Below are 66969 nucleotides of genomic sequence, written 5' to 3'. Positions count from 1 at the left end.
TTCCTGTATGAGTTCATTTGAAAACATAGTGATTGTCTCATTTCAACCCCATAGTAGTTGTTGGGGCATTTAGTGCACTGAATGAGGTACACCTCTTATTGTGATAGGCATGTGTAGGACCCATGGATCTTGACAGGTGTGTTGTGGGAAGTATCAATCATCATAGCAATGGAGACATGTCCACAGGTTTTGCATCAGTTGTTCTGGCAGGGACTGGTGCTGCTTTGGGTTTGTGTGTCCTGGTCTGTAGGGAGCCTGCTTCTAATGGTGAGCTTGGACAGGCTGAAGGGTTGTTTGAATTCCAAAAGAGGGGATTCAGGAAATATTTATTTCAGGGTGTGGTCCCCGTTGAGTATTGGTTGTAATTGTTTGATGATATCCCATGTGGGGTCCAGTGTGACAACCAGAGATGCATGATCAGAGAGGGTTTAATTTCCATACTGAAGCAGGTTCTCTTGGGGTATTTGGGTGAACCCAGGCAGACCCATCGTATCTGGACATAGAACTCTTAGTGAAGGAATATTGGGACTCATAGAAACCATCCTTAAACCACTCACCACACAAACGGCCAACTTACTCCAGAACACTACCAGCTTCCTCCAGAAAGTGCGCAACATTAACTATCTGCCTCGGAACACCATCCTTGTCATGGCTACCACACTGCATACAAATGTCTGGAATGGAATTTTAAAATCTGTTTCAGTTTATCAATACCTAGCATAATTCAGTATTGATTTATTACCGGAAGCTAACTTCAGCATCCTTTTGACAAGCATGCAGCACTGACTATTTTTAGCTCTTCATACGAAGTATTGTCTATCAATTTTATCCCTCTTTTGGCGGGGGAGGGAAGATGGGGGTGGAGACAGTTTGGAATTAGGTGAGGGAGCACCTCCCTTGGTGTCACACACATATTTGAGAATATTTATCCTTCAAGGTACAAAACATGTACTGGGATTCCTCTGCAGCAACAGTTTTCAAGGAAGGTATAAAGAGGAATTCTTCCTCTCAGAGTATTTTAATTTGTTCTTTCTTTTTCTTTTTCTTTCCTCACACCACTTTTATTTCCTTCCTGGGGTTGGTCTCTTTCTGAATCTGTTTTCTCTTAGACTGACTCCATGTATTATAACAGATAAACATAAACACCACAAAACCCAGCAAAGTTCATCCTCCCAGGACTATTCCTCTCCCCCCTCCCGTTTTACACATGCTTTTCTCTTCTGCTGCTCATGCACTCTTTATTATTAATTATTATTATTATTATTATTTTTCCCATATACCTCTGCCTCATTCAGTACACAGGCTGGATGCAGAAAAGGACAGAAGTAAAATGGCACAGGCGCTCCTGGCTGTTCCTAACTTGTGAGTGCTTAGCTTGCAATCTAAATAATCTTCTTTTAACACAGATGTAATTCCCTAGACTCCCTAAAAAGCTAAATGTGCAAATGTTATGCCACCCCCATCATTCAGCAGCAGCAGAAACCTGAACATTCACTATTGTAACACAGTCATCTACCCCTTGATTTACACAACTAACTACATCAGCTGTCACCAGGGCCGTCCCTAGGAGGTGTAGGGCCCAGGATGGAAGTGATGAATCCTTCATTTCCAGGACTAATCTGTCACTTCCAGGACTGACAACGCCCGGCTCTGGCCAATCACACCGGTGACCTGCAGGACCCTACTAAACTGCGGGGCCTGGAGCGGTGGCCTCAATTTCTCATACTCAAGGGACGGCTCTGGTTGTCACCAGTAGAAGGTTATTGGGCCCAGGTGCTGAGGGGAGCCCAGGCTGATTCTCTCCTACCTCCCTAGCCAGCTCCCGGATAATTTAGGAGCACTTCTGCCCAGTGTGGTAGCTCCCAGCACTGGGAATAGCCATATTTTGTACCACAGGTGCCAACTCCGTGGGTGCTCTGGGGCTCAAGCCACTGTGTGGCGGCTGGGGAAGAGTGGAGAGCAGTGGGTGGGTGAGACCTCGGGGGAGGGGTTGGAGCAGGGGGCTTTCTCCATGTTTAATTTTCAAAGGCCTGTTGCAAAAAGTGGAGGTTAGCACTTTTGAAAAAAGGTCACATCTTTTATAATGGAAGGTGGGAGACAGCCTAAGTAGGGCTGCATAGGCGCTGACTTCTACGGGCATCGGTGGGAGCTTGACCCCTGTCTGCCCTGGCCCCGCCCTGACTCACCCCTGCCCTGACCTCATTCCAACCCCTTCCCCAAAGTCCCTGCCCCAACTCCACCCCTTCCCTGTCCCTATTCTGACTCCTTCTCCCAATTCCCAGCCCAGGCCTGCCTCTTCCCCACCCTCCCCCTCCCTCCCTGAGTGTACTACAGCTGTTGGCGGCAGCAAGCGCTGGGAGGTAGGTGGAGTAGGCGGAGGGGAGGTGGGGTGGGGAGCTTAGCTGCTGTTGGGTGCAGAGGTGCTCCACCCCTGGAGCACCACAGAGTCAGCGCCTACGAGTATGGAGGAAACTGGTAGGAACCCCTCAAAATGTATACAAAAGCATGGGGCCCCCTCCTCCACAAAGGGAGTTAGGTGCCTAAAGCTGGGTTTCAGGTGCCCAAGCCCCAGGTTTTTGGTACCACAACCCCCGTGTGACTGTTGCTTAACCCTGTGGGTGCCTAAATTCACTTGGCACCTAAAATTTTGCTGTAAAAGGCTCCTAGGTGCTTGTGTCTGTCTCTGAGCATGTGCACTGCTGCCTCACTTCAGGCATCTGTAGGAGTAGCTCATGTCTAAAATGCAGGACAATCCACAAATGGGGAAGCTAGGAGTTCCTCTGCCTAGCTTGCCTGCAGCACTAGATCTGGTAGGTGGGGTCAGAGCCCTCCTCCTGCCTCAGGCCCCATTAAAAAAACCAGGCTCAGGAGGTGATGCCACCACTTTTATAACTTTTAGCCCAGAAACATAGGAGAATCCTCTTCAATTCCCACCTAGGTCTGAGGGGGGGCAAAAGGAGTTGAACAGGGGGCAGGTGTTAAACTTGCCTGCTTAACCACAGGACTCTCCTGTTTCACTTTGGATAAATACTTGAATAGTCATTTAAAAATGAGCATGAGAAAGACTCTACACCCTGGGAAGTAGGGCCTAGTTCCCTTGCAGATGGGGGACTTGAACCTGGGTCTCCCACATCCTGAGTGAGTGTTCTAACCCATGGATTAAAAGCTATGAGGGCAGTAGTACCACCTCTTCTGGCATTTCTCAAAGGAATGGCTTAGATGCCTAAACCACCCGACTCCAGGAGACCGTTCCTCGCTGTGGTTCACAAGCACAGACAGATGCCGTCCCTGCAGCTCAGATTAAGGTGTCTAACTCCATGAGAGGGGTGGGGCTTAGGATGTACTTCTCTTGTCAGCATCTTTTATTGGCTAGTTTAGGTGGCTCCTCACCAAGCAAGCTGTTTTTTTTTTTTTTTTGCAGGGATCCTATTCCTAGGCCTCCTATCTCTCCCCATGCATTGTACAGGGAGCCTAGGCACCTTTATGGAGCCCACTGTTGTTCCACTGATTTTCTTGGTGTCTAATAGTTAGGCATTGCACTGCCTATGTCTCTTTGTGCTTCCAGGCCATAAATTAACATGGTGCTTTACAAACCTAGGGCTAGTCTCCACTAGAAGAGCAACATAAGTGCACTGATGCAGCTATGTTGCATAATCTAAATCTAATGCAAGATGATGTAGGAATTAAGAGTGGAAAGAAGGGAGCAGGGGTGGATACAGTAGCTTGATTTGGAGGGATGGGTATTTGTTTCAAGGGCAGCATGATAGGTGACATTAGACAAACCTAATTGTAAAGTGCTGCAATACTTAGGTTTAATCCTATGTTGCAATTTATGCCTATTTTCTGTCTTACTTCTTCCCTCCATCTCTCACTTCCCATACAACCAACATTACTGTCTCATCTCACTTATTTTTCACCCCTTCCTCCCCCCATCTAGCTCACATTGCTCCCACAGGCCTAGGCTTCAGCCAAGGACTTTCTGTTCTATGTACATGGAGGCATACAGTATCCTCCCATTTTTTTGGTTTCTTCAACGATATCTGGGACAAGGAGGCCCTAATGCACTGTGTGCACATATTCCCAAGCCACTGCCTTTTCTCCTCTATTGAGAAACCTCCAGGATACATCTGAGCATTACCTAGATTAGTTGCAGTATTGTTGTAGCAATCAGTTCCAAGATAGTAGAGAAACAAGGTCAGTGAGGTAATATCTTCAACTTTCATTGGTGAAAGAAGATTTCAGGCTACACAGCACTCTTCAAGAGCTTGTGTCTCTCACCCACAGAAGTTAGTCCAATAAAACAGTGGTTCCCAACCTTTCCAGACGATTGTACCCCGTTCAGGAGTCAGATTTGTCTTGCATACTCAAGTTTCACCTCACTTAAACGACATGCTTACAAAATCAGACATAATATATGTGTCTAGTACACTTACTGAAAAATTGCTTACTGTGTTATTTTGTCTGTATGAAATTTTAATTTGTACTGACTCCACTAGTGCTTTTTATGTAGTCCGTTATAAAACTAGGCAAATGAGTTGATGTAGGCCCTGGAAGACTTATGTACGCCCCGGAGTACACATACCCCTGGTTGAGAACTGCTGCAATAGAAGATATTGCCACCTTGTCTCATTACATAGATGAGATTTTTTAATAGCCAGAGGTCTGGTGAGAGGGAAGGAAGTGCTATTTCTGAGTTGAAACATGAATACCTACCAAAAACATCCCAACGCACGAAAACAAAGAATTACAAAATGCATGTATGAAGACAGATGAGTAGCAGGCTGGATCACAAGATTGGAAACTGGTGAGAAAGGAGAGTATCAAAGAGTTGTGGCAAAATATTTCTGTAAGCCTGGCTGCTGATGGAACACCCACTGTTGCAAATGTCAATGATTAGTCTGGTGCAAGTCTCACTGATTAGTCTAGTAGTTTTTTTTTTTTTTAAAAAAAGCCACTTTCACTTCTCAGAAAGGTTACAATTCTTTCAGGCCTCAGAAGCTATGAAAAAATAAGCAATATACATCAACAACCTACACTGATTTAAATAACTTGGGCTCTATTAACTAACAAGATCATTGCACTCTTGTACAATGAGATGAACTAAGGTGCTCAAGCTAAAAAGTTTAACCACAAAGGGGCCACAGACAGTGTTTTCAGGGAAGTTACTTTCTCTCTTGCTCCACAAGAACCACAATCTGTTGAGAGTCTACACAGTGCAAGGCTTATTTATCTTACCAGGCTTTTTGGGAAGGGGAGATGGAAGATTCTTATTGCAGAAGCACCCAAAGGCCTCCACTCAAACTATTGCACCAGGTGCTGAATGTACAATTAAGGCACTGGAATAGGACTAAATCTTGGGTTCTCTGCCTGTGTGGCCTATGGCAAGTCACTCTGTGCCTCAGTTTCTCCATTTGTAAAATGGAGATATGCTTCTCTCACAAGGTTATGAGGATAAATCAGGATAGGTTTGGGAGATCTTATGGTGACAAGTATTACAGAAAACCCTATGCTTAACATTTAATTCTATGAATAAATAGCCTCCAAGACACCAAACATTTTGAAAAATCCAAGTAAGTGCAAAGGAAACACACTGCCTATCTTCAGTTTAATTAAGCTTTGTACAAAGTTAAACTGCTGATGTCTTATGTATGACCTTCTACAAATCTAGCAGTGCTGAATCATGCACATTTGCACTTATACTCTAGTGAAACCCCTGTCATCCTGCTGTACGCATTAGTGGCACTGTACATCTAAAGTCTCCTCCATCTACAGCTCTTCTAAATGGGACACCTGCCACTTATTAGACATTACCTTTCAGCCCTAGTGAGTAGTACCAGAAGGAGGCTATCCAAACTTGCATTTATCAGGCCTTCACTTTTTTTTAAAATGCATCAAATACAACCAAGCTTGGTGGGGGTGGGGACTTCATACAAGGCTAACAATATGTTGTATCTAAAATATGTTTCCATGAATGTTTAGTAAATCATATTTTCACAGAATACCATGAACTTTTGTAAAATCCAGAGTTGTACATTTTGTAAATGTCAACATCCACCTGCAGTTTGTGGTGGATTTTCTACATCTTTCAAAGGTTCTTCTGATTTGGGAGACATTGCATAGCTGCAGGATAGGAAACACTTATGGAATTGATAAATCTTTCTCACAACAGAAGCAACAAAAGGAGACCACTGGATTTACAATTAGCCAAATGTTCCCTGCACTGTGTGTGGAGAAGAGTATGTAAGCGAGATGTTAAGTGGATGTTTCCAGATATCAGCTGCCACACACTATCCACTCATTTAAATTGGCCCGTTTTGCCATTACTAATTATAAATTTCACTACACTTGCTAATTTATAACAGGCAAAGACATTTATTTGCCTCTTATAAATTAATTGGGTAAGTGAGCATGGAGGTTGTGTACAGCACAGTCTTGTACAGCAAATGACTAGCAGAAAATACATACAGGGCTCTGGTTTAAGGGTTACCAGATACTATAACTACATGTGCATAAGTTTCTCTGTCAAGCCACCAGGGGTCACTAATACCACATTACAAACATTCCACAGCATGGTATGTAACTTTATTCTTCTATCATAATAATTTAAAGTATTTACACACTGCACAGTCACTCTTTTACACAAACATATACTTACTGGTATATCCATGAACCACATCTAGGAAGTTTTGCAAAGACTGACACATTGTGGGGTTTCCAAGCATAAAAATAAAATCTGAAGCCTTCTAAAAAAGAGCCATTTGGAGTGTCTGTGAAAACCAGTGTTCCCTCTAAGCGTAAGCTCTCCCCAGAGACCATTCACTAAGCTTCAAAATATCCAGATGTTTGGCATTAAATAAAGCTCTTTTGGCTAGTGTGGACTTCAAGAACCAACATGTGCAAATAACATTTTCTCAAGAAATCCCACAGCAGGAACAAGAAAACGCTTTCAAGGAAGCACTACGTTTCTGAAATTTTACTTGTCTATGGGGCTCACAATTCACTACTAGTGTATATACACAAGTATTTGTGGGACTGGGGGTATGGGAAACTAGCTAGTAGACCTGCATCATTTACCATGTACTTGTACTGGGGTATCAACTCTAGGCTCAGCCACCACAATTTTCACAATACTTTTAAACTCAGTGTACCAAAGGGTCTCCCCCTCCCACACACACACACTATGTTAGAGCAGCAAAACAGGAAAGCTCCCCTCCTCTACCCAATTCTACAGTAGGCCAGAAACCACATTACCTAGAGCAGTTGGAAAACCATTTCCAGCTAACTCAGTCTAAACTGTGTGGGCAGGCAGAAAGGATGGGGCAAACTGTCTGAACAGATTAGACAGGGTTCTTGTCAAGTACACAGTTCTGTCTTCCACACTGGCCAGCCAAACCCAGCTAGCTTAACTGGTTTCAAAATAGCATTCCCAGCTCAATGTAAGCGGCATGTAAATCTTTCACCCATTCCAGTGTCAAGTTAAGTCTCTCTGCCAACAGAGAGTCCCAGCATATGCTAAAAGGAGACCATCCCTAATCTGTCTAGCCCTTCATCATTCCATGCAAAGAGAGGAGCGATTTAACTTCCAATTACCACCTCTCACACTACCCAACGAACAAGCACTTAGTTAAGTTTACTTGCTGAACTCAGAGTAATGAAAGCAAGACTATTCCAGTCTGTTATTCATGTATACACAGCACCCCTCCTCCCCCCCAAAAAAACAACCCACAACTACCCCCCACCAACCTGCAACAGCAAATTTCAGTGCCTGGGTCTACAGACTGGGGCTCACATTACAGAACTAAAAATAGCCACAAACATTCAGGCTTGGGTCTGGAGCTCAGGCTATGAAGCCTGGAGGTGAGTGGGTTTCAGAGCACTATGGTTTTTAGTGCCACGGAGTGAGCCCCCAAGCCCGAGTCTGTAGACCTGGGCTCTGAGACTCACGGCTGTAGGTTTTAAAATGCAGTGTAGACATACCCCTTGGAATGCTAGTGACTCACTAATCTACACTAAACTGTTTCCAAGGGAAAAACAGAATACAACACTTAGACCGATTAGCAATCATGACCGGGGGGGGGGGGGGGGGGGAGAGAAGAGAGGGAGTGGCACATGTGTGTATTTTTACTCTTGAAAAATCTTTACTAAGTGAGATGTTACCTCTTTCTTGAAATAATTTAAGGCACTAGATTGATTCAGTGACCCAATGGTTGAACTTTATCCCTACCATGCATGAGGACTCTGCTAAAATCCCCCTCTCCCTATATTCTAACACATTTGGTCAAAGCACTGCTTATGGAAGGGAATTTCTTAGGTCACTTAGCACCCCTCCAGCTGATTAGATTCAAACTGCAAGCCCCCATTCAGCCCCAGAGAAGGTGGACAGCTGTGACAGGGACTGTTAAGGAAAAGTGTGCTTGTGTGGAGTGCGCGCATAGGCAAAATTTCCCAGCACGCTCCTTGACATCCTACAGTGACACAACCAATTTCACTTAACCTAGGCAAATTTAAAAGAATGTCAGGTGCTCTCCTTAAGCCTAGGCAACCAATTGATCCCTCAATTTCAACCCATTCACAGAACAAAACTAACAGTCTTGAGGGAAGGGCAATATTCAAATGCCATGCTATGCAATTAAAACATGTCAAATGAGCTAGAGAACACTTCAAACACCCAAGACTGTTCTACCTATGGCACATTGCTGTATAAATCATAAGCAGACTCTGTTCTGAACGATCCACTTAGAGAGAACAGCAAGTTAGTGTGTTGTATTCACAGTAGAATGACTGGTGGTCTTGGGAGGAAATTAAGGATCGAAAGAAGAGGAACACAGAAAAAGTACTTACATATAAAGTTTGTAAAACTATGTAATACTTAGAGGGAGCACTGGGTGGGGTGTATGTACATGTGTATTATACATATTACCCAGATACACACATAAATATTTGATATATAAAAAATAAAGTGCTTTCTATGAGGTCCCAATGCAGGGACATTATAAAACATTTCACCAACTGCAAAACAAATTGATACAATCAAAGAATATTACATCCAACATACATGTAAAACAGAAACATGATATGTACAATCTGGCGGGTGTCCCAAGACAAACATCCCTTCATATACATGGTATATACAGATATACTCTTAGCTTTACTCAATATATTATGACAATATATATTTTAAAACTTTGTTAGAGACAAAAAACCCTACAAAAACGCAACAAGGATTAAGCACACAAGTCCAAGACTAACGGACAATTTGCTATTCTTGCCCACGTCACCATTTCCACTGTGGGGGAAGATGTGCCAGCGCTCTTTCCTGGGGTGCAGTGCCTCTACGTCCTGCAAAGCACGGTGAGCTGCTGCGGTGAAGTTAGCATCACCAGTGGTGAGCAGATCAAACACACAAGAGTAAAAATAGATGTCCTTCACCAGCATCTTCTCATGGCATTTGGTAGTGGCACTCTCCAGTGTGTACACAGACTGGGGCTGAGCAGAGGCAGCATGTGGAAGAAGCTGCCCCATAACAGGCAAAGGTAAGTGACCACTATCATCAATGCGTTCACTCGAGGGGCAGCCGTTCACACACAGCTGCAGGTCCTGACTTTCTTCATAAGCCATGGCCAGCTCTTCTGGCATGCGAATGGCCAGCGTTAGGTAACGTCCAACTTGGCGCACAAACACAGTGGTCCCGATGTACCTGGCGTGCATCTCCATGTATCTGCCACTGACTCTCTCCACTATGCGCAAACTCTTGGTGTCACTGTCTCCTCCACTTGTTGTGCCATCTACAAAAGCCGCCGGTAGGTCATCAGTGACTGCCTGGTAAACCTTCTGCTCTGTGCAGTCCTGGTATGATTTAAAGATAATAGTTATCTGGAAGAAAACAAGGGAAATTAGAGGGGAAATTCATCTCAAAACCATTATCACCACTGTAGAATGACCAAGGGTTGAATAGCTGCCCATCAAGCCCATGCTGACCATCATTCGTTCCTACAGCAGAGTATATCTAACTGTGCACCCATTCCCAAAACCCTAATACATAGTCTAGCAGGGGGCAACTTAAAATGGAATTCTTAAATTAGCAGGAAATCCACAATAGAGGAGGACAGCAACCAGAAAGAGGCCAAAAAGGGAACAGGCTATATACATCACTGAGAGCCACAGCTCCCTCTCCTAATGCTCCCTTAACACTTTGGAACTCAGTCTCATGGAGCTGTATGTGCCAAATAATTCCCATGCCACTATCTTCTGTGGTACAACCAGTTTCTCTCCATTGAAAGAGGAGTGTACTCTAATGCAATTAGCAACCAGAGGGTAAGGGGTGCCACTGATTACGTGAACATGGACAGAATATTCACTGTACCCTCTCTAATATATAGCTAACCCTTGCAACAACCTGAAAATGCTGTAGAAAGAGCACAGTATTATTTCAGCCATCAATTCAGTAGGCATGCAGTGACTAGCTACTCTTCTGTAATTATTTGACAATCTGCTTTTTGTTATTCAGTGTTTGGATTTAGCCTTTATAAACTGGGAGATTTGACACCTCCAGTCCACTAGCAGCTACAGAACATATGTATTACAGGCAGAAGGGAAATAAAATAGGTGGGCTTATACAAAAATGCACCATTCTGAACAAGATAATAAAAGTGCAGAGCAAACTTTGCTTTATTTAAGAGGTGGCTTGCAAAGCGCACCCAGAAGTTTGTGCCTTTTTATTATGCAAACGAATGGCTTCTTAAATCTAAGACGTTTGTTATTTAAAAATCACACAATAGAAATCAGATCCTCCAGTCTTCACAGAGGGAAGCAAGCAGGTTATGTTATTACATTATTTGTTAGGGTCCCTAGAGCTCTGTAGAGGGCTCTTATTTTTATTTAAATAAATGGCATGTCTGCAGTTTCCTTCCAACAGTGAAGAGGAGAAAAATACTGACTTGAACAGTCTAAGGATTTTTTTAAATACAGAAATAAGCAGTATTTTAATATCTGTATGTTCACACTTGACAAACTATATACATCATAAAGCAGGAGAAAAATGACAAACTGCAAAGCAATTTTAAGTACATTGCCGAGAGATTCAAAGTACTCCAAAATGTGTTTGTGAACATTTTCCAGCACTATGAACGTGTTCAGTTTCTAGCAGCCTTTGAATGTTTTAGTTTCAGTTAGCCCCATACTAGTCCACATCAGCTTTTGTTTCTTACCTCTCAGCTTTGAAACACAAGAGTTAAGACTCAAACAGCTGGAGTACAGTCAATCGGAACACCACCTCTCCCTTCTAGGAGGAGGAAGATTAACTTTGTGCCCTTCTTCACTTTCATTTACTAACAGCAAGAAGATTTCCCTTACTATCACCTCCTCTCTCTAGTCCAAACCCTCTTCAAAATACAATATTTAGTTTTAATGTTTCAACTGCCCCAGTTAGTTAGCATTATATTCTCACACAAACTGACAGAGCATTCACTATTTTAGTTCCACATGTTGCCACTGGTACTGTCTGACTGAAATTTTCCAATGATTTTTCTTTGCTTTAATCAAGTTATACAGCTGGTCCCAAGCTTGCTGTAGCCAAGCAATCTGTGACATTCATATGCCTGAGCCACAGCCGAGATTGAAGGATTTTGTTCAAAATCCAGACAATATATGAAGTATTTACTCCCCCTTAGAAAGTCACTGCTTTTGTCTAGTGTAGTGAGCCCACTATTCCACTTTACTTCCAATCTTTTATGTTTAGTTCAGTCCAGCAGCCCAGAAGGGAGATATCCTGGACACTGTCTCCTGAGTAATTTGCTGTGCATCGGATTCCCGTGCCTCAATAAATGAAGCTTCCAGAAAACTGCTTTAATACAATACTGCAAAAACAGTTTAATCTAAGGCCCTGGACACAAATGGCACAGCAATGGTAGTATTCTTTAGGCACATTCTCAACACTCTGCAAGAGAAGAATGATTTATATCCCAGCTGAAGGAAAATTCTGTGCAAGACTGCCCAGCACCTGAGTGAGTCTGAGGTTAACAGCTCAAATGGCTTTAAAGACAACACAGAACTTGCTTTTCCATATAATCACCCACGCTAATTTCCTAACAATCATATCAATAGGCTCCATGACTGACTTAATGCTTCTCTAAGTGCTGAGTAATTTGTCTCTAGTTTCTCAAACCTAAATTTCAATCAGTTGGTCCTGCTTGTGCAGAGGGACACTTTTCCTCATGGTCTTCACCAAGCAGAGAATTTGGATGTGACAGAAGGAAACCAACATTTGTACTCTGCTTCTGGCAAGATACAACAGAAATAAGGAACAGTCCCCACCTGCTCTCATTAGGACTCTGCTTTCTTCATCAAGGGTAAAACTGATACACGGGGAGAGAAAGGCCTCCACACCACTCCAGTCCTGCAATGGTGTTGCACAAGGAGCACAAGCTGAATAGCTATGAAAGGGCAGGGTATATACTCTCTGAGGTCTCCACAATGTCCCCAAACTGGCTAGCGAAGAGATGGCCACTGAAATGTGCTAGGCTTCACACTTAGAGATACAGTGGGCTAGAAGCAGTGTTTAAATTGTGCCAGGGCTTGCCATGGCTGAGCCCTGGCATCTCTAGGCTTGGCAGTTCATAGCCCCAGCACCCCTGGGCTTCCTGCATCAGTTATGAATAAAAAAAATTGCTTGAGTCTCGGCACCTCTCATTACAAATTAAGCACTGGCTAGAATACCCACTTGTGATGGATTTAATACTCCTTACCCAACTTCCTTCCTCTTGATTCTCTGCACCCCACACCTGTAGAGTACTCCATTCCTGGACTTTTGGGGGGGTGGGGGGCAGAGGTGAACTTCACCCTAAATCCCTCCCTCTGCTGCATCAAACTGTATTTTAAAAACAGATGGATATTTAATCATCATTTCAAAATCTTTGCGTCTAAGTTTGCCTTTTGTTACTGTGTGCACATATAACACTTGATGCAAGCCAAGTAAACTCCCACACACAGCTGTTGCTCTATTACAGTGTTCAAAGATCAGAAAAAAAAAAAAGCCAGAAAGGAATTCCAACTGCGGGAAGTACCTTAATGTATTTGCATCTGTATGAAGGAAACACTTTCATAAAGCAAAGTCAGTCTGCCAACCAAGTGTTCTGGGCATGTGTGGTGCTCTCAAAAGTTACTGCAATTATTAGGATGAACCACCCCAAAACAACACTTCCCATTCCCACTCTAAACCAGCCTCAGTTACATAAAGGTTATGTACAAAAATCGTAAATTTCTACTCAATGTTTTGGGCTCAAACTTTCCACTGCTTGGTCTCATCTGAAAGAAAAATGTGTTTCTGGGATGAGCAAAATCCTCTCCACTTTCAGTTTGCTGAACACACAAAAAAGTTACTTTAAAAAACAGATTCTTCTTTTGCATAAAGACCTCATGAAGAGCCAAGTTTTTGAAGGTGAAACTTTCCCAAGCTGTTAGTAAATACAGGAAGATTCTATGGGTTCTCTCAAATATGGAGCAGCTACTGCTTCTCCATCCATTTACTTATAAAACTATACACCTTTTTATCCATGTTAGCTACAACATTTCAGCCAACATGTTTTAAAAATACTTGCATTATGGGGCTCATCTGGACTAGGATTACAACTACAGTACTGGAGTCAGACTTTAGTTGGAGTGGTTTGGTGCTGCTATTTCACTGCAGCGTTCCACAGCTGTGTACACTTGAATTTTCCACAACTGGAACAAGGAGCTAACATTTTAATCTTTCCCCTTCAAGAGGGAGAGATTTTAATAAGATTACCAGTACTGCAACTCCTTATTAGGCTTTACTTTAACTCTCTTGCATTCAGCCATCAAAATGTTCTTAAGTACTCGTAACTGTGCAACACCACAGGGAAGCAAAAAGACTTTCACTCATATGACAAAAACCAGGGAAATTCAATGCAGTAACTAATTTTGTAGTTACATTTTCAGCCCAAAAGATAACTGAAGAGCTCCCCTTCCTTAAGAACCCAACTCAGCCATATTAAACATACTAAATTCTCTTCTCAGATTCATAAATTAAAATCACATTTATTTGAAAAGGGAGTGATGCACACAGCAGGGAGCAGAATTGGGGCAATTTTTTGGGGGGTGGGAAGGGAGGGCATGTTAATAGCAGATTGTAAAACAAACAGTATGTGCAACATGAGTGAGTTAGCATTGCTGCTAGAACCTTGGCTTTTTTTTTTTTTTTTTTTTTAATTTTAGTGTAGTTAGCTCCTCAGCTTGCATTACCAAATGCAAAAATGTTATTTTATACATGAGGTTTTGCAGCTTGTATTGCATCACCTCCTCCATTGTGCATGAGACATGCAAGCTATTAGCCCAAACAAGTGTTAAGTCATTTTTTAAATCTATATGTAGTATTCACATGCTTACATTAATTCCTGTTTTTCCTCTTAAAAAGAGAACACTATCAAGACTGCAAGTACCAACATTTAAACACCCACCTCCTTCCTTTACTATGTCTGTTTACCACCTCCATGGAATTCCTAGTCATTTCCTCTCTCCCACAATGTCTGGTTTTCTATTCTATATAGATTCTTATACCTCTCTCATTACCGAAGTATCGGAACACCTTCCAGGAGTGCATTAAGCAATGTGACTAATATGGGTTACATATTTGCTATTTCCCCTTCACCTCCCCTCTTTATAGGAAATGTGCTGTTTCTGTAACTCCTACACACACACTCTTCTACCTGGTGTCCTTGGAAACATTTTAGTCTCTGAAAGAGTGAACCTCAACACAACATCTGTATTGCTTACTTGTTTCTATAAACTAATCCATATACTGCAATAACTCAATTTGGCACATTTGCACTATACCACCGCATTTATTATTGATGGATTGTATTGCTGTGCATTTAAAACATCAATGCCTTTGTTAAACATTTCTCCCTCCAAACTACTCTGGCTCTGTTCATTCACTTTCAGTATTTCATTCCCTGTGATTGTCCCCACCCACAAGAACAAGTAAGAGATATTAAGTACAACCCAGCTCACATATCAGAATGCAACATTAAGGGACCAATCTTTTATGGCTACTGCAGGCAAAACCCCCTACAAAAGTCAAAGTTTTTGCCTGCACAGGCTGTATGGGATTAGGCCAAAAAACCATCATTCTGAATTTAGATATTGCTATAGAATAGTCCAAACTAAGTATTATTTTACAGCATTAAAAATCACAGTGGGAGCCAGGAGGCCAAGTTCTATTGCCAGTTTTGCCACTGGCCTGCTGTGATTTGGACAAGTCACTTAATCTTTCTGTACGTGTTCCCTTCCCACCCTTTGCCTATTTAAACCATAAACTCTTTGAGGCAGGGATTGTATCTCACTACACCTTTGCATGCAGACTACTACTATTGGCTCGAAACTCAACTGAGGCCTCCAGATGCTACTGTAATACAAGGAATAATACAAGGAATTGCCTTGAAGAGCTTACATGTGGATTTCAGATCTGTAACAAGATAGCTACACATGTGGAAGAACAAAGTCTACAGCAATAAGAAACTTGTGCAATTATTCTAAGGTGCAGGCATTTTAAATTTATATTTAACATGAAAGTAGCATCACCCTTGTGCCACAAGAAATATTATATACTTTACCACAGAGTTTCCTTTGGTAAGTGATGGCTTGCAAATAAATGTGATCCAGAAACAGTTCTATCTACCTGAGGTATCTATATATCTTAGCAAAAGCTCTGTAGTCAAGCAGACTGCTGAGTATGCTGTTTGAATCAGCAGAAAACACTATTGTGCTTCTTGCATCTTGAAATTAAGATTTATCATTAGTGTTTAAATCTGCAGTTTGAAGTGCATGATCTATTGGCATCATTGGAAGGAAATGTATCTTGATTTAGTATGGTTCTTTTCCAGTCCATGAAAAGAGACTGGGGTAGGAGCAACGTCTGAAGAGAAACGTAGTCCTACTAACGCACTGGGGTAATTCACCAAGCACTGGTTTAAGAAGTTACAGAACTAAAATTTCAGCAAAGGACCTCATGAAACTAGATAACCTTTAAGCCTGTTAACCCTTGAGCCTGTTAACCCAAGTTTTTATAGCTTCCATGTCTAGGGAGTTCTGACTACCAGAAGACAGGAGGCCAAGAAAGCTGCCCTGTTCTGTACACTCCCCCTGAAACTCTTGTAATAGACAATGTCGAGACAGGACATTGAATTAGATGAGCCATTGATCTAACCCAGAACAGCAGTTTTATGTTCTTAAGCAATATTAAGCAAATCAAGTAACATAGTCAAGGTTAGCAGGCTCCAAGTTAGACTAACCTAACTTTTCTACCTCCCCCCCACCCATGTCTTTGAAAAAAATATTGTTTTGTGCACTTTCCACACATACTCATCAACAAATACTTCACTTTTATCCCCTCAGAAATAGAAATGATGCAAGGAGCACAATCTTCATGAACATTTATAGAGCAGAGCGTGTGTGGGGGGGGGAGGGGGCAAACAAACAAACAAACAAGAAAAGCCATTTAGTAAGGGAAACCCTGAAGGCTGATAATGTTGACAGAAGTACTCAGTAAGTTTGGTGATGAGATCTCGACCTCACCGCTAACTCTAAGCATGAGATGTTCCTTTCTTGTGAAAGTCCATTTTTCTACGTTATATACAATTGGCAAGGAAACATGCAACTGCTCTTAGCACAGTGAAAGATTCTCTTTTGCTTCTTCCGCTGCTCACGAAACCAGTCTCAGTACCACATCTGACTGCTTCTCCCATAACTAACTTCCTGCTTTTGCCACACCCCCCACTTCTCAAACTGATCCTTAATATGTACTTCTGTGGGGCCTTCAAGAAGTTAAACGTTCATTTTTAATGGCTTTCTTGCTCACACTCCATGCTGTGAGCTAGCAGTCGCTTCATTACCATAGCTGAAAGGAAAGATGGGGTCCCTCAAACAGGGCTCCAGGACAATACCCTTCCACTCCTAAGGAATCGACAGTGTGGGAGCTGGGAACTCACCAGTACATTTTCTCCCTAGATATCCATCCCTCCCTCCCTGCCCCGTGCACAAAGACAAATAACCAAAAAAAAAAAAAAAAAAAAGACTGAATGAGCTGAGATTATTCAACACTAGAAGTGGCTCTTCTAGGTTCAGGTTGAAGCACATTTGGGAGGGTACTAGGAAGAAAGTACCTTTCACTGCCAAAGCTTGTGCTTTACCTGTTTGAAGGTAAACAGATGACTTCAGTCTCAAGCAAAGCTGCCAGTCTGACCTTTCACAAGCAATGATTCAGCTAGATTTTAAAGAGCCAGCATGCTCGTTTTTAGCATAGACATACACGGGAACTTCTTTTCGTTCAGGATGGAGCTCTTGATCTTAAGCTAATGAACAAAAACCTTTCCAGAAGTCAGAGGCCCAGGTCTACATGAAAGTTGCTCTGGTGACTACATGTGAGAGTTCATCAAAGTGCACACACAAATGGATATTTGGTGCCTAACAAGCCTTTTACCAAGGTTACTACCCAGTTTGCATGCCTGATTGCTCTAATTACTTGAACAGGCAGGATGCCTCAGACCCTTCCTTTGCACACTATTTTCCCTCTTGAAGGGATCTGCTTTGTTGGCAATTATACAAGATCAAGTTGGAGTTATCAGCTCATACAGTGGTTTTTTTTTTTTTACACTTTACTCCTTTTAGTTATTTCACTCTACAGAGGCAAGTTTTGCCCTTTCTGAAAATAAAAACTGAGTTCATCCTGACTTCAGACACTAACACCACTGCAAGAAGCACAAAAAGGTCAATATTATTCTACATGGCTGACAATCTCATGGTCCTTCTTAGAATGACAATAGAATGATAATAATAATAATATGTTCTCATTCCAGTTAATTATTCAAAGGGGAGTAGCAGAGCAAGTTCAGTACAATGGAAGTTCTTCCTGCAAAACAGAAGCCAGACTGCAAAATATATGCAAGACAGACCGACCACTTAACCTATGTAGTGGCACAGATGGGACTGTGCTTCTACACCATTCTTTTCTGCTGCTCAGAGGGGCTTGGAGACAAAGTATTGGTGAGAGGAGAGGAGATGAATTACTGGCATCTAGGCCACTCGCTGAAAGGATGTGGTAAGTAAACCTTTCCTCCCCTAGAATAAAAAAAGTCACTATAAAAAGTAGAGTCTTCCTTTTAAGGTACTTATAAGGCTCCTGCAATCTTTAATATATTTATGCTCCTTGCCCTTTGTGAGGGAGGGAAGTACTATTTATACACATTTTACCAATGGGGAACAGAGATATAGAGAGGACAAGTGATGGGTCCAAGGCCACACAGAAGTCCATAGCGAAGCAGAGTCTTGGGCCCAAGTCTTTGAGTCCTATGCTAGTGCCCTAGCCCACTGGACTATCCTTCCTCCTCCATCTGAAAGACACTGGGTTCCCACACTGATGTGCACAGTATAAATCTAGACTAGGTATGAAAGAAAGCAAAATGACATGTCCCAACTATTCCCATCTTGGCTACAGACTACGCAATGCCTCTAATTTAATTAATTCTAAAGAAAAAGGTTCCCTTGCTGTCTGCATCATGAAAAGCAATAAAATAAAAACCTAAAAAACTGAAACTGCCAACAGCACCAAGTGTATAAGCACACTCCTTCCACCCTTAGGAAACAGCCTTCACGTAAGGAATGACAGGAACAGTGAGCCCCAGGCTCTTTTATTCCATGCCACAGAGAAGTGAGAGGCAAGAAAAGCAGGGGGAGCCCCCGCCCCCAATTAAAAATGGCATAAGGATGCCACCCCAGCAGGTTCTGTCTCCCCCTGTTGCCGTTAGGGTTCTGGAGTTTTTAGGGGTGGGAAAAGAGGAAGCAAAAGCATTATACATGCCATGATCTCCTAAACTGCAGAGAGATTTCCCCGAATAAGTCTGTAAGCTAGCTATGGCTTATCAAGCTACACATCTCTCTACCTGCCTGTCAAGGTGGAGGGAAAGTGGGGTAAGTGGACACAACCAATAGCAGTATGGCTCTTGAGGGAGCCATGCTACCAAGGGGGAGTCCAGGTAGAATCTATCAAATAGACCAATCATCGCCCTAGATCCACTGTAATCCTACGTAATGCCCCAAACCCTTCTCATCTCAAGAAAAGTACGCAGAGGAAACTACAAGGTGAGCATCCATTTCCTCCTTTCATTGGTTTCCCCCTGGAATGGGTCAAGCAGTTCATTATCAAGTAGCATTTGATTCAGAATGTTGTTGAAAACAAACTTCTGCAAAACTGAAAGCTGATAGGGAAAGAAAGATTCTTCTCCCCCCACCCCCAATCTCCCCTTCTTCTTCTTTCTTTATTAAAAACCCACAACATTCCTCTGGACTGTTTGCAATCCAAAACACTGCATGACTGCTAGCATATGCAGTCCTGAAAGTAAGGTTGATGAGAAACTGACTAGCTTATTTTCATGCTCTAAGCTGAGAGAAATACAGCAAATAAACTGTAACTAGTGAAAGGTTAGATTCAAAGTGAATTTCTGAAACCTAAGTAATCAGCAACACCAGTAATTAGTTTTAAAATTCAACTAAGTAATACTCGCTATGAGGAGAGTCAAATTCTGCCACAAAGTGGTGGAAGCTCCTTGGAAACTAAATGGAACAAGACAATAGAAAATATATTGTAGGGATCAATCCTGCACTGACAAGATAACTTAAGAGGCCTTTTTCTCTCACTTATAGGAGTCTGTGCTTAGTAAATAAATCTAGGGCTCAGAAAGATGCATTAGTTCACAACATATATCTTGCAATGCTTTCAGTGCAGTAGATACACATCCTCCAGCTCCCACAAAACGGTGTTCTGATAAAAATGTGACTGCCTGGCAAAGAAAGAAAAACCTCAAGTATTGCACAGCATCTATCACTGGTGCCAATAAACCACTTTCAAACATTCTAAAATGAATGCCTTCTTGCAGGCTCCTTATTAACTACTTCTGCATATTAAACATCCCTGTGGATGCTGAGGTGAATTCTTAGGTCAGATTTTAACATTAACATACTTATTATAAAGAGAAAGTGTCAAACAGCACTCCTCCAGAGGGCTTGTGGGGCAGGAGGAGAATACTGCTTCCCTGGCTTTACACCGGAAGTAATACAAGAACTATATGCTTAGAAATGAACAAGTTCCTCCATCCCAGCAGGCTACTGAAATTTACCCTCTCACATTACTTTTACATGTTATTTTAACACATAGCTTCACCTGGGCTATACACACAGCTGTATACACGCCTAGGCATTCTCTCCTCCTTCCATCCCTACCAAGAGAACCTCCCTCTTGTTTTCTACAGCTGCCTAGCAAAACTTAGTATGAAAAAGTATTTTGTATTCTATTAAATATTTTCCCTTCTTGTATTCCTATGTTTAAGTGTCTTGAAGAATCAGCTTCAGTAAGCATTTTCTTTAAAAAAAAAAGCTGCAAGTTTATCTTGAGAGGCAGATTATGGAAAGTATGTCTCTTTCAAGGCTTATTTGGGGATGCAGATTGTGCTTCGACATGAGGGTTCATTAAATGCATCCCAGGTTTTGAATTTTTAGTAGTCAGTCTAGCACTGGTTCTCTTACATAACTCCACTACTGTCCAACCCAGAGATTTCATCTCCCCGCAGTAGTGTCAGCATTAGATGCCATCACAGAACTGAACAGTGACCCAGGAATTGACAGCAAGGCTACTCTTCATTTATCATCATTACAGCATAGTTGCCTTGGGGTTAAATTTGCAGATCCTGATATAGTTCTATACCTAGCGACTGCAATGAGAACACCCCAAGACTAGCCTATGGGTGGTGGTATCTGGGCAGGGTAAGCAGAGCTTAAATGTTAAGGTACTTTCCCCCAGCTTGTGCCTTAAATGGTTATCATACCACCACTGTATGTCATTTCCATGAGGAACCACTGTGCTAATAAAGGCAGTCACCTTGCTTTTTCTTTTTTTTTGATTTCTAAAGATAGCTTTTTTCTGATATCACCCACTTTTAAACAGTTTATTCTGTAGTTAAAAAAAATACAAAGATATTTTTGCTCCTATGCTGCCTTTAATGATCTAAGATCATCATCAAACATGCCCATGCCAATCCCTCTCTTGGCACACACCTGCTTTCAGCCTTTTCACTTGTTTCCCTTTCAGCTTTTCTGTTCTTGTTACTGGTAAGCACCCTTTGGGGTGGGGGTCAGGGCATGCACCAGCAACAACAGTGAAACTGACAATACAACATTTCAAATGCACAGATATTTCCCCATATCACACTGCCAGTTTTAGCAACAGCCACCTTAAGGGTCACTTGTAATAAAGTTCAGATAAGTGAGATTTTCAAAGTGCTGCGCTTTGAATTTTCATGAAATTCATCGGGCCATTTCAGTTACCATTTGGTCTCTCAAGACTGCTGCATTTTGCGCATCTTCCTCCTTTCACATGTACTCTATAGTTCTTTTCTCCTCTGTCTCAGCTCAGAGCTCTCTATTCCTACGTACCTTTCCATTTGCACCAGTCTTGGGGGTAGGGGTGGGACAGCATTGGAGGCTTGACTCTATTATATCTTGCAGTTTTGTAGATTAACGCAAAGCGGCTAGAACTATCACCCCCTGCCTACACCTCAAAGAATTGCAGTTTACATCCAGTTTCACCCATGGCTAATTTAAATGTTACTCTCTGATCTCAAACATTTTTGATGAGGCAAGGGTGGTTCCTTCATTAAAATTTTTTTAAAAAGAGGTCCTTTTGTTCAGAGAGGCTTTCTGGAGCATCTATGCATCAAGAAACTACTGCCCAAAAGACCTCCACCCCAGAAGTCTAAAACTAGGAGTATTAAATGATTTAGTCTGTGTTGTATTTTTGTTCTTTGCTTCAAGCTTCAAATTCCATTCACAACACTGAGGGGGGGGCCAGCAAGAGAGAAAAGAGAGAACAATCCATACCTTATTTGTAGCAGTAGCACTGGATCCTGGCACCAGAGGCACATTTGTCACTTGCACTGATAAGTAGTTATTGTCTATGAGAGGCCAGGCACCTTCCACTTTGCATGTCTGAAAGTGATCCTTAAAAGTCCTAAGGTGAGGATCACCAAACAAACCACAAAAGAGGTAAGTAGGAGGAGTTTGCTCCCCTCCCCGAAGTTCTCTGGCTCCTCTGCGGCCACTGTAACTACAGGGGTCGTGGGTAACTTCAGGGTTAGTAGAAGATGTTGGCCCATCCTTGGAGCAGTTTCTCTGGCTCATGAGGTCGCTGATCCCTAGCACAGCAGAATGGTAAACTAGGTTTCCACGACAGACTTTGGAATTGCGATAGGTGCAGGCAGAATATGCCCGCAGGGCTTTGCAGAATTCCAAATCAAAACCATCAAGAGCAGAGTTTAGATGCGAAGTTAATGACACAAAGTCTGTGGTGCACTTTTGGATTCGACATGGTGTTTGCAGCTGGCAGTTACCTAAGCACAAGAATAAAAGGGAGAGAGATAGATCAAACATTTTAGAGCGCAATTCATTTTTCCCCCCTGAACACTACAGACAATAGCCTTTAGGTTACTCATCAGAGAATTTCTCTCATTGGGAAATTTTTTTGCCATATTGCTTAAAAGAAAAAAGTTTAGAAAACTAAGTAGCAGTATAGACTGCCTCTCTCAAAAGGCTGAGGTGACCTACAGGTGACTTAGTTTCCATGAAAACAATGGCAGGTAGTTGATTTAAAAACCATTATATCCTGCCAAATACAAACCCAGTGTTTCTTCTCCAGATTCTATCAAGATGATATTGCAAACCCATGCTTCAATTAATCACTTAGTTGATAATTATATCTCCATTAGTCTTCTAATGTTTTTCATGACAAAAAAGTTAAAGGTTTTAGTTTGTTGGTAAATCATATTCCTGACAAGAAAGGTGATTTTGCTATAAATTTAAACATACAGATTAAGTCTTCTACTGTAGCAAATGACCCACGTGGTGCAGAGATCACAGTTACACCCTCCTCAAGAAGGGAAAAAATGCAGGCCATAAACTCAGTTTACTTTCATTCTTGGGCACTGCCACAGCTAGTGCTTCAGTAGTCATTTTCTTTATACCAATGAAAAAACCCTTTACACTACACTTTAAAACTACAGTTAAGGTTTTGTCAACTGTGGAAACCAAGCATTGCAATAGCACCTTATAACTTGGGATACGGAGGGCGTGTGTGGGTGGAAACAGAAGTAGATCATGAAATACAGGTGGCAGACTTACATTTCAGTTCATATAAACAACCGACTAGTTTCACAGGGTGCCATGATCACCTGGCTTCTGAAGAGGAAGTATAACTACAATCCTGGCAAGTAACTGCTTCCCCTAACCCTCCGTTTCCCTGCCCATTCAGCCCTTAATGTCATGCTTTCAAATCCTCTAACCTTACTCTGCACACACTTACCACAGACCAACTCCTGGGGGAGTGGAAAACAAGACAAAGAACTGCATGTAGTACTGAAGGAGGTATGAATGCAGACAGATTTCATTGCAATTAGAAGCAGAAAACGTGGTTCTGTATATAATATACACCATACTGTACTGCAGAAAACATCCAACCACATTTATTTGAAGCAATAAAATTGGAACATTCTTACAATACCTATTTTTAAAATTGCACTGAGTGGGGAACTTAATCAGCTATTCAATGCCAGGTGAAGAGGACTTGGGCAAGAAAAACAAATAGGTATTCCATCTGAATGCCTTGTGTCCACTAACTGGAAACCAACTTTCAAGAGAGACATCTTTGGTGCAACACTTGCCTAGCTACACATAGATCTATTTAAAAAAATATTACTTTAGGTGCTTTACTTTAGTAATCTACATACCATTTTATTTTTATATTCTGGTGTCATCTATAGCATACTGAGCGCTGTGACCATAATCTCTGCCCTAAAGAATTCACAATCTAGGAAGAATCAAGGGTGATTTATACTATATGCAACACACTAGGATTTAGAAAAGACAAGTGAAAAAGTCTATTTACTTAACATCCGGGAGGAGGGAAGGGTGTAAAGAAGGGAAAAGATTAGGAAGGGGAAAGTTAGATTAATACTTATTGATATCGTATAGATTACCCAGTTTTGGTAATCTTTTACTGAATACTGTGTTATGAATCTTGTTAAAAAAACAAGAGCTATAGGCTTATATCCAGCATTTAGATACTCCTACCTACCACCAAATTTTAGCAGGAAGGTATAAGTGCTTTCAAGATGAAAATGCCTTTAATGAACACTCAAGCTTTTCATAAGCTAACATTCCTGTCTAGGGAAACTTAAGAAGAAACATCTGAAATATTATTTCACCTTCCTTACACCCAAAAATAAATTTCCTTCCAACTCTGAAGTGTGGAACTGGATAAATTTCCTATTAAAAAACAATGTTAGTTTAAATACCCTACACTCCAGTTATATTAAGCTTACCTCTAGCCTAGAGTATTAAAAGTTTTAAACAGTGAAAATAAAGTAAAAGGAATGTCTCTTCTAATTCAAACTAGAAAAATCCCTAAGTTGTCCCGCTACTACCCATGCACTACTTTAAACCCTACTCCAGAGAACAAGAGTTTTAGAAGTCATATTTACACTGGAAAGAAAGCAAAGAACTGAAGACAACCATTATGGCTAAAGGAACTTAGTAACATATAGTTTAGGACTTCACACAATAGCTAGTTGTCCAAGCATCAACAGCTTCCCATTAAAAACATGTTCTGGCTATTCGTTCTTTTTATGAGCAATAAAATTCAGCTGTGTATAAATTTGTTTGAAATTATAAAATATGAGGATTAAGGAGAGTGTGGAAATATTTATGAAAATAATATGTGCATGCTCAGGGGAGTGAGGGAGAAAAGGTATTGTATTTTTGCCATTTTAAATAGCCTTTCCACACCCACTGAACCTTCTTTATACCTATTCTCATTTTTTGCTTGTTCCCCTAGGTTTCAGAGTGAGCAGGGGTTGGTGGTCTTCAAAATTCTAATTAAAAAGTGTTCTTAAACCACATACAAGACACAAGGTGGTGAGGGAGAAAGCAAGCCCTTAAGTAATTTTAACTCTGTTTGTTATTTGATATTCTAAAGAGAGATGGGAGAGAAAATGGGATTATTAGTTTCATCACCTAACCTATGATGACCCTCCTTTAGAACGACTAACTCTCGTACACCCAGAAATATCCAGTCTTCATGAATTTATGACGACAGTGCACACTTCGCCTGTTATTGGTGAACCCTGTCATGATGCCAAGACAGTGCAGATTAAAAAAAGAGGCTCAATATACACATTTTATACATTCTTATTGTTATAAGAACATGGCTCACAAAAGTGTCATTAATGTAAGGTAAACTATCATGGTGATGAGGCAAGTGACATGGGAGCAATAATAAAAGCATGTCTGCCCACCCGCAAAACTACACTTGGCTAAGCAGTGTAAGCTTTTGAAATAAGCAGAAACCATTTCATTTCAAAAGCAGTGCTCTGAGAGGATCATCATTGCCAGGAGGTACAGTCAGAAAGTGACTTTATTAAATCTGAAGGATGCGGTCCTGCAAACACTTATGCATGTGAATAATTCAACTAAAATTATAGATATTTTGGAGGAATTACTACCTAAAGAGAACATTCTTTCACAGAAGAAAGCCATCACTCTAGCAAATTTCTGGTTGAAAACGATATAGACTTTAATGAGGATGCTTTTTGGAATGTTACATTTTCCAACTTTTCTTAAGATAGTTCTATTTTGTTAAAAGAACTACTTGCTTAACTTCTCAGCTAATTGCCACCAGTTAACCACTGGTGGACTAGTATATAGATTAATTTTATCACGGACTTCTACATAACCTCCAATCATTTGCCTGGGACTTTTGCTAAAATATTATTAGTAGAATATGGCTGGCTTTTCACTCTGTATTATTTAAGGGGCAGTTCAAATGAACAGGGCATATCACTTTTGCCCATCACTCTAGTATAGAATTATTTAGGTATCTAAAAATAAGTAATATAATTTTATCACAAATAATGAGAGATACAAGTGGTCAAAGACCTACTAAGATTTTTCTAGGAGACATTCCTGAAGAGATCTGATAAGTTTGCGCCTCGTTCTCTAAAATGATTTAAAAAATAACACTGAAACAATTTAAAAGCCACATGTGGCTTTCTATTTGTTCTGATTCTCATTAAAGCAGCCTCTCCACATGCACAGGGAAAAAAGATCAAGTTCTCATCTACATATGAATTCTAAAAACTTTTTAATCTAAAGAAGATTTCAAATACAGATCTCTGCTTCTTAAGGATTGTCACTCTAGGGCCTGCTTTATAGGGCTGATCTTTAATTTCTATGTTTTTCTAACTCTAATACAGTAATAAAGTAATTCTATGATTTCAATTCATTAATATGAATGTGTATTTTAGAGAACAAAGACAGATTCAGTGACGTTTACTTTTCTGACTTTCTTACACAATGTGCATTTTTCCATGTGACACCTTCTTGCAACGGGCTTCAGTTATCGTCTCTTAGCTATAGAGAATGTATAACTTTAAACCATATTTATTCCCATTAACAACTGAAAATCTTGTTTCTATATCTTCATCATCAATTTCAGATTTAGGAGATTAAAATGAGTTTTTAACAGGATAAACTTTACTCCACCTCCAGCCTGAAGAACTTTACTTTTCCTCCTCCCTTACTCCACACATCAGAACATTTCTCGGCAGAGGAATGTAACTCCCCTAAGAAATATTTTAGAAGAAACATAAACCCTGAAGGAAACTGTACATCACAAATGAGATGGATGGCACACAGCTGATGGGCATTATTAACCCTACAGACCCAAACAGACTAACCAGTCTGATCAAGTTTTACAACAGAAGGGCAAACCACCATGAAACTACCACTCAGTATTAAGGGGCGATTTTAGAAACTTTTTTTTTAAAAAAAAATCAATCTAGACCGGTAGAGAAAATTAAAGCCATTTCATTAAGAGCTTGTTTCCCCTCCCACCATCCCCCAATTCCAGCTGCAGGGAACAGAAGAAAAGCACAAGGTTCCCTCTCTCTCCCCACGGAGGAGGCGGTGGTGCAAAGAGAAACCTGATCTCAGCCCTGACTTTCAGTAAACATCACCGCAGTGAGCAATAAAGCCCCGTGGGTCTAAAGCTCACACAGCAGCACCCCCCTTCCCCAAACGGAGACAGCTCCCCTCCCTCCAGCGATCGCTAGGCAGGTTGGGGAGCGGGGGTTTCCCGGCGGTTTATGTCCTGGGGGGGAGCAGTCAGACTCCCCCAGACGCCGACCAAGCAGGGGCTTCGCTACCCTTTTAAGGCTACTCCCGCCCCCCAAACAAAGCGACTCCCCAGCCCAGCCACGACTGGTCACGAGAGACAGCAGCAGGCCGGGGGCACAGGTAACGTGCCAGCCAGACAACGGGCCCCCGCATGCGAGCTCCGCCCCGGCGAGGAGCTCTGGCGGGGCACGGGGCGTGCCGGCTGCCCGGCTGCTAGCCCCAGCCAGGCGGGGAGGGAGCGCTGCTGCCCACGGCAAGCAGCGGCGGCGGTACCTGTGCGCAGCAGCAGCCCGACGTTGAGGAGGAGAAACAGGGCGGCCGGCTGCGGCGGGTGCAGCCGGCGGCGGCGTTGCTCAGCCCCGGCGGCGGCGCAGGAAGGTGCTGCTCTCCCCATGCCCGTCCATGCAGGTCTGCGGGGCGACGGCGGCGGGACGGGGCTGCTGCATGGGCAGGCGAGCCGGCCTCCTGGCTTCCTCCTCTTCCTCCTTCAGCCCCACGGCGGGGAGAGGCCGTCAGCAGACCAGGCGGGAGCGGGCGCCGCCGGGCAACGCAGCATTGCGGGGAGAGACACAAACACAAAGAGTGAGGCTCGCCCCCCACCCCCGGGACGCGCGGAGCTCTCGGGCTCGGCCTGCGCCTCTCCCGCACCGCTCCCCCGCCCAGCCAATCAGTCTCTCTCAGCTCCGCACTCGCCCACCCCGCCTGCCCGGCTCCCATTGGCTCGCCGCGCCCGTCCAACAAGCCTGACGCGAGCCTCATAGGAGCCCCACCCTTCCTTCCTTCCTTCCTTCCTTCCCTCCCGCCCCGCCTCCGCCAAGCCCCCTCCTCCCCGAAGGGAGTTGGGTGGACTGCGGAGGAGGCTTGGAAGTGATTTGCTGACGGGTCTCCACCCTGCTTTCTCCGCCTCCTGGGCTTATCGTTTTCCTGCTGTGGATTCAAGAAGCGCACGGCAGCCCCCGTGGGAGCGAAAAGTGCGAAGAGAGCTTTTCTTCTGCCGGCTTCCCGCTCGGGGGCTGGGATCTCTCGCCTTGCCTGGGTCGCTTTCTTGTGCTGAGGCACCTCCCTTCCTTCCTGATGAGGGATCTGGCCCCCTAGCCACTCTAGTGCTCTGCCCCCTAAACCCTTTCGTGCTGGGAGCCCTGGCTCGCAAAATGCTGCTTTCTGACGCATGCAAATTCAGTCCAGTCTCTAAATGAGGAATCTCGCTGGCCCTGCGTTGTATCATCTAAGAAAGTGCCTTCCAAAACCATATGATTCTGATGTATTCATCTTCGCAGCAGCCAATCACATCCCCGGGACCGCTGCGCCAAGCATTCCGATTTGGAACGTTGGGTTTGCCAGCGTTCCTAATCGGAATGCAGGCGCAGCGGTGCCGGGGTTGTGATTGGCTGCGGAGGGTATCAATGGAGTCTTGGAGGACTCCGCCCGAGGGAATGACTTCACCTTCTTGACCATGGCTTTAGCTAGTTTCCGATGACTGTCTATCCTTAAATTAATATCGAAACACTTTATCAGCCTGGAGTGACAGACGCCTTGCATCCGCATGCTGTGGTTAAACAAGCAGGTCGGACTCGTGAACTTTGAGTTTACTCTAGACTGGGCGAATTTTAACATCTTGGTTATTTTAGGAGAACTTAGATTTTAGCGACATCGCTAAGAACTAAGTATAAGGAATTTCACAGTTGTAACGCTGCTAATTTGCGTGCAGTTGCTGTAGCCTGTAGGCGAACTGCTGACTGGCTCCCATGCGCTCAAGTAGGCCCCTTATTATGTAGAGGAAAGTCAGACAAGGAGACGGAAGAAGGGGAAATACACACAAACTACAGGGGGGAATTGTTGTTATTGGTAGGTGTGAAGTGAAATCTGATCTTCATGAATTGCTTTACCACGTGAATCCACTTTCTCTTCTTTCATTAGCACAAACATTTCTCCAAGAACTGCTTTGTGTTGAGGAGTTAGCATACCGAGCAAAATTTTGTAATTGCTGCTCGTGCTTATAATAATAATAATTAAGAAATTAAATAATGATTTTAAAAAAAATCCTAGCAGGCCTATCCATTAGGCTGCATATAATGAAGGATATTTGTATGGGTGCTGCAGCCTCTGTCTTGAAACAGTTTCCATTATATACAGGGTTTATAGTTTATTTCAGTGGCTCTCAGCACCCCCACTATAAAAATTGTTCCAGCACCCCTGGGTGTTTGGTCTGAAGTTTGCAGTGATCAGATCCACAGCAATTCCCTCACCTTTTCTTAAGTTGTACTGAAATTTGTTTGGCCATGGTGATACACTTTCCCGCTCCCCATATCTCCACCCCAACCAAAGGCACACAAAAATAAATTAACAAAAAAAAAAGTTTATAAACAGTCATTTCTTGGACTAATCCATTCATCTGTTTATACACACACACACACACAACTTACATGGTAGTTTGTAGGTCTGTACAAACTACTGTGTAAGTATAAAGAAAAGGAGGACTTGTGGCACCTGAGAGACTAACAAATTTATTTTGAGTATAAGCTTTCCTGAGCTACACCTCACTTCATCAGATGCTGTAGCTCACAAAAGCTTATGCTCAAATAAATTTGTTAGTCTCTCAGGTGCCACAAGTCCTTCTTTTCTTTTTGCGGATACAGACTAACACGGCTGCTACTCTGAAATGTGTAAATATAGTAACTTTTTCATGTCTATTTGCTATGAATTAGGAAGACTGCCATAGTTAACTTTTATCAAGCGAGCCTAATTATATATTAAACTACATTATGTTTACAGTGTCCTTTCCCACTGCTATGTCCTGTAGTTGTGCCCATTAAAAAGATCTGATTACCCTAAGGCACAATTCAAATTTTGCATTTTACATCCACAATATCATCATAAAAAGAAAAGGGGTACTTGTGGCACCTTAGAGACTAACCAATTTATCTGAGCATGAGCTTTCGTGAGCCACAGCTCACTTCATCAGATGTGGCTCACGAAAGCTCATGCTCAAATAAATTGGTTAGTCTCCAAGGTGCCACAAGTACTCCTTTTCTTTTTGCGAATATAGACTAACACGGCTGTTACTCTAAATATCATCATAATGGCACCAGTATTGCACATAGGAATGATTTGTTCTATAGACTAGTGGGACATTAACCATTGCCTTTGGAGCAATTTTGATATCAGATGTTGTACACAATTATGCTTTGCGATTTTCTTTTTAGTTAAAAAAAATCGACAAAACATACGACTTAAGTGGACAAAAATCAAAAATTTCAAAGGTAGATCTTTCACTCCATCCTTAACTTCTCCCATTTGGTGATCCATTAAAGAAACATAGAAGGCTAGTTCTGCAGATTTCTGCGCCAAGAAAACTCAAAGTGACTTGGTTTTCTTGCTTGTGTTGACTTTTTTGAGTTACCGTTTTAATGTACATTTTTTTCTTAAGTTATTTATCGGGCTTAAAATCAGATTCTGAAATCCCTATTGAAGCAACATTCTCATTGAAGTCAGTGAGAGGCTTTGCCTATGAGGACTTCTGGTTTGTTCCAATTCTTTTGCTGAGCTCGTATGTTCTGTTCTGTGAGCGGCTCTTTGACAATAGAGGGCGCTCTTGAGTTACTCCAAATATTTGAATCATGAAATGTAACTATGTTCATTGAAAGGAGAAACTACATTTTTGATCTGAGGTGCTTTATGTTCAACTGCAAATTTTGTCAAGCCTGAGATTCAGATACCTAGTATTTGCATTTTTAGTATTATAAAAATCTGTAGTCCTCCAGCGGAAGACGATGTTACTTTTTAAAGTTACACTGCAAGATTGTTCCCAGTCTGAAGTGTCAGGATATTAAATGAGCTGTGATATTGGCATGGAAAGGTCACCGTTAGTGTGCGCTGTGCTTCCGAATGAAAGTTAATTACTAATTAATTGAAATCCACACAAACTTTTTATTTTTATAAACAGTATCAGATTTGTCTGCATGGATTTTTGAGGTTTACATTTAATGTTATAACCCATGAAAGTAAAGATCACCAAAACGAGGGTCCCAGCTGTGAGCTGAAAATGTAAAACAAGAAAATAAATCAAGATTTTTAAAAGGCTCGGATGTTTCTTTCTCGCTTTCTTTTACCCCTAGGAAAAAAGGAAACAAATAGCAAAACAAGCAGTGACCCAGCAAAAAGAGAAATTAAATGAACGTGTAACTGGGTAAAAGTCAACCACATGCAAGAAGCATTACTGCATTTTAAACAAGCTGTGGTTTATTTTCCAAAAGGGAGGATATGTGTGATACCTTAACGGTTCCCCTGTTGATATAATCTCCGTTTCCAGAAATACAACACAAATATCCTCTTGGATATGCTGTTTATTACGTTGGTGTGTGTGTGGAGGAAGAATAGCTGGGAATCAAACCTGGGGTTTCAATTTGCAAAACACGTCATTATATTCCCCACTATTCTTTCTTTGCCCGTGTAAGGAAGGCAGAAGTATCAGCAATAAGTACTTAATAAATCGACTTCTAAATATTTTTGTACTTACATCATATTTATCCCTTAGGGTGTTGCGCGGATCGCTGGAGTCAACGCTGCATCCTGTTCTCCTAGAGGATGGGATACTTTGCAAATTAGGACCTGTATATTAGATAATTTAAAACGTTATGTCCGTCTTCTGAAGGCCTAGGAAGCGTTCATTTCTTGGACCTAGACACTATATTGACGTGGTCCTGGACTTTGCAGACACTGACTAAAGCCTGGAAGTAGCAGGTGCAGAAAGCATTTGGAAACCCCCTGCCAGAACCGGGGAGGTAATGCTCTTCCTGCCCATTTATATCAGGAAACCAGCACAAGCTTCCCTCCGAAACAAAATTAACCTCTCATTAGCCAGAAACTCCCAAGCAAGCTTTAAAACCTTTGCAATCTCCATCTAAAGTGTTTAGGACTCCCCCGCCCCCTTCCAGGCAATACAATTACTGCCATCGGTTACACTTTGGTTTTCCTAACGCAGCCTGAGTTTGCATTTAGCTGCCATGAGACTGACAAGCAGAGAAACTGTCAGTGCAAAAAAGGAAGCACACCAGCCACTTCTTCCTTCTTTAGGGCTCCTACAGAGCTTCCTGAAGTGAAGCCCAGCACTGTCTGGAAGACAGAAATACACTCTCTCACTCACGGACTAGCTTTTGGATCCTTTGGAGCAAGTTCCCATTAATGCCCCCTGGACCTTGTGCCCTTTCTTCCTCTAAATGCTAATAACTGACCCTTCGTTGTGCTCGTTGTCAGCTAAAAAGTGAAAACTACGTAGACCAGCGCTGCAGACCTATGCAGTATCCTTGAAACGCTCCAGGGTTACATCAGTTGAAAACAATGTAGAGCAAGAGGTGTTTATTTTATCGGATGCAATTTGTAATTTGCAAACACGTAAGTGATTTCAGATGTCCGGCGGGATTGTTTAGCGTGTTTTCCTTCCTTCCCACATACGGCTCCTTCGAAAACTAAAGACAGGTGGATTGACGACACACACAAAACCCCGAGCCCCGACTCCAGCAAAACAACTCACCACAAACATCCCCGTGCCTTCATCCCTGACGCTTGCCAGCTGGAACAATAGCAGCAAGAGCGCACCGAGCCATTCGGCTCTTTCGCAGAGCTAGAGGGCAGGGGCAAGGGCGCAGCCCCTTTCCCCTTGGAAGATGGGACTCGTAATGACACCTCCGCCAGCGATCGGCTTCATCGGGCGCGCGAGCGCACGCCCCCACCGCCGCGGAGTGACTGTCTGTCTCTGGCACCGGCACAAAGGGAGGGGATGTGCCTTTAATGACAGCGGGATCTTTCCGCCACCTATAGAAAACAAATGAGGGGGGAGGGGGAAGCGAGGGCGAGCGCACAATAATTCCCTTCTCCCGCCTGGGAAACGGCTCCCTCCCCAAGGAAGACAGCACAGTGTCTCCGCCTCCTCAAGTCCGCAGCCCCCTGCCAGGGGCTCCTGCAACCGCTGGGATGTACCTGCACATCTGGATGATCAGCTGGGCATGGCCGCGCCAGCCCTTCCCATTCGAGGCTTTGCACAAAGGAGCCTTTTACTGGCCCACGTAGCACTGCCTCAATGTACGCTGCCTGCCTCTTACAACCCCCTCACACTTGTTCACGACATGGTATCAGACTTCCTCCGCAAAAGCAGGCAGTGTGTTACAATATCAAAGCCCCCCCCCCCCCCCCAGCCTCCAACAAACCCCTTATTTATTTGGGTATTAGCAGCCCCTTCATAACCTGAGCACGCAAAGCAGTTTCAACAGGTTCCCCCCTCCCCCGACCTCTGCCAGGTTTCTCCAGATGTTTTGCTGCCAGCTGACAATCTGTTTTCCTTCCCTCTCCCGATGGCGTTTTATTATTTACAATGTTGTCCAGTTCTTGGGCTAACATTGAATTTAAATGACAACAACAAAGAATCGGCACAGAACTTTTGGCTGAAAATCTGACCTAGCACAGAAGTGGCTACATTTATAACAGGAGGAATGTTTGGCCTTATGCTCATTGTTTTGAATTCTCAAAATTATTGGGGTTGGGGCGGATAATAAACGCTACTGTGTAGTTTCAGGATCCAGCCCTGAAAGTCTCCTTCGGACCCATCTCCTTTTCAACCAGAATATGGCTTTTTAAGTGCCACAGAATGGGTTGGAGGAGCTGGATGTGGCTTTCTTGTTTTCTGGACTGTGCGTTGCTTGCAAACACTGAGCAGATGCACTGCAAGATACACCGATAATGCTAGCAGCTTTTTTCCCCTTTCCTGTGTGACTTCCTGGTCCCTCATTTGCTAGCGATTGAAGAACTGACTAAAACCCCATTGAAATCTATGGAAACTTTCGTGGATTTCGGTGAGTTTTGGATTAGGTCCTAAAACAGCTTGATAAGAGAGAGCAACCAACCTTAGCCCAGCCCTTCCCTCCCCTTAGTTAATTTCACCTTCTCTGTCTCCGTTTGCTAGGTGTCCCTGGATATAGGATCTCTCTGGAACTTCTCGGCTAAGGCAAGAGAAACAATAGGAACATGCTCTTCTCGTTAAAGAACATTTCAAACAGCTCTGTTCCTAGCCCACAGGAACATGGGATTTTAATTTACCCACTTGCTTTGGCGTTTGAAAATCCACTGCAGCAATCAGGAGAGCAGTAGCTTTGATTAAAAATTCTACAGGCAACTCTCGTGTGTTATTCTTTCCCCCCTTCCACAAGCACAAAGAAGATTCGGCGCATGAAATAATGATGAGTGAAAGTTCAAAGCAATCCCAGAAAGATGGCTTAAGAGGATGTTTTCTAATGCAATCCCAGCCCTTTACTATTCTTTCTCTTTCGTGGGCGTTTGCCAGTGCAACAGAAATAATCGAGCAAGGCATGCTTCTTTTCTTCTCTTCAGAAACATTAATCAATATGTCTTCGAAATTACCTTAGAAGTCAAGTATAAAATAAATACAATTAAATAAATACCTTTTAATTTGGGCTATAATAGATCCCTTTAGCTCATTGCCAACCCAACTTGGCTAGGGCAGCTGCCCCTCCTATGATTTTTGTCTGATTTCCAGCACTTCTGACGCCGACCTAGGCAAATTATTCACAGGGGAGTTTCCTATACCCTCTCTTTCTTTAGGCTCTGGAGAACCAGAAAGGGCACACGCCCCACAATTACGTTTGCACTGTTAATAAACAGGCACCTGAAATGTTCTGTACCTTCACAATGATCTTTATTAGTCACAAATTGAAGTTTGCTCTTAACACTGTGATCCAGCATGAAGGGAGTTAATGTTTTACATTTATATCACAACTTCCATGGAAGAATCTGTGTGTGTTGCTTTCCAAACACTAATTATGCCTCACAACACCCCTAGGAGTCAGACAAGTGTATTTTCCCTTACACATTTGCATGTGGTAAAAGCACTGCTGCACCCACAGTATCGCAAAACACAAGACTGAAGAGAGATCATTAGATGCTGGGAAAGCATAAGGTCCACATTCAGTAGGCATTCCCACTCCCAGCTGACCTAGTAAACATTACCCATTTTACAGGTAGGAGCATTGAAGGAAGAATGACATGCCCTTGTCAGAAATGGTTTGCTTTTTTATTTGTTCTTTCAAAATTTTGTCAAACATTTTCATGAAAATTTTGAAAATTTTCTGCATTTTTGACCAAGAAACAAAAAACAAAACAATACCAAAGGTTTATTTTTCAGTTTCTCAGATCTTGTTCTTTCCTCCTTTCTTATGCCCCCCTCCACCCAAAAGGGGAAAGGAGGACACGTGGAGGAGGAAGGGGAAAAGGGGAAACAATACTGAAAAATAGAACATGGGATTTGGGGGGGTTAATTATTTTGATTAAAAAGTCTAAAAAATGTTGAAAAAAGTTTTCTAAAAAAGGCCACCTTTTACTTTAAAAACAGTTTCAGATAAAAAATTCCCACCAGCTCTTGTCTTGTCTCCCCACCCTCTGCCCTGGTAGAAAAGACTATCTTCGCCTACGTACAACAGGAGACCCAGACATGCTCAAGCCTAGGTGTTGGCTACTCATATGGAAACAGTGCATTTTGCAAGAGCCCCAGACCTGACCTACATTTAGGGAATTTGCACAGACCCCTCATGTTGATGTGCTGTGCTGGTACAAAACAAAGTTTAATCAGTGCAGCTTCCTTTGCCATGTTACCAGGATAAACTGCACAACTGTAACCCCCAATTTGTGCCAGTGCCTAACATCTACTTTAGGGGATATGTGATGGGGCAGTCCGGCCCTTAGGGGCAGTAGTTCCTAGTGATCAGCCCAGCCAGCTATATGACATGGCCTCCTAAGAGTTTTAAATAGATCTACATAGATCTACATAGATATAGATCACTATAACTGTAAGGACCTATGGGCTATAGATAGAGAGGAAGCAGTCCTGCAAATGAGTAGTGCTTGGAAGGAAATCCTGTTGCGATATCTTTAAGGGCCTGGGGCCAGTAGCATTATAGAGGGCAAGGATCCCCTCTCACATAACCAACTGGGAATGAACTTGGAGAAGAGGACCAATATAAAGCTTCCTTCCTTCCTCAGAGCTGGGTAGACACCAGAAGATAGCAGCAGGGAAAAGCTAGCTTGTTGAAGCCTGATGGCTAATTGAGGAAAAGGCTGGCTGAAGGAGAATCTGGCATGGCAAAGGCCCCACAGCTGGCTAACCCACAACTCAGCTCCAGAGAGGAGGCTCCTGCTTAGAAAGGACCAGAGGATCTGATTAACAAAACCCACTTTGGAGGGGATAATTCCTAGTTAAGAAGGGAGTGTGGGACTAACTAACTAATACAGCCCTGTTCCAAAGGCAAGAGCTGGAGATTCCTGGTTAAGGAAGGACTGAAAAGGAGTAACCCAGAGAAGGAACTGGACAGGGTCCCAGAAGGAAAGACTCTTTCCAGATGCAGAAAAAAAGAGTATCCTGAGACTGCTAGTTGGACTGAGCCTGAGATGATGAATATCCCTGGGTGTATCTGAGTAAGGTCCTACTTATGCTTATGACTGTTCTTAATAAAAGAGACCTTTGGAAACGGGTGGCCTTTGATGAAAAGGTTTGTCTAGATTTGCTTATAACCTATAGGGAAGGGAAACTGAAGCAGGGCCGAGATGACGTACATGCCACCACCACCGATTACATCAGTTACACCAATGCAAATTTCCTTACTGTAGACAGGGCCTCACATACTGCAGTGAAAGGTAGAGTGTGAATACCTAGCCTGATAGAATAAGGCTGGATAGCAACACTGTGACCATATTTGATTATGGAAATTATTGCTCTAAATAGAGCTGGACTGTGTCTTGTCTAAAACCAGATAATCAATATTCCAAGCAAGGTAACCCGTTCATAAAGTGTTTTCATTTTTTTCCTGCCAAACTTCCAAGGATTTTATACAGAAAAAATTGCTTAATATTTTTTTTGGCCACATAACATACTCCGTATTGTGACACATCAAGCTTCCTTTTGATATCCAAAAGAGCATGTGTGACTTCAAGAGAAAGGGCCTTCACTATTAACCTACATGCTATCCATTTCATATAGTGTTTGTTGTTACTCCATTCAGTTCATCATCACAAGCAAATATGCATCATTACCACAATTAGGGTGACGCCTCTAATTACAAATATACTCCCAATAAAATGTAATACATTTCTAAAATCTTTTACAAATATTGATTTTAGGAAAATACTATTTTTGTTTTAAATTCAAAATGAGGTGATGGAGGATGACAAAAGAAAGGGGGATAGTCTTAAAGTTAGAGGAGGAGGACAGGAATTCTTCATCCACACACAGTTAGAGTTATCAACATAACCACCACTGAATGCATCCGATGAAGTGAGCTGTAGCTCACGAAAGCTTATGCTCAAATAAATTTGTTAGTCTCTAAGGTGCCACAAGTACTCCTTTTCTTTTTACACACACTGTAATTTACCAAACTACCGGTGTTCAGTGATTTCAATGGGAGCTGCTGTGAGCTCAGATTTGCAAAAACAGGTGGCTCCTAGGTCCATAAGTAGGCATCATGCCATTTATTTAGAGGCCTACCTATGAACTAAGGAGCCATCCATTTCTGCAAATTTCTTCATTGGAGTTACTCCTGATGTATGCCGTGTTAAGTAAGAGGAGAATCAGGCCTTACATTTCCTGTTATGTCCTCTGAGCCTGATTCTGATCTCCCAATGGTGTAAATCAGGAATAACTATAGTCATAAAAGCAGTTACACTGGTGTAAAACCAATATAAAGTGAAATCAGAATCAGACCCTCAAAGTCAGTCTGTCCAGATAGGGCATAGGCTCAGACTCCCCAATGAGTTTGATTCTAATCTCTTTTTCAATTGATTTTTGCATTGGTGTAACTCCATATACTTCAGCTGAGTTACTCTCTGATTTACACTGTACGGTAAGAAACAGACCTTCCATTTGTCTTAGAATTGCCTCTGCCTTCAAAAATTATATCCATCCAGTCAAAACAAATATACTACATCCACCCACATCATAGAATGTCAAAGCTGTAGATCTCACATGCTTTTTAATAAAAACATTAGGATATTAGACTAGTAAACTTCAAAACTACTGACTCTAACTAGGCTTTGGGAGGAAAAGAGACTTTTCTGGTTTGAGGAGAGAAAGCAGTGTGAGGCATACATGGATAATTACTCACTACCTCACAGAATGAAACATTCTCAGCTGGCGGAAATCAATGTAATTCCACTGAGGTCAATGGAACTATGCCAATGTACAGCAGCTGAGAACCTGGCCTGCTATTTGCTACAAGGTATTTCCTGAGTCACATGACAGTACATTTATCATGAGATGACAGACATTTTTACCACTTAGCAGCTATATATTATAACACATTTGCAATCCATTGCATTACACGTAGATATACAATTTGTACACAGTTTGTTTGTTGTTGTTGGTTTGAATACGCATTCTAGTCCAGTGAAAAGTTCCCAAGTAAATGATACTTACAAGGGGTTGAGTGCCTCCTGCAGGATACAGCTATTGTGGAGTCATTCAAGCTGAGGGTACTCAACAAATCAAAGGACAAGTTTGTTTATCCATTCTACCAGCTAAGCCAAGCATATAGATTACTGCACTGCTGTGCCAAAGATTTACAAATCAGGATGTTGAAGAAGCCACTGCTTGAGCCACATTTACACCAGTTTTGTTTGTTTGTTTTTGCTTGTGGATAACTTGTTTTTCATGATGCCTTGGTTGTCAAAAAAGGAAGAAGGCAGTTGAAGCATTAGCCTTTTCCACATGCTGCTGTTATGCTAGAAGTTGGGTGGCTTCTTGCCATAACATCTTTGATCTATATGGGCAGTCACAGAACTCATTCAGCTGATGGGCATGTTAGCCACCTTCCATTCAGGTCAAATGAGAGCACAATGACCCTTTGTGGCTGAAACAATGGAAGTCACCACTACAAATGCAGGGGCTGGGAATTGTCTTGCTTGTATCTGTCTTTCTGTGTGTTGGTAAAAAAGAGGCAAGCAGAAACCAGGAGACAGCAAGAGAAGCATTTGTAATGTGGCCTTGAGAGAAAACCAGGAGAGAGCATTTTGGGCAGAGTTCTGGCTTGAAAGGCAAGTGTAGAACTGTGAGCAACCTGCCTCCTTTTGCTTGATCCTACTGTCTTCAGAGAAACAGGACTTTGTGTATATTCTTTGGAAATCAACAGAATTGCATCAGAAAAATATCTGACTATCATTGATTTATCCTCCTAATGAAAACAACCCACAAGACCCTGGATAGTGGCTAATTGCTCAGGCCAAAAGGGATAACACTCTTTTGAATCACAGTCCGGGTACATGGCAGTGCAGAAAACTCTAAGGCTGTCCAGAAAGGTACAGGAGTTGCATAACTGGAGGATAAACAATTCTGGCTTCTTCTATTTTGCCAGATGAGGTATTTCTAATAAGGATGGAAATAACTATCTCTTTTGGGGAGACATAAGTCTTGTGTCTCAAGCTGCTTGGTGACAGCTGACCTGGCAGGATGAATCACATACTGTGCAACTTCCATTTAGCACTTTCCACGCTTATTTTCTTTTTCTTCAAATTATATTACAGATGTTCTTTGTACTTCAGACACCTGAGCAGATTGATTGTCTGCTTGAAAGGAGAGTCTCTCTCTCTCTTTCTCTCTAGCTTGTGAATGTCAGATAAGCAATGAATATTAATACTCTCTGTGCAACAGTGTCAACATGTCATTAATTTTGGCTCAAATAGTTCACAGAATCCTTTTGGTAAGGAACAGATATCTAGTGGGACATCTAGTCCATCTCTCTGTGGCAGGATTAATTTAGTTGTTCTTAAACCTTTTTTAATTAATGGGTGTCAGGACTAACCTTGAATATGTGCATTGACAGCAATTCCACAGCCTCCTTTGGCAGCTGGCTCCATTACATAACTGTTCCTATTTTCATTGTTTCTCTCTCAATATTTACTCTAATCCCATAACTTCTGTCCTTATTGACTGAAAGAATAACTGATCCCTAGTTTCTTATTAGCATCCGTCAGGGTTCCCTCCCCACTCTGAACTCTAGGGTATAGATGTGGGGACCCACATGAAAGACCCCCTAAGCTTTTTTCTACCAGCTGAGGGTAAAACTTCCCGAAGACACAAACTCTTTGCCCTTGGAGGATACGCTGCCACCACCAAGTGATTTAACAAAGAATCAGGGAAAGGATTCACTTGGAGTTCCTATTCCCCCCAAATATCCCCCCAAGCCCTTACACCCCCTTTCCTGGGGAGGCTGGAGAATAATATCCTAACCAATTGGTTACAAAGTGATCACAGACCAAACCCCTGAGTCTTAGGACAATAGAGAAATCAGTCAGGCTCTTAAAAGAAACAGAACTTTATTAGAAAGGAAAAAGGTAAAAGAAGCACCTCTGTAAAATTAGAAGGGAAGCTAATCTCACAGGGCAATCAGTTTTAAAACACAGAGGATTTCCCTCTGGGCAAAAAACTTTAAAGTTGCAAAAAGAAAACCAGGAATACACCTTCCTCTCAGCACAGAGAAAATCACAAGCCAAAACAAAAGTAAACTAATTGCTAGTACTTAGTAATTCTAATGGAGTTGGATTGCTTGCTTTCTTGATCTCTCTCTGGCAAGCACACAGAACAGACAGACAAAAACCTCCCCCCAGATTTGAAAGTATCTTGTCCCCTTATTTGTCCTTTTGGTCAGGTGCCAGCCAGGTTACCTGAGCTTCTTAACCCTTTACAGGTAAAAGGATATTGTGCCTCTGGCCAGGAGGGATTTTATAATACTGTATTCAGGAAGGTTGTTACCCTTCCCTTTATATTTATGACAGCCTCTTTTGATGGATAGGTTGCTGATTAATGTATATTACCTAATTCCTCATCTTTTCTTTGGATTGATTATGCTCAGTGCCCAGAATAACCTTTCCTCACAACCAATGTTCCCTCTAATTTTTGACAGACCGTGTGCACAAAAAAATTCTTCTGTTCAAATTTGTTGTGCTTCTGTGCAAATTTTTCTGCACACGGTGTTTCGCCGTGTGCGTGGGGTTTAGGATCTGTGTGCACGTGCACACGTGCGCAGCTTAGAGGGAACAGTGCTCACAACTTTTATTTTCCAAAGCTTTGATCAGTTTTGTTGCTCTCTGAATTCTTTCCAATTTGTCTGTGTTTTTAAAAATGAGGTACCCACAACTAATTGTTCTGCTTCAAGTGATCTCGATGTACTAACGAGTAAAGCAAAATAATTACTCTTGTTTACCCCTGATTCTCCTGTTAAATGTCATATTGGGTTCTATTGCTTTCTTTTATGACCAAATCACATTGTTGACTCATGTTTATTTTATCATCCACACAAAACTCAGATCCTTCTTTGGTACTTCCTAGCCAGTACGGCCACTATTTGAACTACTTCCACCAACTTCCCAAGCCCCCTTAAACACCCTGGGAGAAATCCTGGCTCCACTGGAGCCAATAGCAAAACTCCCATTGATTGCAATGGGGGTAGGATTTCACCCTTTGCTTTAGGGAAGGAAAATTTGTCTGGTACATTATTAAAAGCTGAATGCAAAAGAAATCTTTCTTGAACATGTAGAAGGGATAAAGAATGTATTGTACATAAGCAGAAAATAAAGTCATTAATACAAAATAGACAAGGTGATTACATATCACACCTGATTCTGATTTCACTTGCACACAAATCATCAATGGTGTTAAATCTGTAGATAAGAGATCTGGCACCATGGATCAGATCATTCTCTCTATTACACTAGTTTTATCCTAGTATAATTTAATTGGCTTCATTGGAGTTACATTGATGCAATAGCACGTAGCATCAGTTTGGATGTGTTCACTTTTTAGTTTAGTGAGGTTATTGAAATGAATGCTTTAATTAATTAATTAATTTTTTTATATTGCTGTAGCACCTATGGGCCCCTTTGTGCTTTAGGTTAAGTAAAAGAGTAGCAAGAAGAATGAGAGGGGAGGTTTGGAAGAAGGGGCGGGAGTAGAAAAAAAGAGTGGAAAGGTAGAGCATGGCTGTCCCGGGAGAAATGATATAGATGATCCTCAGCAGGTGAGATTTATAGGCTAAGGTCTGAAATTTTGTAGAAGTTCCCGGGGGCAGGCAGGCGGGGAATATCATCAAGGTTCTTGCTTCTGGGCAGAATAATCTCCTCCGTAATAAGGTCGAGGAAATCTCCTGCTTACCTTGACTTTATCAATTTAAATCTTGTCTCCGGTTTCTCAAGACTATATTGTATGAATTGAATTGTAACCCCTCCTGGCTTCATAACAGCCCTAAATTTGATTAGTGCATTCTCCCCTTCAAGTTGTTTAAGTATCTGGGTACAGAATAATTACCTCTCCAATCTGACAATGAACCATTTGTACTGCAGTAGTGCTCAGAGCCCCCAAGGTCAGGACTCCATTCTGATAGACACTGTACAAACACATAGCAAGAAACCATCCCTGCCCCAGAGCTTACAATCTAAATAGACAAGACAAAGGGTGAGAAGGGAGACAGAGGCACAGACAGGTGAAGTGACCTACTCAAGGTCACAAAGCAGGGCAGTGGTAGAGCCAGGATCAGAAGGCAGGGCTCCTAATTTCCATCTACTGCCCTCTCCCCCAGACCACATTGCCATTAATAATTCTTCTCAGCATTTGGTTTTCAGTAGCTAATTGTATTCTCCTTTCATAGTAGATTCTTTTTGTTGTTGTAGTTTTCCTGTGAGACTGTGCAGTGGAACAATATTAAGTGTCCTGCTATCATTAAGATACACAAAATCTGCTACACTGATTTTCATTCACTAAAGCCCTGATGCTGCAAGCTACTTCAAGAGGAGTTGGTCCATGTGCCTATGTGGAGCCTCTCTCACTTTAAAGAAGCTCTGTGTGAGTATAAGGGTCTGTCTGTGTGGATCAGTTTGCAGGTCTGAGGGGCAACTTTCGTGCCAAAGCCTGACTATTGGGGGCGTGGAAGGGATGAACTCCTCATTGAAATTACAGTGCAACATACCAGCCTCTCCAAAGCTACTACTGCGTGAACTGTCCATCAAACAACAAACAAATGAATACATTTGTGTGTGTAAAGATAAAATAAAAATCAGCCTCTGCATAAAGGACTAAACTCACTGAATTATTACTTGAAAGCAAATTAGCCAAACAGTTGTAACTTTTAGTCTGTACCACTGCTCAGATGTATGGTAAAATGTTATACTTCTACTCTGTTCCTCCGCTTACAAACAACTGATCTGTAACTTTGCATACATTTTAAAACATTTTATTATTATATTGTGTTGACAAACAGCAACACTACATGTCCTATTTGATCATTTGAACAGTAAATGCCTGTCTGACAAATGTGAAAACTAATGTGACATTGTTTATACATGTTAATATTGTCAATCTTACTTTTCTATTATACAAAAGGGCAGCATAAGGATTGTGAGGGTTTTTTTCCCCTCTCCTTTGTTCTGTGCTGCAGTGAATAGTAATTACAGCAATGTTAATTATTTCACAGGTAAGAGTTTTAAATACAATATTAAATTAATGTTGTTTGTGAACAATTTACCTTATAAACAAATTTCATATTGGGTAAATGAAAGCTAAAACTTGGACCAGGAGGTACATTGTGTTATCTCATTAGTGGGTGTGTTGTGTCATGATACTTATATAGGTCTGTTGCTAGAGCCAGCTTCACTAGTCACCATATGTGAGTGACTTCTGCTCACAATGATCATCACACCATTAGTCAGAGGACCAGGTTGTGGATGATGAGAAGGATTCCCAGCTGATTCTTTGGGACATATTCCAAATATACCTGAATGGTTTACATTTTTACGTTTCTCCTTGTATTCTCGCAGCCTCTTGGGGCATGTGCATAGCTGCAGTCAAATTTAAAAAATCTTTTGCTAGGGTTAATTATCTAAATAAAGTGGGACTTAGATGGCTTTAGTCCCCATTCTGTTCTCCACATTTCACTCCACACTCCCTCCACTGGAGGATTTTGTGTGGCATTCTAGTACATTTTAATACATACATTACTTCATCAATATTAAGTCCCTGATACTCAAAGGTATTCAGATGCTTAACTCTCATTCATTTCAATGGCAGTTAGGTACCTAATACCTTTTGAGGATCTGGGCCTAACTTCTTAATTGTCAAACTTTTGCGGCTGGAGAATCTGAAGCAGAAAAGTTCACTGATTTGATCAAGGGTACAGAGGGAGTCAGTATCAGCACTGGATTTAGAATGCAGGAACCCTTTGCTTTCAGTCACCTACCTGTGCTCCTAGTATTTCCTTCTCATGCTACTGATCTGTCCCTCCTGTGAGCAGAGGTTGTGCTGACTGCCCAGTAGAGTGGCTGAGCTAAAGGCAACAGATTATGAAGGAATATGTATCAGCCCCAGGGCCATCACCAGCAGTCTGAGCAGCACAGCCATTCCCCTCCCTGCCCCACTCACAGACTGATCTATGGTGCTTCCAGAAATCAAGGAACCTGTGTGGGCAGGATTTTCACAAGCATCAAAGGCTAGTCATACGTGGCTGTATGGAACACCAAATCTGTGATTTTTAAGAAAAATCAGTACCAAATTCATAAACTCAGCCATCAGTGATGTTTTCTGGGCTATTTGCATGAGGAAAAGGATGCCAATGATACTTAAAAATAACAAAACTGCAATTTGCCTTTACATTTTTAAGTCCAACTATTTATCAAAATCTTAGTTTAGACAAATAATTTGTGTATCTAAGTTTTTATACCAGACCCATCACTATTATCTGAATGCTCTATTCCAAGACTAGCTAAACTTGGATGCCAGGAAATTAAGAGAATGGTGTTTAAGATTGCCTTCTATATAACTTTTTTGAAAACCTTATATGTTTTTTTAAAAATGCAAACGTAAAAAAAATTTTTTTGTTTCATTTCCCCCAGAAAATGTTTTTCATCAGGAAAATTAAAAGCCTAAAGCAATCTTACACTTCGAAAGCAAGGGAAAAGTTGCTTCTATGTTACAGTCACGTTCCTTTTATTATTGGCCTTTGTTCCAAGAACAGCAGGCAGCTGATAAAATGCTTGGAGCTTCCAATCATCTTCCTGTTATTAGCTTGATGATGAGTGTTCCATTTTTATCTCTATATTGCAATTTAGTGTCACAGAATTTCTGATCTATTTTTTAGCTGAATTATGCCATAATTGTTAGGAGATACATAAAAAGGCTTTTGATTATACCATAACGTTATGAATTATTGTTTCATATAGCGACACACTGTGCTCAGTATAGTGTGCATACCTGAGCTTTAGCAGACACTTTATCTTTGATTGCTTTGCACTGCTGTGCTGCCAAGAAACATTACATTAAAAATTAAAAAAGGAAAAAGGAAAATATAGTTCCTAGCCTATTATTCTAAAACAAACAGTTATTAATAAATCGACTTTATTAACTTCCGTTTCAGGCTATGATGGAAGAAAGTTATGTAATATTACAGCAGCTATCATAGAATCATAGAATCATAGAATATCAGGGTTGGAAGGGACCTCAGCAGGTCATCTAGTCCAACCCCCTGCTCAAAGCAGGACAAATCCCCAATTAAATCATCCCAGACAGGGCTTTGTCAAGCCTGACCTTAAAAACTTCTAAGGAAGGAGATTCTATCACCTCCCTAGGTAACGCATTCCAGTGTTTCACCACCCTCCTAGTGAAAAAGTTTTTTCCTAATATCCAACCTAAACCTCCCCCACTGCAACTTGAGACCATTACTCCTTGTCCTGTCCTCTTCTACCACTGAGAATAGTCTAGAACCATCCTCTCTGGAACCACCTCTCAGGTAGTTGAAAGCAGCTATCAAATCCCCCCTCATTCTTCTCTTCTGCAGACTAAACAATCCCAGTTCCCTCAGCCTCTCCTCATAAGTCATGTGTTCCAGACCCCTAATCATTTTTGTTGCCCTTCGCTGGACTCTCTCCAATTTATCCACATCCTTCTTGTAGTGTGGGGCCCAAAACTGGACACAGTACTCCAGATGAGGCCTCACCAATGTCGAATAGAGGGGGACGATCACGTCCCTCGATCTGCTCGCTATGCCCCTACTTATACATCCCAAAATGCCATTGGCCTTCTTGGTAACAAGGGCACACTGCTGACTCATATCCAGCTTCTTGTCCACTGTCACCCCTAGGTCCTTTTCTGAAGAACTGCTGCCTAGCCATTCAGTTCCTAGTCTGTAGCTGTGCAGTGGGTTCTTCCCTCCTAAGTGCAGGACCCTGCACTTATCCTTATTGAACCTCATCAGATTTCTTTTGGCCCAATCCTCCAATTTGTCTAGGTCCCTCTGTATCCTATCCCTGCCCTCCAGTGTATCTACCACTCCTCCCAGTTTAGTATCATCCGCAAATTTGCTGAGAGTGCAATCCACACCATCCTCCAGATCATTTATGAAGATATTGAACAAAACCGGCCACAGGACCGACCCCTGGGACACTCCACTTGACACGGGCTGCCAACTAGACATGGAGCCATTGATCACTACCCGTTGAGCCCGACAATCTAGCCAACTTTCTACCCACCTTATAGTGCATTCATCCAGCCCATACTTCTTTAACTTGCTGACAAGAATACTGTGGGAGACCGTGTCAAAAGCTTTGCTAAAGTCAAGAAACAATACATCCACTGCTTTCCCTTCATCCACAGAACCAGTAATCTCATCATAGAAAGCGATTAGATTAGTCAGGCATGACCTTCCCTTGGTGAATCCATGCTGACAGTTCCTGATCACTTTCCTCTCATGTAAGTGCTTCAGGATTGATTCCTTGAGGACCTGCTCCATGATTTTTCCAGGGACTGAGGTGAGGCTGACTGGCCTGTAGTTCCCAGGATCCTCCTTCTTCCCTTTTTTAAAGATTGGCACTACATTAGCCTTTTTCTAGTCATCTGGGACTTCCCCCGTTCGCCACGAGTTTTCAAAGATAATGGCCAATGGCTCTGCAATCACAGCTGCCAATTCCTTATGCACTCTCGGATGCAACTTGTCCGGCCCCATGGACTTGTGCATGTCCAGCTTTTCTAAATAGTCCCTAACCACCTCTTTCTCCACAGAGGGCTGGCCATCTACTGCCCATGTTGTGATGCCCAGCGCAGCAGTCTGGGAGCTGTCCTTGTTAGTGAAGACAGAGGCAAAAAAAGCATTTAGCACATTAGCTTTTTCCACATCCTCTGTCACTAGGTTGCCTCCCTCATTCAGTAAGGGGCCCACACTTTCCTTGGCTTTCTTCTTGTTGCCAACATACCTGAAGAAACCCTTCTTGTTACTCTTGACATCTCTTGCTAGCTGCAGCTCCAGGTGCGATTTGGCCCTCCTGATTTCATTCCTACATGCCCGAGCAATATTTTTATACTCTTCCCTGGTCATATGTCCAACCTTCCACTTCTTGTAAGCTTCTTTTTTATGTTTAAGATCCGCTAGGATTTCACCGTTAAGCCAAGCTGGTCGCCTGCCATATTTACTATTCTTTTGACTCATCGGGATGGTTTGTCCCTGTAACCTCAACAGGGATTCCTTGAAATACAGCCAGCTCTCCTGGACTCCTTTCCCCTTCATGTTAGTCCCCCAGGGGATCCTACCCATCTGTTCCCTGAGGAAGTCTGCTTTCCTGAAGTCCAGGGTCCGTATCCTGCTGCTTACCTTTCTTCCCTGTGTCAGGATCCTGAACTCAACCAACTCATGGTCACTGCCTCCCAGATTCCCGTCCACTTTTGCTTCCCCCACTAATTCTTCCCTGTTTGTGAGCAGCAGGTCAAGAAAAGCTCCCCCCCTAGTTGGCTCGTCTAGCACTTGCACCAGGAAATTGTCCCCTACGCTTTCCAAAAACTTCCTGGATTGTCTATGCACCGCTGTATTGCTCTCCCAGCAGATATCAGGAAAATTAAAGTCACCCATGAGAACCAGGGCGTGCGATCTAGTAGCTTCTGCGAGTTGCTATGTAGAGCAAGTGAATGGCATATGAAGGACTGACATGCTAATCAGCATTGTTGTAATGTAGAAACACTCTTCAGGAGCAGGAATGAGTGAACCTTTCCATCTAAGAGTTCCAGGCTGCAGGAGATGGGTGAACCTCAAGATTTCCTGTTTTGGGGGTGTTTTGAACCTTAGGTTATTGTTTTTTATCTTTGTCTACCTGTCATATAAAGCCATATTTTCATTATTTCTGAAGGATGATTCTATTTTAAAAAAAATGTTTTTACAGCTAAAGTCAAGTCTTTGTCTTTGAGAGAGAGAGAGAGAGAAATTTTCTAAGGCACACAGAGCAGATGTGTCTAACTTCCATCAACTTTCAGTGGGAGTTAGGCACCTTTAGAAACTCCAGTCAAAACTAGAATGTTCTCTGACTTTCTCTGCCCTGTGAGGACTGGCTGTTTGCTGCAACCCCCCCTTCTCCCTCAAGCTCTTTACACTAGCTTCTTGCCTCATCTGCCCACCTTACCCTCTCCTCTCATGCTCCACCTCCCTTCCTATGTAGCTGATCTAAGTAAATCTGCCCTAAATAAATAAATTTAAAAAAAAATGGCACTAACATGGCGTTTCCCACCATTCACTCTACTGGTGTGTTATATAGCCTTTCCCTGTTCTGTTTTGTCTATTTATACAATGTTGTCTCAGTTTTTCCTTGTACTCCCCAATCTGTTAACATCCATTCTCATCTTATACTTAGACTATAAACTCTTTGGGGCAGGAATTGTCTTTTTTATTGGGATCCTGGTCCACAACTGGGGCTCCTAGGTGCTATGATAATACAAATAATAACGGCCACTGATGCCATTGAAAATCTCCCCTGGAGAGATTAACTTCCCACTCTGAAAGCTAGGCTGCTGAGAACTGGGTGCCCTCTCCAAACTCTGATGCTTTCTTCACAGTCATTCTGAATCACATCATCCCCTATGTGACTATGCCATGAAGTTCCCCTTGTGGTGTTTTGCACATATTTTAAAGGGACCATTAGACCAAACAGTCTGACCTCCTGCATAATACAGACCATTAAATTTCACCCAGTTACTCTGTAGTGAGTCTGACCCGCAGTAACTTGTGTTTGACTAAAGAGTATCTTCTTTCAGGAAGGCACCCAGTTTTGATTTGTTTCCTTTGTGTTTTCCCTTTGAGTGAGGGTTTGCTTCTTCGGGGGGAAAAGTAGGAGTTTCAGCTCCCGCAGTCAATGGGTCACATGAGAGCTGCATAAATCCCCTGGGATCTACAGAGAATTTTGACTTCTATGGTCATTTAAAATAAAGTATTCTTGTTAGATTGCTTGTAATCAATAGGTTCAACACGCACAGTGATTCAAACAATATAACCAAAGAAGAGCCTGGGGATGATCAGCACCATTCTAAGATAGAATCAGCGGAGACTGACTGGTCTAAACCCTCAGCCCTGCAAGGTGCTGAACACTCTGGCTCTGATCCAAGAAAGCACTTAAGCACACGTGTACAGTTAAGCATGTGAGCAGTACCATTGTGGTCAGTGGGACTATTAATGTTTAACGTTACTTAAGTATCTATTTAGGACTGAGGCCTAAATAGACCAGAAAAGGATTAAAATCTTTGTTATCCCCACACCCTCTTTGTAAAGTATAGAGAAGACCTGAGAAGTTGTGTTGTTTGTTTGTTTTTTTCCTTCTTGTTTAATGCCTTGGTAATATGAGGAATGTGAAGTCTGATCTTTGATTTTGCTGGATATCTCAGGTATGTGTTTTGATTAACTGCATCTTAATTGCAGGTGTGAGGGTGCTATGTCTTTAGTGAAAATATCTTTTCTCCAAAATGTTCATTAGTCACTGAAGTAAACTAAGTATTAAAACAAAACCACACAAAAAACAATGAGTTTTAAACAGTCAACTTTCAATTTCTTGATTCTTGTGATATCAGCATTTCAGCATGAGACTATCTCCCAAGCTAGCCAAACCCTGAGTTTCTAATGTAAAAAATAAACACACACACACACACAAAAGCCCCATCACACTTTATATCAGATAAAGAAGCACAAAAGGTGGCACAAACCCATTTTTTCCTTTTACAGGCCACCTTTAAGCCTCAAACTGGCCTCACTTTTCAAGCAAGTTGTCAAGTTTCCTTCCCCACTCTGAACTCTAGGGTACAGATGTGGGGACCTGCATGAAAACCCCCCTAAGCTTATTTTTGCCAGCTTAGGTGAAAACTTCCCCAAGGTACAAACTATTTTACCTTTTGCCCCTGGACTTTATTGCTGCCACCACCAAGCGTCTAACAAATATATAACAGGGAAAGAGCCCTCTTGGAAATGTCTTTCCTCCCAAAATCCTCCCTAACCCTACACCCCCTTTCCTGGGGAAGGCTTGATAAAAATCCTCACCAATTTGCATAGGTGAACACAGACCCAAACCCTTAGATCTTAAGAACAAGGAAAAAGCAATCAGGTTCTTAAAAGAAGAATTTTAATTGAAGAAAAAGTAAAAGAATCATCTCTGTAAAATCAGGATGGTAAATACCTTACAGGGTAATCAGATTCAAAACATAGAGAATCCCTCTAGGCAAAACCTTAAGTTACAAAAAGACACAAAAACAGGAATATACATTCCATTCAGCACAACTTATTTTATCAGCCATTTAAACAAAACAGCATCTAACGCATATCTAACTAGATTGCTTATTAGCCCTTTACAGGAGTTCTGACCTCCATTCCTGCTCTGGTCCTGGCAAAAGCATCACACAGACAGAGAGAACCTTTGTTTCTCCCCCCTCCAGCTTTGAAAGTATCTTGTCTCCTCATTGGTCATTTTGGTCAGGTGCCAGCAAGGTTATCCTAGCTTCTTAACCCTTTACAGATGAAAGGGTTTTTTCCTCTGGCCAGGAGGGATTTAAAGGTGGTTAGCCTTCCCTTTATATTTATGTTAAGTTGCTTTTGCTAAATGTTACCCTTAGGCATACTGACCATGAATATGTCACATTATAAACATATGTTGCCAAACTTGTGAGTTTTTGCAGAGACGGTCTTTAATATCTGAACCCTACTTTTGAAAAACACTTCAAGAAAAACCTCCATTAGTAATTTACGAGTAAATAACGTATGTTCTCTGATCCTGTTCAGTGCACACACAGATGTGCTAGATGCACCCTGTCAAGCTGTCTGAAGTGGTTCACGACCGTGAGTGCCAACCTCAGGGCAGACTGTCAAGAAGAAGGGCAGAGACCCCAAACTGACTGTGTGTTCTATCATTAGATTTCACCAACCCAGTAATAAGTGTGAACTCCTAAAGCACTATAACAGTCTTACCATGGAGTCACAGACAGTCCTCTTGGGCATTCCAGTCTATCTTGCCACCCAGGCAAGCTGGACTTAGTGATAGGTTGTTGCTATACACCACAGATCACAAAAAGATACAGGTTGCTTCCAGTCCCACAGGACTTATCCTAGGTCAATTTGTACCTTAGATCTCTCACCAGAGACAATGCTTGTAGCCAATCCTGTAATAAACTAACTAAAGATTTATTAATTAGGAAAAAGAAATGAGAGTTATTACAAGGTTAAAGCAAAAAAACATATACACACAAATTACTTGCAGTCTATGGTTTTAAAGGGTGATAGAGTTGTAATAATCTCAGCTGTGAATGGCTTTTAGGGCTAACCCATGCAGACCCTGGGGATCTCTGCTTCTGTTTCGTAGCTCCAGCCCTATGGGAGTCCAAACAGCAAAAGAGAGAGAAGAAAAATTTTCTCGTCAGTTGTTTTTATTTCCTTCTTCCAGAATTCAAGCTGATGGTACAAGCCTTTTTGCACATAGCCTCCTCATGGATGAGAAGGGGGGCAATTAACAAGTATTGTGATGACCTACAGTGGCCCATTTAGTTTTGATGGGCCTTCTTGATGGTTAGAAGACCATCCCTCCTGTCTGGTTCACAATTTCAGAGCAAACATTTTTTACAGTCATAAAGCAAAAACTTAATTATTACCTTATAGCATGTGATAAAGACACTATAAGGGAGCTTAATGCATACAGCAACTTACAAGCATTTCATTGTTATAACCATACTAACACACAGGGGAAACAGACTGGTTTTCAGCAACGAATTTTTGTCAGTGCTCGGCTGGTATCTGCCAGCGTCACACACCTCTAGCCCCAAACTTTCACACATACGCCTGTCATGTCTTACAGAGCAAAACACCAGCTGCTACGCTAATTTGGTGTGCAGCTCGGATTTTTACTTGATTTTTTTTTTAAAGTCAGGAATAAAAGGTACATTAATTATTTCTGCTCTCATATGGCTCATGAAATCTAGCTGTCTTCAGAAAGTGAAATAAAACTGGACTCTTCATCCGCTGGTGTTTCTTTAATTTATAACATGACAACCAAAGAAAGGTTAGCAAACTACAGTGGCCTCGTTTCTTTACTGCAAGGCTTAATTTACTGTTCATAAGCACACAATGAAGGGAAGAATGCAAAAAGGCACAAGTTAACTGTAAATAAATACGATTCCCCCCCCCCTAAAAATAATGCTTTATCATGCTAAATGGGGTGGGGCTTTCGTAGCACTGCAGGCAGCGGAGCTACTCTTCGGGAAAGCGATCTTGATGGGGAACAGTTGATGCAGTGTTCAATATGGCCCCTTTCCTTTCTGTGTACGGGGGCTAGTCTTCTCTCGACCCTTCCCCCACCTGGATTTTTTCAGCTCCCAACTGGCATCCAGGAAGTTTGATTTTAGAGGATTAAGTTACAATGGTCACAAATGTGGTGGGTTCCATTGTGGTTGGGGCATTAGAAAGTGTCTGACTGAGGTCCCTGAACCCAGTGGGCTGCCTCGAAACTGGCCCTGGGCATGACCCTGCATGGTGAGGGTGGGGAACATCTCTGCTTCTCATGCAACTTGTAGCATCCCTTAGCTCCCCTACCTCTGGCACGGAAGGGGGGAGTTGAGTAGGACTCTGGCTTCCAATCAGGGTTCCTTGGCCAGGCCTGTAGAGGGGGTGTGACTGTCACATCCCTCCTCAGGTTTATAGTCCACTGAGGCTATTAGTGAACATTGAGAACAGCACTGGAACAACCCTGCTGGATAGTTTTGGATGGCTACATCAGCTAAAGTTTTAAATCAAGTTGTAGCCTGTGCATTTAACCATGTTATGTGCCTGTGCCTCATTGTTTTCATGTCAGCATTAGGGGTTTGGGGTTGTTGTTTTTTTAATGGTTAATAGGAAAAGTTCCAGGTAAGTAACCAGGTGTGATTTTATATGTAGCTAAGAAAACAGACTCCTAAGACTTGACACATTGTTATTGTAAACATTATTGTAAACTGTAAGCAGTAAAGGTGGTTGAAGGGGAAAAAAAACAGTAACAAAGTTCTGTGGGAATTTTCTCTTTCTTTTTGAAATTTCAAAAAGTATTGAAGTGGCCCTATTTTGTCTACTCGCCATATACATTTAACCTTCAAATTTCCTCTTCAAATCCTTGTTTCCCCAGATGTTTTCCCTCTCTTTTGTTATGGTCTCCATTCAATTTTTGCTTTGCATTTCTTTACTGTTTCTTCCATTTCTGTCCCTGTCTCTCTCTCATTGTGTCCATTTCACCCCATTTTCTGTATCCTCTCTTTTCTTTTCTCTGTTTCTTGCATACTCCTTTTGCCTTTCTCAAGTGTCCTTTGATTACTCTATTTCCTACTCTCTTCCTTTCAGCAGTTCTCTCTCTGTTTTCCTCTGAACTACTCCTCTGTCTCTGTGGTCTCCCTTTCCCAGTTGTGTTATCCCACACATAAACCAGATGTACCCGATCACAGCACAATAGCTGAACTGGCTGGAAATTGACAAGCCTCTACACTGTGATCTCAGAGAAGCAGCGGGTGCTTGGAATCATCTCAGTTTCAAATTCCTTCAGCTGTGATGCTGCTGTGACTGGAAACTGGGATGCCAGGTGCATCTGGTGAGGCATGTGCAGCTGTCATGCACACGGCATACCAGTTGCCCCTTCCTCATGCATTTTACCACTGGCTGAGAGCAGTTTTATATTGCTTTCGCATGCTGGGCACTAAATTTTTCTCCCTAGTTTGCTTTCTAGTGTGTTATAAGTCATTACTCCCCCAGAAGCCAGTCAGAGTTCAGGATCTCTAATGTTCTGAAGCATTCTTATTTTTCTAAGAGTGAACTATATGCTCCCTTCCTTTGGCCATGTGCATTGTTGACAAAAGGGTCATACATGAGTACTGCAAGGATATGACAATCATTATTAGTTTCTGTTACAGACGTGACTAGAGGCCCCAATCAAGATTGGAGCCCCATTGTGCTAAGCATTTTACAAACCCATCCTAAGAGACAGATGCTTCCCCAAAGATCTTCAATCTAAATAGACAAGACGGACAAAGGATGGGAGCAGGGGTTAGCACACAGGGAATTTTTAAATGAGTTCTTAATCATCCTTGCAGTTCCTTGCATTTAAACCTTAAATAATGAATCTGCAAATCTTACATAACTCCGGTGGCAGCCTCACACGTTTGCTTTTATGGAAGCCTCTCAGCAAATATCCACATGGCTCACCCACCACAGGAAATGGAGTAGAGCTAGGCTGGGGAGGCGGTGAGTAAGAGCCACTTTCCTTGGAATGATCTCCTTCCTCTGTGGCCTCACATCTGCAGTCCTAAAAGGGATTTGTTAATGGTGCTTGCAGAAGAATTAGCTAATCTCTTCAGGTGGGATTTTCAAGGCCATTCATTCAGAATGAGCCTAACTCTGTTCCCATTGAAGTCAACCTTTGAGGAGTTACAGTGTGCTAGGTGTATTGCCATTGTGGAGTGGAAGAAGGAGCAAGGTAAAAGGGCAGTCCAGAACCAGTGACTACCTTTGCCCCTTGGCCTGCAGATTCACAGTGCTAGGGTCACATTTGGTCTCATCCACACCCCTACAAATTTTTGGCCTACACTAGTGGCCTGACTCCACCCTGCATACATTCTGTCACTGCCAAACCCATTCAGGAATGGGAATGCTGTGTTGGAAATGCAGCTCCTCAAGTTCTATGGATAATCTGAGGTAAGTGTTTTCCTCCTATGCCTGGAAGAGAAAACAGCAATCTTGCGCAGATCTCGGAACAATGGGAAATTGTGACTGGCTGACTAGTGAAGAGGCAAGCTGTTTGCCTTCTGGTGTAATATAAATTAACTCATAAAAGAACTGGATGGTTTGTAATAAGTTAATACTCACTGCTGGGAGTTATTTCTTAGAGAGCCACATCCTCAGTTGTATAATCATTTACATGAGCTGAGGGTCTAGCCTAAAATTGCCTTCCTTTTATAGGTATGGCTACTGGAAGAACTCTGCTTGGTTTGGTGTTCCTCACATGTGCATCACTGATGTCACAACACTACAATTTATTAAAAATAGCCCCCACAGGGATTAATTTATATTAAAATAAGAAAAAGTGGGCCAGGCAGGGCCTTAGCAGTGTAAATCAGCATAGCTGCCTTGACTTGAGTAGAGCTATGTCATTTGCGTAGGTGGCTCAATGAGCTTATCTTTCAGTATTTTAATTTAAAATTGAGATAATATAAACAAAGAAAAAACCAAATATGATACTTACTGTAGGTCCTACACCTAAATAAAGTTGGATAGCCAAGATAGCATATGGTATTCATGCATAATTCAGTATTAGTTCCAAACATGAACAGATAGTTGCACAGTACTTCCTTTAAAAAAAAATCAGAATCTATATTTGCTCATTCCTTTACATTTTTTCCTGTGGCCTTAATTGTTAGTCTCCTTATTGGTTTATTAATAAACTGCATTCGTGCGTGTTACTATTGTAATGTTTATTCTTCCAGTATCTACAATGCAAACAGTAGACAGCAAACAGTGTTTATCGTTATTATAGACGTAGGAATAAAACAGTTTTAAGTAAAGAAAATAAAATTCCATCTAAGTCCTAATTGCTCCCAGACTTTTTAAATACTGTGGCGCTGTAACTGTAACCACATTTTTGGGAATGAGAAGCTCCTTGCATTTTAAATCATCCTGTCTCTCACATAATTTTAGATCTTTCTGCCATGGGCAAGCCCAGAGGATCCTCATCACTTCCTAACCAAAGAACTGATAAAAAGCTGAAGCAGTACCTCAGTACATTTAACTCAATCTATGGTACATCCCCAGATCTCCTATGCTTTTCAGAGTCAAACACTTACAAGCATCTGAAGAACTCCAGTAATCACTAAGCATAGCAGAGAGATATTTCAAGCCACTGGAGTGTCCTATTTTTTTCAGATCTAAATGTCAGTTTGCAACTAAATCAAACAGCGATCTAGCTCAGCAATTTGGGAGACGCTGAAAAATGCAACACTGAAAAAATATTTTTAAAATGTTCTTGTTTAAAAAAAAAAAAGTGTTAAAAAGATCAAGTCTGGCCGACCATTTAAAGACCACAGGGGAGCAAACAGAGAACAAGCACACCAGTTTGTGTTGGAATCTGAGGGCAAATTCAGTTTTGGTGTAATGCCACTGATCCCAACTCAGGCTTACTTTTAATCAGTCAGCTTAGCCTTCCTTTTGATATCAGGAGGCCAAAATTCAATCTTCACGTACATCTGCCTGTCTTAGGTTCCTCTTCACTGTTGTATCTGAGCATCTCAGAATAGGTTTAATATATTTTGCCTCACAACACTCCTATTATCCCCATTTGGGGAACTTAAGAACAGAGGTCATGTGTGGGAAGTTTTTGGCAGAACAAGGAATTAAACCTAGGTCTGCCAAGTCCAAGGCTAGTTCCCTAACCATTCAACAATCCTTCCTCCTATCTGCACAGCTTGAATGCACATATGCCTGAAGTCTATATGATATTTATCCATCTAATAATGAGAAGAAGCTTTTCAATCCCCTCCCTCTTCCTCTTTCCCTGTAGGGAAACCTCAGACAAGCATTTTGGAAAGCAGTGCACAGTCTGAACTGGCAAGGTTCTCCTCTGGGAAAGCGGAGGATAAAACAATCTCCTTCCCTGAGTAGTGGAGCGTTTCTGGAGCCCTCCACAGTTGCACTGCAGTCCTGAGGTTGCAGTAATTTCTAAGGTTACTACACCTCTGCTCCTTGGAGGCCACAGCCAGTGGAGTCATGTTATCATGCCTCTAACTCTCTGCCAACCCTTGACCTTCAGCCAATATCCCATACATGATAGCATGCAGGGAGCTCTCCTAGAAGAGTGATCCATGCTGCACAAGGGTGTGTGAGGCCTTAAGAGCCTCTCCAAATCCCATTTCTTTCATTTTAATGGTCATCCAACTGTCAATAAAAACATGTCTTGATTTACCTTATATCACTGTCTCCTCCATGATGGGCCCAAGTCTGCAGTCCCTACCATGACAAAATTCCCACTGAAGTCAACAGGAGATTTTCTGGAATAAGGAATGTAGTCATGGTCCCATAGGCACAAGCTTAACTTTATGCACTTGTGAGTAGTCCCATTGAAATCAATGTGTATCAAAATCAAAGCACATGCATAAGTCTCTGCAGGATAGGGGCTTTAATATATAAGGCACCCAGTTCAGGAAGGTATTTAAGCACGTGCCCTCCTTTAACCATGGGAGTAGGTTCCTGGGAGCCAATGGGACTACTTCACATACTTGGTTAGGCACAAGCTTAAGTACCTTGCTGAACCAGGGTCTAAATTTTCTACAGCTTAATTGTCTGGCAAAGACAATATAGTGGAAAATTTAGCAGGTCAGGTAATATGTATCTTAACCTATAGCCATGCAGTCAAATGCTATACTGTTGCAGACAGTAGCTACCACTTGTGTTACGATAGGTTAGTTGATCACACCTCATTTTTATTGATCACTACTTCATATTAGCTCCTACACATCTAGGAATCTACCTCATTTAAGCATTTTACTCCTCACGGTTCACAGCTGCCAAACAATGGGTGTTGACCTACAAAAAATGGCTGTCATCCATATTTCCTCCACCACATCCTTAGGTCAGAGCTACTGAAGAAAAAATTGGGCAGACTGCCTTTTTGTAGGCTTGTATATCACCTAGTACAGTGGAATCTCAATCTTGATGGGAAACTTCCAGGCACTGCTGTAACACAAATAAATAGCAGAAATGGCTAAAAAAAAAAAGACAAAATAAAAATACTGAATTTTAATGAAAAACAAAAATAAAGAATATTCTGTTTTTCACCTTGCTCTAATAATGTTGATGATGTCAAGAAATCCCTGAGTTAAAGAGGTAAACCAATGTATATGGTTTAATTGCTGAAAGCCCTCACCTTACTCGCTCAATACGACTAATAACCCGCTTTAAGGTCATTTTTTTTCTTCAGTTACATCTGTGTAAGCTCACAGTAACTCCCATAAAGTCAATGGAGTAACTCTTGGCTGAAATCCTGATCCCACTGAAGTCAATGGGAATTTTGCCATTGACTTTACTGAAGCCAGAATTTCACTCTTTGAATTTACACTCATGTAACTTCAAGCCAGATTTGGTCTCTGGCTAGTAAATTTATAGCATTTAATGGTATTTTATATTCATTCTTTCTCTTTTACTGTGATTTATCAAGTTTCACTAATGATAGCACTTATCAGCTATTCAATAGTTAATCTGCCAGAAATGTACATGTGCAACAGAACAAGTTCTGCTTTCATTATGAAAGAATTCCAGAATAATATTTGGGATTTTAAATGTTTGACAGGAGCTATTGCCATATACTGAAGCTTCTTTTATGTGTACAACATGAATGCACAATATGCAAATAAACAAAAACAATTTTCATTTTAAAACTGAGATCACTGGAATTGTAAAGTACTGTACTTCTATGTGACACATAGCCTGACTTGAAAGAAACAAGATCCAATTTTTTTCTTCATAAAACAGTCAGTAAATAACACTTTGAAATGGTCTAAGCTGATCAATTAACATTGCTGCTCAGTAAAATAATGTAGTGAAGGAAATTGAAATGCTCCTCTTCGAATAGGTCATTTTTACATTTGAAGCCCTATCGTGCCTTTGTTGAGTGTGCATGCTGAAAAATATTGTCTTTTATATTTTCCCCTGAAATTCCCTTTGGCAAACACTCACAACTGGCTCTTTGAGGATTTTCCATTTTGAATAATTTGGTTTAATGGGGATTTGAAAGCACATGGATATTGTGTGATCTGGAAAATTTCAGAACCTTCTGGAACTGAGGGTATGCTTAACTCATCCCTGGAGGAATAGTATTAAGAAGACTGTCTGCAAGGTAAGATCACTTCTGTCATGTCAGGGAATTTGTTGAGTTTCCAAAGGCAAATTTTCCCAAGAATCCACCTGTCATTGAGATGCTTCCAGAAGGAATTCATAGCCCATCTGCCCATCTCAAATTTGGGTAAAAATACTGTATTGGGCTAATGCTTGCTTGTTTCTCATGTTGCTCCCCTAATAGACATTTATGTAAGTTCTCATTCTCGGGGGGAGGGGGGGGAGAAAGCTCTGTGAAGAGAGTGAAAGTCAACAGCTGGTATCATGTGGAAAGTAAACCCCACCCCCCATTTACTTTAAGGGAAAAAAAACTCTGGGTTGGAAGACTATGAATTTCCGTGCAGGAGTTAAGTACCCTGCCTCCAGGCAAAGAAAACCTGCAATTCACAAAGATAATCCCCCGATGAAGTGAGCTGTAGCTCACGAAAGCTCATGCTCAAATAAATTGGTTTATATAAGGTGCTTACTTAAAGTCTCTAAGGTGCCACAAGTACTCCTTTTTGCGAATACAGACTAACACGGCTGTTATTCTGAATCCCCTTTTGTCTCTGCTTGGCCACAAAGCAGAGAAAAAACAAGCTGCTTTCAGTTTCAGCTGCTTTCTGGACTTCCTTTCCCAAGGGAAAAAAAATTTCCTTTTTAAAATCTGTATTTCTAGTTCAAAAAATCTCAACTGGATCTCAAAATGATTTCAGGTTAATCCCACCACTATGCCACCATGTCAAGGTTCCTTCCCCACTCTGAACACTAGGGTACAGATGTGGGGACCTGCATGAAAAACCTCCTAAGCTTCTCTTTACCAGCTTAGGTCAAAACTTCCCCAAGGTACAAAATATTCCACCCTTTGTCCTTGGATTGGCCGCTACCACCACCAAACAAATACTGGTTACTGGGAAAGAGCTGTTTGGAGACATCTTTCCCCCCAAATTACTTCCCAAAACCTTGCACCCCACTTTCTGGACAAGGTTTGGTCAAAAGCCTCACCAATTTGCCTAGGTGACTACAGACCCAGACCCTTGGATCTTAAGAACAATGAACAATCCTCCCAACACTTGCACTCCCCCTTTCCTGGGAAATGTTGGATAAAAAGCCTCACCAATTTGCATTGGTGACCACAGACCCAAACCCTTGGATCTGAGAACAATGAAAAAGCATTCAGTTTTCTTACAAGAAGACTTTTAATAGAAATAGAAGTAAATAGAAGTAAAGAAATCACCTCTGTAAAATCAGGATGGTAGATACCTTACAGAGTAATTAGATTCAAAACATAGAGAATTTCTCTAGGCAAAAACTTAAGTTACAAAAAAGGTACACAGACAGAAATAGTTATTCTATTCAGCACAATTCTTTTCTGTGCCATTTAAAGAAATCATAATCTAACACATACCTAGCTAGATTACTTACTAAAAGTTTTAAGACTCCATTCCTGGTCTATCCCCGGCAGAAACAGCATATAGACAGACAGAGACCCCCTGTTTCTCTCCCTCCTCCCAGCTTTTGAAAGTATCTTGTCTCCTCATTGGTCATTTTGGTCAGATGCCAGCGAGGTTACCTTTAGCTTCTTAACCCTTTACAGGTGAGAGGAGCTTTCCCCTGGCCAGGAGGGATTTCAAAGGGGTTTACCCTTCCCTTTATATTTATGACATCCACCGAAAATTGTTTGGGGGAAGTGTGAATGTGGGGCAATTTTCTATGTATACTGGAAATGCCTAAATAATGAATATGGATGGATAATACTTTCATGACAGAAAAGTAATACAGTGTGCCCTTCCTATACCTTGACACAATGATAAAGTAGGATTAAAATGATTTTATTACCAATATGTAGAGGCAGAACTCTGTGTGTGTGTGTTTGCGTGAGCGTAAAAGATTTTGACAGAGGTGGGGAGGTGGGAGACTTTGACAACTGCTATTGCAACTCCTAGTGAAAATGTTAAAAATAACTTTTAATTTGATATAGACATAGTGAACTTTGATGGGTCTCCCTTCCGCCCCCCCAAAGGAAATGCACTAGCAAACATACTTCATGTTGCTGGGATCAGACAAGATTGTCAGACCGCTCAGACATGAGTGTTATCTTTGCTGCCTTCCATTAGATCAGCTTAGCAATTTTCTGATCCTATCTTTATATATGGATATGCCTGGAAGTCTGCCCAGCTTCTATCCACTCATCATTTTGAGCTTTCTCTTTACCTACCCTCCCCACAATGTTTTGTTTGTAGTGGGTAATTGACCAAAACTTCTGAAAATAAACTCCTATTTAAAAGGTTAAAGTACTACAGATAACATGATCATATTAATGGAAAAGAACAAATATCAGAGATAACAAGAAAAGTAAATACCTGAGACTCTTGCTTGATTTGGGATTTCTATAGATTTCATTAAAATCACAAATGGAATAAATCTGATGGATTATATTTTTGCAGTGATTGTGTGTGACATAAAGCAGAGAGCATCACTCACTGCAAGTAGCGACTGGGAAGCTACCTCATACTCTTTTAGGGTAAGACTCATGTTATTGTAGAGAGCCCTATGTATCATTTAAACCCCATTTATGCTCTGAAATCAGGATTAAGTGCTTGTGTAAAGCACTGGGGTAAATTACACCCTTAATGCTTATTCTATATTTGATTCATCCTACAGAGACATTTGTGAGAATGTTTGGAGGTTCATGAAGTTTTTCCCAGGGACCCAAAGTGGCAAGAAACATTAATCCAGCTGACTTTCCTCTACAATCCAGTGGCTTGTCTCCTGTGCCAGGAAAGCCAAACAGAAACATATTATATTGAAAAAAGGATCATCGTTTATCAACCTGCTGTTGTGCTTGTTTCATAGTCGCATTTACTGGAAGTGTTACATACACAGTCAAAACTGTCTTGTGTGCCACTAAAATAAAAAAAAAAACAAGCTTTAATATGATTTTGAATAAATGTAAATTGCAATGACACAGTCGAGAAAATATTTGGCTTTCTTCATGAGGCAGCACTCTGTAGTCCTGACAACGTATCCTGGTCCTTGCCTTTTGTTGTTCTTAAAAAAAGAGTGCATTAACACTTCAAGCATTTCTCTGTTGTAAGGCAGCTCTTGCCTTCATTTATGTTTGTACAGTTCCTAACATGTTGTGGGTGCTACTAGAGACTACTACTAATCAATAATCCTGTGGTGCTTCTCACCTTAATTAAACTCCACTTTGTTAGAAAGCTCCAACTATTATGGGTGACACACAATAAGAAAGGATCAGACTTCAGTTTATATTTTCACCAGTTTACTCCATAAATATCATTTATCCATTTCTCTGGAGGGGTCTCTACTTTTTCTTAGGAGCTGTTTCTGCTGCCCTTTTACTGGGTTCTCCCACTGAAGGAAGTGAGAGGACTCAGGGAGCAAGGTACTAAGGATCCAGTTCTACCCTTTTTATTAATACTAAATAGTAATTTACTCTACAAGTATTGCCATCAGTTTGAAAGGGCAAGTTTATGTCACTCTTATGCATGATGGTGGTTACAAAATGTGTGTGATGGGAATCATAGAATCATAGAATATCAGGGTTGGAAGGGACCCCAGAAGGTCATCTAGTCCAACCCCCTGCTCAAAGCAGGACCAATTCCCAGTTAAATCATCCCAGCCAGGGCTTTGTCAAGCCTGACCTTAAAAACCTCTAAGGAAGGAGATTCTACCACCTCCCTAGGTAACGCATTCCAGTGTTTCACCACCCTCTTAGTGAAAAAGTTTTTCCTAATATCCAATCTAAACCTCCCCCACTGCAACTTGAGACCATTACTCCTCGTTCTGTCATCTGCTACCATTGAGAACAGCCTAGAGCCATCCTCTTTGGAACCCCCTTTCAGGTAGTTGAAAGCAGCTATCAAATCCCCCCTCATTCTTCTCTTCTGCAGGCTAAACAATCCCAGCTCCCTCAGCCTCTCCTCATGGAGATGGATCCCCAATGGAGGGGATGTTCCAAGCAATGGCATCCATTGCATTAGCAAGATTATATTCACCATGTTCCCTTAAATGTCCTAATATGAGAGTCCGTAAGGGGAGTTGATACATGAGGAAAATATTTTATGAAGTATGAAAAAGTTTTCAAACTGCTGCTTAAGGTCATATTTTGAAATACATATCTCAGACATTACTCATCCCCTCCCCTCAACAGTGATACTGGAACAATTTTTATAGTGGGGGTGCTGAGAGTCACTGAACCAAACTGTAAGCCCGGTATATGATGGAAACCCCACTTCAAGGCACGGGGTGTGACAGCACCCCTACTTCCAGCACCTAGGCCCCCAATGTCTTGTTTGGGGTAGATAATTGACCAAAACATTTGAAATAGTTTATTTTCAAGTTTGAATTACTAAAAATAATGAGAACTAACTTATGGAAAAGAATATACTTTGGAGGTAGCGGACTGTTGCCTTCTCCAATGCCATAACTATCCGTTACAATGCAGGAATCTGGACGCCTGTACTGAGTTTCTCAGAGATGATGGGATTGCACATGGTACTGGATTATGTTTGCTCCACCAGCCTAATACTTCCAGGCTCTTCTGCTCAGCAAAACCCAGAGCTGTCGTAAGTGATTTATCAGTATATTGGCAAACACTTGATTTACTGCAGTTAGGAGACTGACCTGCTGTTCTCAGCTGTTTGTGTCAACTTTCTTGAATGGGGAAAAAAAAGAGAAACTTTGTGTTTCTTAGTACAACTAGCACATGAGTAAGTACAAATATCTCCATTTAATAATATCAATAGTTTAATGTAAAGTTAGAATTACACATTAGTGTAGAATGACAAAGGCAAAGATTGCCACAGTCAAGGATGAACTTCTATTCTTGACTCACCTATGACCTTATCTACTGCAGGGGTTTCCAAAAATAAGAGTGGTCTTCCAATTTAGAGTTAATAATTTTTCCAGTGCTACTGAGGGAGTCAGTATCAGAGCTGGGATTAGAATGCAAGTTGCTTCTGACTCTCAGCCTTGCTCCCATTGACTTAAGCTTTCCCATCATACTAGCAGTATGCGTGTACAGTGGAAATTCAACCACAATAAAATATATTGCCAATCACTAGCTATAATATTCATTCAGGAAATTCTGGGCATGCTCTGCCTTTTCTGGCTGTATCTGCAAGAGGATGTGAATATAAATGAATTATATCAAAGACATAATTGCTTATGAACGTTTGTTAGACAAACATTGAAGTGCCAAACCAGTGACAAGCCTGTGGCTTGCTGCACAGCAACAGCAAGCTACAGACACAGTGAAATCCTGCTTATTTGCTATTACCAGCAGGATCATCATTGGTCAATCCTTAGGAAAAAACCCCGAAGGCCGTTCTTTGTTGCTTACAATACAGTGTGGATATAGCTAAAAGGTTAGTACTGCTACGAATGTGAAGCTATGCTTTTCATCAGTAAGTATTCATACTGGAATGGTCCTTGGGTACTGAAGAATTGCTTCAGAAACTTTTTTTTAGCAACTCATTGTCTGAGAAAGAAGAGATTTTTTAGAAATGGGAGATTCAAAATGCATTGTCCAGATTGAAATTAAATATAACTCAAGATGCTCATCAAGGTCCAAAGTTCAATTATTCTAAGGCAGGTCAGTAGAAAAAATATGAGAACATTAGCTTACTATCTCAATTGCTGTATTGTTACAGTCACCTTTAGCCTATATTGTACCAATGAAAAAGCCTCTAACCTAATTATTGACTGGCATACACAATATGGCTTTTGCCATATGGCTCATCAGATCTCTACCAACTAGAACTAAATATGAGAACACTTTCACGAGTAAATGAAGGAAAATGATACATATAGTAGTTCTTATTTTCACTTGTTTCTAAGAAATAGTACACAGACAGGTCCCTGCTCAAACACCTCTTTGTGGCCAGGTATGGTGTAGTGGCTCTCTCCTCATCTCCTCCCCTGCCAATGGCCACTCTTGTCCCCTAATGGCTTGCCTCTATCTGTGACTCAGCCCTCCAGCCAGGTCATGATTTAAGTCCACCCCTTTTAGGGTAACAGAGTTCCACAGATAAAAGTCCAATATCCTTATATTAGGTGTCCAGTCCCAACTCTGGGCCCCATGGTCCTTGCACACCCTTGCCTTAGGTGTTCCAACTGGCATAACTCCTTAGAGGCTTTACAGCCTCTTTTTTGATGTCTGGAAAGGGAACCCAGTCCCTCCCACTACACCAGGTTCCAGACGAGGGACCCTACAAGCAGCAGCCAAGGTCAGCTTTTTGCCTGTTTGTGCACCAGTTTCTTGCCTGCTACCCCTACATGTGCCAGGATCCATGCTATTAGTATGGTTATAGCCAATTGCACCTGTTCAGTTGCTAGCAGTAATATTTCATTAGGAATTTCATTTCTGCTGTCAGACTTACTACTGTAAATTCCCTGCAGCCCTGATAAGAAGTCAGAGAGGATGGCCACGGCAACTGGTCACACACCAAAGCCCAATTTAGCATTAGCATAATCATTGTTAGTGCAGCTGTAAAGATGGATACAAAGTTAGTAGCCTTATGGTTTTCTTGAGTCTAAACCAGGGCACCCAGAAATCTGTTGCCACTCTTCCTGTTCCTTCCTCTTTAGAGCCATGTGTACATATGTGGCAATAAGAAAAGGAGTACTTGTGGCACCTTAGAGACTAACCAATTTATTTGAGCATAAGCTTTCGTGAGCTATAGCTCACTCGAAAGCTTATACTCAAATAAATTGGTTAGTCTCTAAGGTGCCACAAGTACTCCTTTTCTTTTTGCGAATACAGACTAATACGGCTGCTACTCTGAAACCTGTCATTATGTGGCAATAGTCTCCCCACTTCTCACAAATATAATGATTTGTGACATCATGTAGATTTACTAGTCTTCTCCTTTTATTTATTTCATTATATAATTTCATGTCTATATCAGGGAGGATGGTTTCCACTGATATTTTCCCATAGCTATAGATTTTGGTCTCTTTCAATCCTTTCTTTTCATTAAGATCCTTTATCTACCTCTGAACCCAACTTACATGGGGAATTTTGATTTTTTTTGTCCTACCCGGCTTCCACTTAATTCCCAACTATCATTATATCGTAGCTTCATGTTGTCCTCTTTATTACCTAGTACTTTGGCCCAAATGGTTGCATCTAGGAGCTTCATTAAGAGTGACAGGTCTTTCGCTAGCTGCTATCTGAGGTACGCACAGCCCTAGTCTACACTAGGACTTTAGGTCGAATTTAGCAGGGTTAAATCGATGTAAACCTGCACCTGTCCACACAATGAAGCCCTTTATTTCCACTTAATAGGGCTCTTAATATTTCGACTTAAAGGGCTCTTAAAATCGATTTCCTTACAAGTGGATTAGTGCTTAAATTGGCCTTGCCGGGTCGAATTTGGGGTACTGTGGACACAATTAGACAGTATTGGCCTCCAGGAGCTATCCCAGAGTGCTCTATTGTGACTGCTCTGGACAGCAC

The 66969-nt window shown here is 41.7% G+C and overlaps 1 protein-coding gene across 9 annotated transcripts; it reads right to left on the bottom strand.

The window, feature by feature from the left end:
* Positions 1 to 6560: 6560 nt before the first annotated feature.
* RGMB (repulsive guidance molecule BMP co-receptor b) lies at positions 6561 to 33385 on the bottom strand. Of its 9 annotated transcripts, XM_073344579.2 has the most exons (6): positions 33265 to 33385; positions 32819 to 33099; positions 31805 to 31896; positions 27562 to 27773; positions 21943 to 22451; positions 6561 to 9873 (listed from the first exon to the last, which is right to left on the bottom strand). In XM_073344579.2, exons 3-6 carry the CDS (start codon positions 31807 to 31809, stop codon positions 9205 to 9207), a joined length of 1395 nt encoding a protein of 464 aa, XP_073200680.1. In that variant the 5' UTR covers positions 31810 to 31896; positions 32819 to 33099; positions 33265 to 33385; the 3' UTR covers positions 6561 to 9204. The 9 variants fall into 9 exon arrangements, 6 of the variants coding, with proteins under 6 accessions (XP_073200680.1, XP_073200682.1, XP_073200679.1 ...); XM_073344581.2 differs by lacking the exon at positions 32819 to 33099; XM_073344578.2 differs by lacking the exon at positions 33265 to 33385 and having other exon boundaries at positions 32819 to 33258.
* Between the last annotated feature and the right edge of the window lie 33584 nt (positions 33386 to 66969).

This window comes from Lepidochelys kempii, chromosome 5 (genome assembly GCF_965140285.1).
Source record: "Lepidochelys kempii isolate rLepKem1 chromosome 5, rLepKem1.hap1, whole genome shotgun sequence".
NCBI classification, from domain to species: domain Eukaryota; kingdom Metazoa; phylum Chordata; order Testudines; family Cheloniidae; genus Lepidochelys; species Lepidochelys kempii.
This window is presented reverse-complemented; position numbering and strand designations above follow the sequence as displayed.

Bases quoted from the DNA above. Each gene is read 5' to 3' on its own strand.
- RGMB (XM_073344579.2), bottom strand. The intron at 22,452-27,561 runs GTACCGCCGCCG...TCTTGTGCTTAG, and splicing joins CGGGCTGCTGCTGCGCACAG to GTAACTGCCAGCTGCAAACA. The intron at 9,874-21,942 runs GTATGGATTGTT...GTTTTCTTCCAG, and splicing joins GTGCTACTGCTACAAATAAG to ATAACTATTATCTTTAAATC.